Genomic DNA, 70,733 nt, shown 5'->3' on the forward strand with positions numbered 1-70,733 from the left:
AAATTTAAAAAATAGAAGAAAAAATTTTTCTTTTGATAAGAATTCACAGCATTTACTGTCTTAACAACTTTCATATATAATGCATAGCAGTGTTAATTATACTTATCATGTTGTATGTCTCTTTTTCTATGAGTTTATTCATTTGAAGTATAATTGACCTACAACACTGTGTTAGTTCCTGGTGCACCGCATAGCAATTGGATATTTCTATACATTTCAAAGTGATCATCACGATAAGTCTAGTTACTGTCACCCTGCAAAGATATAATTATTGACTATATTCCCCACATTGTATATTTCATGTATGCATGCTCAGTTGCTCAGTGGTGTAGGACTCTGGGATCCCATGGACTGTAGCCCACCAGGCTCCTCTGTCCATGGAATTTTTCAGGCAAGAATACTGGAGCAGGTTGCCATTTCCTACTCCAGGGGATTTTCCTGACTCAGGAATCAAACCCACATCTCTTACATCTCCTGCATCGGCAGGTGGTTTCTTTACCACTTGCACCACCTGGGAAGCCCATATATTTCAGATCTGGTGACTTACTTATAACTAGAAGTTTGTATCTCAGTCTCTCTCATCTATTTCTCTCCTCCTTTCACCTCCCTCCTTCTGGCAACCACTTGTTTGTTCTCTGTATCTATGACTTTGTTCTGTTTCAACATGGAAATCTTGATCTTTCATGAAAGCTTGTTTCTCCTCTAGGGACCACGCTCTGCGAACAGCACCTCAGCTGCTAAAGCTGGAGACTGGGAGTCATGTACTCTTTGTCTTACTATTCCCATCTGATCCTGTGCCAAGTTTATTCTCCCTTCTCAACATTTCCTAAATTGCTTCCTTCCTTTCTTCCACACTGCTAGTCCCTGTGTCTGAGGCACCAGCCTCTCAGCTGGTCTTCCTGCCTCTCCTTCCGGAACAGACAACCTCAGTATCTCCCTGCTCAGTCCAAATTCCTCAGCCTGGCATTCAAGTCCTTCTCACCAGAAAGATATGCTTGGTCTGGGGGTGGAGTCTTGCTCAGGTTGCCTGGTGAAGAGGGAGGAGCCCAAGTGTTGATCTAGGCTGAAGCTTTACATTTTTGGGGGGGTCCCCTTTTGGTGACTGTATGGGCTTCCCTGGTGGCTCAGATGGTAAAGAATCCATCTGCAATGCAGGAGATGTGGGTGTGATCCCTGGGTCGGGAAGATGCCCGGAGAAGGGAATGGCTACCCACTCCTGTGTTCTTGTCTGGAGAATCCCATGGACAGAGGAGCCTGATGGGCTACAATCCATGGGGTTGCAAAGAGTCGGATACGACTGAGCAATGAACACTTAAACACTTTCACTTTTGGTGACTGTACCTGTTTCCCCCACTCTCAGTCCCAATGCCTCAGGTAGGGTGACATCCCTGTCCTGTGGATGGATCATATGACCTCCACCTTACCCAGTCAGTGATTGGCATTCCTTGGTTGGGTCAATCAGAACCAGGGATGCCTGGAGACTTTCAAAGGATGTTTTATCATCACAAAGAAAGAGTCTATTCAAGGGAAGGAGGCACAAGATGGAGAAGGAGACACTGGGTGGTAGGGTAGTGTCTGAATCTCTGAATCACACTGTGCCAAGAGCCAGCCCTACCATTGGACCCTTCACTTCTGAGGACAGTAAATTCCTGCAAACCACCCTGAGTTGGGTTTTCTCCCCTTTGACATGAAAAATCCAAACTGCTACACAGAATGGAGAGGGGAGCTCCCAGGTGGCTGGCTTCTGTGCCCTCGGCATCATCTTACAGGAGGTCACCATGTGATCTCCTTTGGGTCCAAGGTTGACAAATGGAGGCCTGGCTGCCCCATGCCCCTGGCCCGCATATCCGCTGTGGACTGCTGGCATCCCAAGGTGCGTAGGCGTAGAATGAGAACCATCTGGACTGCTGATTGAAGACTTAGGCCTTGGGCTGGGCCCCTGGAATGTGGACACTGAGCCCAGGCCCAGGCCAGAGAGTGCTGAGGGCTTCTCAGGAGGGCGACAGCCTCCTGGATGATGCAGGAGGGCCCCTAGCGTCTATGAGTCACCAGAAGATAGGAAAGGGATGGGTGCATTCCCAGACTTTTCCAAAGGGAGCAGTTCTTGCCCAGGGAGGAGACCCAGTCACACCTCTCCCAGGAGCCCTTTGGGAATGTTGCTGGAAGCAGCTGGAACAGGGATTGCTAGGAGGGGAGTATAGGAACTGGGAAGTGCCCGGATGCTGTGGGAAGAGGGCAGGATTGAGTGCCCTTAAAGGAATAGGGGGTGAGAGTTGGAATGTTCCATAACGTTCTTGCATGACATAGCCTTAGAGAAACGATCTTGGCCTCACCTCTGAGATGTTTGGAGGATTGGAATAGGCGGAATGGGGTATGGAAATAGGGACTAATGTTAAAAGCCTTAACTTTCAGTGGGGCCTGGGAGGAATGAGCCCAGGCCCAAAATGAAGAGCCCCACTCAGGGTCTGCCTTGAGAAGAATAATGCCGGGGGCCCTTCTCAACAAGGAGGTTGCATCAAAGATCCCCAAGGATGTGTGCTGAGAACTGGGGGTCTTTGATGGAGCTGGAGGGTGATCTGGAGCCTGGTGTGGTTGGGAGAGGTCAGTTTGAGGGCAGGGGTATTGAGGGGAGTCAGGGGGCTGGAGGCTGAAGGAGTACTCTTGACCTCAGCTCTTCTGAACCCAGATTCCTGGGGCCTCAGTCTTGTCCCCTGGCCTTCTGCCCACCAGCTGCCACAGACTAGGAGGAATCTGCTTTGCATTATCAGAGGAGCTGCCTCCTCCAGGCATATGGTCAGCAGACCCCACAGCCCCGAGCATCATGGGAGAGGTCTTCTTCTGACCCCAGCTCTGGCTGAGCCCCTTCTTCCTGTGGAGTGCAGGCTCGGTGGCCCCCATTACGCCCCTCCCCACTGGGTAAAGAAGCCTCTCCTATTGTTCCAAGACTCATCTCAGCTTCATTGTACCGGATGAAAGAGGGGAGGGAGGCTCTGGCAGAAGAGAAGGAGCTGTGATAAGCAGACAAAGATGAAGGGTCTCATCCTATAACCTAGAGAATGAAAGAGACAGCAGAGAGGAGAGGAGCCTTAGGGGTGGGAAGGAGAGAACAATAGGCCTCAGGCCCAAACAGACTGATGACCCAGGAGGAAGCCAGGGAGCATCTATCCGCCCTCTGAGCGCACTGGGGGCTCAGAATGGGGTCTGACACTAGAGCTAGCTGTTCACTGTGGCAGTCACTAGCTAAATGCAGCTACTGAGCACTTGAAAAGGGGTTAATCCAAACTGAGATGTGCTGTGAGAATAAAATGCACACTGGATTTTTAAAGCCTAGTAGAAAAAAGTAAAACACATCATTAATAATTTTAAAATATTGATTATATGTTGAAAAGACACTGGATATGTTGGGCTAAATAAAATATATTATTATGCTCATCTCACCTGTTTCTTTTTACTTTTGGCGTACTGCAGAAAAGCCTGGTGTACTGTAGCCCACGGGTCACAAAGAATCAGACATGATGGAGCAACCAAACAACAATGTGGCTATTAAAAAATTGAAAATCATGTCACTCGCATTGTATTTCTATCAGACAGTGCTGCTTCAGAACACATTCATCCATTTATTCAGCAAAATTTTATTGGGTGCTAGCTGTATGCCAGGCAAGGTGCGGAGGATTAGAAGGTGAGCAAAACCAGACCCTGCTGCTGGTTTCCTGGAGTTTACAGTAATCGAATAATCACTCAGACGGGTGCCTAAATGCAAAGAGAGATAAGTATTTTAAAGAGAAGGAGCTGGGGGGACTCCCCTGGTGGTCCGGTGGTTAAAACTCCGTGCTTACAAAGCAGAGGGCATGGGCTTGATCCCTGGTCGGGGAAACTAAGATCCCACATGCTACTTGACACAACCAGTGCAGGCGGGGAAGGAATGGAACCTGATGTTCTCTGAACCTGGATTCAACAAACCTGATTTGTATCCAGAATATGGTGAGAGCTTTTCCCCAAGGAAGCACTGAACTGGGAGGTAAGTTGAGTTACCTGGGAGGTAACTCTCACTTCCACCTCCTAGCCCACCTATCCTGTCCCACCCCAAAGCCCCACATGGCAACCAGAGCTGTGCTTTCTGAGATGGAAATCTGTCTATGGTCCCCCTGCTTAATCTCCCGCAGTGGCTCCCCAGTGTTCTAAGATGTAGTCCAGGATGCTCTGGTCTCTTTGTAAACCCTGTCCTATCTGGCCCCACTGCCCTCCCACTTGTTCTCTGGGCTCCAGGCACAGCAGTCTCCCCAGGCCCCCCAGTGCTCTGTTCTCTCTCTTCAGGGCCTTTGCTGAGCTGATTCCTCTGCCAGGAAATTTCTCCTCCCCCAGCTTGTTGACTCCACTTCAGTAGGGCTTAGCCTCAGTGTCTCTTTCCTGGCAAACCTCCCCTAACCCCTGGGAGGGGTGTCTGGGCGGGGACTCCCCCTCACCCTTAGCATGGCACTGCATACCATCTGGGGCTGTCTGCTGCCTCTCCTCCAAGAACTTAAGACTGTGGAAGGGTCTGCATCTCCTTATTTCCACACGCAGCATCTGGCTCTCCCCCACCAAATTAGAGGCATTTCCCCCATCAGAATGGGGGCTCTTCTAGGACAGGAACTGTACCCCCCTCATCAGATTAGAGGTATCCTCAAGTCTGGGGCTGTCTCCCCTCTTTGGAGGGGAGGCCCCTCAAGAGTCTGTCTCCCCAATACCAGTGGGGTTACCCAAGACCCAGGATCATTTCTCATTTTGACTCTAAATCACTGCTGCTCCCCACCACCTTCTTCACAACCCTCACAGGCTGGGGGTGGGAGACGGAGACCCCTCCCTCCACCTCACACATAACTCTTGGCTGGGGTCCGGTTGGCCCTTCCCAGGATCCCGAGATCAGGAAGGCTTGTTTGCTATTCTTTGTGGGAAAGCAAGCCTCCCGTGGCATTCCCTAGCAACCACAAGCTGAGCAGCTCAAACCAGCTGTCTGGCCAGCCTGGGAGAGGGGCACAGGCCCAGGGCCTGGAAGTCTGCAGCTCCTGGATCAGACAGGGCTCAAAGCCAGGCTGGTGGGAGCTGGGGCTGGGACCTGCCCAGGAGAGCCACAGGGGAGGGGCCTGCCCAACTTTGGGCTGGGCCAGCCAGGCTTCTGCCAGGCCATCTGGAGCAGGACTGTGTGTGTGTGCTTGTGTACTGGACTGAGGGGTGCCTCCCAGGTCATGTGGGTGGCTGGGAGCTGTGGGGTTGTGACCTGGCCCTCCTAGCAAGCCTCTGGCTCCCCTGTGGTCAGTTTCACTTCTGACATCTGGTCAAGTTCACAGCTGGCCAGCTTCCTGCATGGCCATTTTCACTTTCCCTCTCCAAGGTCTGGCGGCTAGGGCTCCCACTCCGTCTCCATCCCACTTAACTCCATGGTGACACATGTGAATTTGCTGGATTTCTGTTAAAACTTCCCTGTTATGGGGGGGGGGGGGGGGATAGGACAGGAACTCACTGAGTTGGAAATTATACCCAGGTCCCTACCACACACACACAACCCCCTACCAACTCAAACCACATATGTTTCTAGAAAATCTCTACAATTTTTCTTTCTTTGCTATTTAATGTTCATCATTTATGTTTTATGTGTAGGTTTCAGGAGGACCCAAGAAATGATTACACAGGATGCAAGGGGCAGGTGACCAGGAGGGTGACAAGGATTCTGGAGCTCACAGCTCCCAGCCGGGGGAGGGAGTGGGCAAAAGGGTTCCATCTCAGCCCAAAGGGAGACAGGAGGGGCCCCAGAACCAAACACATGCTAAAACATACTTGCAAACTCCAACCCTCTCCCCGGCTGCTGGGGAGGAAAATAAATACCTCCGACTCTGTCCCACTCCCCAAGTTCACAGGTGAGGGGTCAGCAGGTGAGTTTCCTCCTCCCATTACTGATTCAGGTCAAAGAAGTGCCGTCTATGTACAATGTCCCCAGTCCCTTATACAGGGGTGAGAGACCCCTGGGCTGGGGAGGGGGTGGCTGGCAGTGCACACCCTGCTCGGGGCTCGTTCATGCTAAATAGAGGGGGGCCACACTCATTCCAACAGCAAGCAAAACAGAACAGGTCAGGAGGGACCTCATGGCCCCTTTCTGGTACCAAACTCGGAAGAAGCAGTCCTTTGAAGGGTCGTCTAAACTCAGAAGAGACCCTCGACGGGCCACACTCTGTTTCTTCCTGCTGCGTTCCCACACTGGTCCACTTTTCTTCACTGCAGCCTCCGGGGCCCAGCCAAACCCGTGCTTGCAATGAAAGGGTGGAGGGGGGAGCATTCCTCCACGTGCAGGCCCTTGGAAGGCAGGCGCCAGCTCAAGCCTCAGTTGTCCTTGGCCCGCCAAACCCGGGGGTGAGGCAAGACGGCGAGCAGAGTTCAGTTCCCTTCGATGCTTCTCTGGCAGCTGCCCCAGAAGGATCCGGCCTTGGCCCAAGAGACAGAACTCTTGGAGAGAAGCAACATTTCTCATCCTGTGTGTGTCTCTGTGAATCTGTGTGCTGCAGGTTGGTGGGGAGGGACGGTCCTTAGTTGCTGACCCCCCAGGGCTAACTCCAGGGGAAGATGCTGCCTGTTAGCTCTGGGTCTGTGCTGGGATGGCAAATACCTACAGACTGGCCACACCACAGATGTCACACTGACCTGCCTGAGGGGACAGGCAGAGGGAAGCCGCACTCCTTGCCACAAACCCCAACTCTGACTGGCGTCAGGACAGACCAGGGGGTCAGGCCTTGGGTGAAGCATCTTCCCTTCACAGGGGCTGGACAGGCCTGGAGATGGTGAAGAGCAGAATGGATCTAGCTGTGAGACACTTGCCAGAGGGTTGCCTGGTCCTCTCCAGCAAGCCTGAGGCCTGCGCCCCTCATTCAGGGTGAGGGGACAGCTCATCTTTGGCTTCTTCATTGCTGGATGCTTTGGGCAAATGACTACCTCTCTCTGGGCCTCACGGTCCTATATGACGAGGGGGATAGACTAGATTTCAACCCCCTTACCAGCTCTGATAAACCTCTGAGGCTCTTCATCTTAGGCCAGAGGGGAGGAGGAGAGGGGGCTGAGGGATGTTTAGGTCACACAGGTGCCCCCTCGTCCCCCAAGTTCACAGTGTAGTGTCCATGGCTCTGCTTCCTCAGTCTCTCCCTCTGAGTCTCTGGAGCCTTGTCATGCCCCCAACACCATCTCTGGTGTCAGCCCCCCAGATATGACAACCTGCTAAGGTGGGAAGGGCTGGCACCCCGAGAAGCAGGGCGAGAAGACAGCAGGAGGCCTGAGATGGCAACAGGGCAGAGAGGGTGGGTGAGGCAGCAGGGGCACTTATGGCGCTGGAGAGGGAGAAGCGATGATTGGAAGCGGTGGGACAACACAGGAGCAGTGATGGGGCTGTGGTTCGGGGGCCCGGGCTCTGAGGCCCTGCCCAGAGTCGGGCAGCTCTGACCCGCAGGGTTGGCTGGAGCGGTAGTCGTTGGAATGTGGGGGCAGGGCAGGGGCTCCCGGGCCGGCTCACACGGGGGACGTGGCCGTAGACTCGCTGCACAGGCTCTCCACGATGTCGGCTCGCTGGATGCGGCGCAGGGCCGCCAGGAGGGTGTCGAGCGTGGCGCTGTCCTGGGCGGCCCAGCTGGCCAGCAGGGCACGGACAGGGCAGGCCTCGTGGGTGAAGGAGTCTATGTGCTCAGGCTGGTAACCCAGCTCGCCTGCCAGATGCCGCCAGGTGTCCCCCGCAGAGCCATTGAGCAGCTTCTCCACCTCCTCTCGCTTGGCCAGCGGCAGGCTGCTATAGAGGCCTCCATCACCCTTGAGGGCTGCCAAGAACCCGGGGGAGTCAGGCACTACCCACTAGACCCCCCTTTCTCCCACAGTGGGCGTGGGGGCCTGGAATAAGACCCAGGATGGGCTGAGGCATTTCTCCTCTCAGTCTGGGGAGGACCCAAGAGCCTAGAAGCAGAGGGATGCCCAAGATGCAGTCCTGGATGTGGGCAGGGCAGTGCAGGCACCTGGGGGATGCTGACTCATGTCTCTTCCTCATCCTTAGCTCCAGAACCATCCCCAGCCCCTAACTTCCCTGCCCCCACCCACCAGCAATTAATCAAGGCAGAGGAGACAGGACTTCTGGTCCTAGACTCAACTGCAGCAAGTGTCTGGAGCTGGGCTATGGGCTACCAATTAGGGGACATAATTAACTACTTGTTCCCCAGAAGTCCTGGGCAGGAGGCTAATTGCAGCCACTCTGAGGAGTAATTAGCTCTGGGGGACAATTAGCTTGATGAGTCTTGATGCTCCAGTTTGTCAAAGCTTCTGTTTCCCAAGTCATTCCACTGGCAAGGGCCTCTTCTACCCGCTCTCTCACCCCGCCTCTTCCATCCTTCACCCAGAGGCCTGCAGCCAGCCCCTCTGCAGTCCCTCCTGCAGTCTAATCCTGGTTCCTCCTGTTCTCCCTCTCTCAGTAACCGCCCGCCTGGCCCCGCTGCTCACCCTGGCTTGCGGCAGTCTGCGTGTGGGGCTGCTGGTCATGCAGGCTCTGGCTGTCCACAGAGATGCCGCTGTCACTGTGCAGCTTTTCTCCCTCGGGTGGGGGCGTCTGGTTCACAGGTCGGCTGTTGGCTCCTTGCTTGTTCTGCTTGCAGCTGTTCCACCTGGAGCCGGAGCACAGGCCCAGTCTCAGAGCGTGAGGGGCCACACGGCCACAGGGCTAAGGGGTCTGTGCTCTGGCGTGTGAGCACCAGAGGCCTGGTGGGGGCTGGTCCCTAACCCCCGCCCAGCACGGGAGGCTCTCTACACACCTGTCCTTCCTCTACACACCTGTCCCCGGCCCACACCGGAAGCACCGTGAGGGCACAGCGGCACCCAGGGCTTGGTGTATGTGGCCGGTGTTCTGTAAACGTCCATGGGATGAATGGTACACAAATAAATGACTTCCCACAATTTCACTTTTCCCAATCTCTCCTTCTAAAGTACTCCCACATGTGTGCAGGCGTATGTGTAAGGATTTCCCCTGCTATTATAAGCAATAAGGAAAAACTAAAAGCAAACCAAATGTCCATCGATAGGAGACTGGTTAAATAAATTATACTCCGCCCACATTATTGAATGAGCAGTTATAAATAACCAGATAATCTGTATGTTCTGAGGAAAGTTCTCCCAAGGGAGATTAGTGAAAAAGTAAGTTGTAGAAGATGTGGAATGTGATCACATTGATGTTAAAAAAAAAGCCAGCCTGTTTGTACATATAACTATAAAAGGTTTTATACACATGTGTTTATAAATGCATAGAAAATGGCTGGAAGGGATCCATTCCAAACAGATTCCAAAGAGGAGAGGGGTAGGTAGGATTTGGGGAGATAAAAGGAGGTTTTACTACTTTTTGCTTTACAAGACAATGATCTTCTCTGCATTATCCCAAACAACCATGTTATTTCTTTGATGATTTTTTCCTAAAGAATGGAAAATGCATTTAAACATCTAAAATGCTTTCGAGGTCTTCTCCACATCCTGGATTTCTGGACATGAGTGCCATTAACATCCATGTGTGACATGGCCAAGAAAGATACACACACACACAGGTAACTGTGTGAATAAATGGGGTCCCGGGAATGAGGATGCAAACAGCTGGTAAAAGCAGCTCTGTGTGCAGTTGGAGGCTGAGGAGTCGGCTGGAGAGCAGAATGGGGGTGGGGAGGAGCTGGCACCAGGACAGGACAGGAATGATCCCCTTCCTTACCTCCTGCTGACCTGCACACCTTGAAGTAAAGACTTCAGGGTGAAGTTAATGGCAAGTGAGGATGAGCTGAGTTTGGGGTTGAGTTAAAAGAGTGTATGCCTTTTCAGGTCATGGTCACAGCAAAGTTCTCCCTGAGGCCAAATATCTGGCTTCCTGTCTCGGGTTGCCCCTCTCACCTCTTGAAGGCGATGTAGGCCACAAGGCCCACAACCACAGCTGCCAGGATGGAGCAATAGACAGGGATGAGGTTGTCGGCGGTACCTCGGGTCACCACAGGCTGGGAGCTGCCCATCACCGTGGTCACCACATCTGACACAGTGCTGGTTACCAGATCTTGCTCTGGAGGTACCTCTGGCTCCTGGGTGCTGGGGTCTGTGCTGTCTGAGCCCTCTGGGGGTGTGGCCCGTGTAATCCAACGTCCAGGGATCTCTGGGAGAAAAGGCTACAGGAGTGAGGACCCACTTCCCCCCCAGTCCCTCCCCTAGGTTCTGACCCCCAGAGCTTCACCCCAGCCCCGGCCGGCCCTGCCCCAGGTGCTTGTATGCCCAGCGGCTACACATACAGGTGTGGGCTGGGATGGGATATATGACATCACGACATCTCCACGAAGACCAAGGATCTAAGAATCAACAGCCCTCAGCCCCATTCAGCTCTGTCACTGACTTCCTGTGTGACTCTGAACCAGTTCCTTCAACTCTCAGGACCTCAATTTCCATATCTATAGGATGGGGATATCAAAAAGAGATAGTCTTCAAGCTCCTTTCCATCTCAGGGAAAGCTGTGACCCTAGAATTCAACTCTGCCTACTCTAGGTACCCAGAAGCCTCACATGGAGATAAACACACAAAGACGAAAATGAGCACTAGGATGCCTCCAGCTGGAATCAGGCTAGCGAAATGTAATTTCTCTGGCCCCAGGTTGTCCTAGTGGTCCCAGTCACCCCTGTCTTAGGATAAGAGTAGTCGGGTGTGGCAGAGAGGTACTGTCCGATGCACCACCCTCTGAGAGCTGGCACCAGCCTTCTTTCCAGTCTCTCACGTCCTAGCTCTAGGCTCGGGCAGGGTGGGGAGGTACACAGCTGGCTCGCTTCCCTCCAGCTGGTCCATGGACAGTGGCTAGCCTCTACTTCCTGCCCTGTGTAGCCCCCATACCATCTGATCTTGCCATCCAGAGAAGACAGTGTCAGAAAACCCAAACCCAAGTGGGGAAGGATGAGGACTGATGGCGGAGAGCAAGCCCCCAGACCAGGCACTGCCCCGTCTCAGGGGAGGGAGACTGCTCTGCCACCTATTTAGGTTCTTTCACACCAGCTGGGCACTGCCAGCCTCCGTGGTAGGGGACTGAGCACTCCCTGGCAGCAGTGGGTGGTATTTTCCATTCTGTCACCCAGCTGAAGGCAGTACCTGGGGTTGTGGGCTCTGGACGACCTGGGGGTACCTGTCTGGGCAGAGTTGCCTACCCCATCTATCCTCGCTTCCCACGCCTGAGGCAGGGAGGGAAAGCAGACAGGACATGCCACTGGGGTGAAGCGTGGGCACTTTGCTCCCCAGATCTGCCCCACTCAGCCCTCAGTTTGCCCACCCAAGTTAGAGTTGAAGCTGCCCACTGGTTTTCTAGACCTCCTTGGCTCAAGGCAAAGATGCTTCAAAGGCCCCCATGTGACTCTGGAATCCATCTGGCTGGCACTGGCGAGGGGGCTGCCATCTGCTGCCCTATCCCTCCCCTTCCTCATCTCAGTCCTGGGAAGGAAGGGGTGGAAGAGGTGGGGCAGGGAGTGGAGGAGACACAGCCCTCCTTTCTGATAAGGCGCTGGTTTGGGGAGGGTCTTCTCTTGCCTGGATAGGGGACTGGGCCAGCTGGAGGGGCAACCTGAGCCCCAAGGCTCAGGGTACAGCTCTGCTCAAGTGACCCAAACCCAGAGGCTGAAGGCACGGTTAGATGGAAGGCCAGTGAATCAGGCATCACAGAGATTCAGGAGCAGAAGGGAAGAGCTGAGGGAGGGTGGTAGCCAGACAAGGCTGAAGACAGCGCTTCCAGGGCGCTTTCCCCTGGTCTCCTGAATGCCCCCCTAATGGAGGGCGAGGATGAGATCCAGATGTGACCACGTCCTCTGGCATTCCAACCCACTAAGCCCCTGGCAGGTCCTGACAGCCGTTTCCGGCATAAGAGCTCTCAGACTTGGGGGTGGGTAGTAGAAAGAAGGACTGGGTTACTCCTTCTAAACACAAATTTCTTTAGTTGAGGGCTAGGGGGTCAGGTTCTGCCCCCAAGGTGGGTGAGTCACCGTGTGGACACCTGAAATGTATATGCAAGGAATATACCCTGTACTGGAGGGGAGTGGGGCGGCCAAACTACCACAAATCAAATTCCATTTCCTGAAATGCTCCCCCCTGCCCTGGAGCTGACATTTAACCCGGGACAAGCAGAGCGGTATCTGGAAGGAATCTGTGAATGCCCCTGTAGGCAGAGCCCACCCTTCTCCCAGCAGGCTCCTTGGTTTGCTCTAACCGCACCCCTAACTCCCACCCCCCACCAGCTGGTCCCACAAAAGCGTGCCACCCGCTGCCCGTTGCAGGCTGCTGAAACTCCCCCTGCTCTGCCCTGCGCCTGAGGCTACTTGCCTGTCTCCTGGCCCAGGGCAACTACCACCAGAACTACCACGTCCCACTCCTCCACCCCAAACCCACATCCCAGTGCAGGAAGCTTCACACACATGCTTGGCCTCAGCCCAGCTTAAGAGCCCCCTCCACCCTGAGGTCCCGGCACCAGAGCATCACAGGATTTGGAAGGCCGGCACGGGTGTGTCAGAGCAGAGGCTCTCCACAGCAGGAGATCTGCCTCCCCCACCCGACTGGGGGCAGACTGAAGGCAGAGGCTGTGCTGCCCCAGCACAAAGGGGAGATATCTCCTGGGAACTTGGTGCTGGGACCGTCTCCCTCAGCAGACTAGGGCAAAGGCCGACTCTGTCCTGTCCAACTCAGGGCTCCCAGAAGGAGGCACTTGTTGGCTGCTCATAGTGAGAGCACCCTGAGGGTTAGGTCCCAAAGGGAACTAGCCAAACGGGTGCCCAGTAATAGAGCGATAGAAAGTAAAGGCACTGTCAACCTCTCCCCCAAGATGGATGTCACCAACCAGGGGAGCAAAACAGCTCTGCCCGGCTACCACAGGGCTTCCTCCTCCCATGCCAGGAACTGCCCATCCGACTAAGGTGGGCACAGCCAGCTCCCATCCCCCAGGCAGCTGAGGGCTCTCCACACACACCTGCCTCATCCTCAGGCTCCTAAACCCCAGGCCTGCTGCTTCCTCTTCCTTCTCTGTCCCAAAGCCCCTGTTCCCACGATCTCCTTAGTGTTCCCTGGGTCTCACTTCATCCTTGGCTAAACTGTAACAGTGACTACTGACCCCTCCCCAGCAAGTTGAAGTGATCCAGCCCCCTTCCTTAACCTGGAAACCCTGTGACTGGTAGGAAACCGAGGTCCAGAAACCAAAGTGACCTTCTTGATGTCACTCAGTAAAGTGACAGGGTGGCGGATTCCAGCCCAGGTCTCAGAGCCACAATGGGTCTCAGAGCCAAAGGGTCCCAGTTCCAGAGGGTCCTCAGGCCCCTTCTCCAGTTCAGAGAGTCTACCTCAGGCTCAAATATGCACCATCTGTGCTCTGGCCACGGAGGCCCCCTGTCTGCCGCTATCTGCCACCCACCCAGTCCTGAGCCGGCAGCCACAGGTTACCAAAGCGTGGGAACCGAGTGTGGCCTGGGAGGATAAGGATGGCTTTCCAAACACTTCGCCCAGAGGGGCTAACAGTGGATGCGGTCCTTCGGTGGGAAAGATCAGGAGGGTGTCTGCTGGCTCGAGGCCATGGGGGGCTGCCGCTGCAGGCCAAGGCCGGACCCTTGCAGAACCTGCCGGCCAGGGTCGGCACCCTCCCAGCCAGCCCTGCGCGCTCGCAGCCCCTCGCGCCCTCCCAGCCCCGCAGCCCCAGCCCCTCACCCTCGCACTCGGCGTCGGCCCAGCGCGTGCACTCCCGCAGCTGGCGTTCCGTGTCCTCACACACCGTGCAGGGCAGGCAGGGGTCCACGTGGTTGGCCTCGTCGGAGTACGTGCCGTCGGGGCACTCCTCGCACACGGTGTTCTGCTTGTCCTGGCATGAGAACACGAGCCCCGAGCCCGCCTCGCACACGCGGCACGCCTCGCAGCGGCCGGTCGTCTCGTCCTGGTAATAGCCGTAGGCGCAGCGGCACACGGCGTCGTCGGCCTCCACGCAGGGCGCCGACATACTCTGCAGCCCCACGCACTCTGTGCACGGCTTACACGGCTCCGTGGCGCTCACCACGTCCGAGAAGGTCACGCCTGAGGACAGAGGGATGGGCGGCATGGGGGTGGGGGAGCCGCACCCCTAATTTAGTCGCCTGCCCTTGGGGCACTTGGGACGCTGGAGGCCTTCCCAGCCCCAGCCCCGAGCCCCTCGGCCCACCTCTTCCCCTCATGGCCTCCCCCCTTCTCTCTCCCATCCCTGATTCTGGGTGTGGGAAAGCTGGGAAGGAGAAAGGGAGCCAGGAGCCCCATGCTCCGGCCCCGGAAACTCTGGCCCTGAAGTCTCAGGGGGTAACACAGCTGGTGCCGGTAAATTTCTTGGCAGATTCTCTCCAGATTCTCTCCGAGAGTTCCCAGCATGATTAAGGAATAATCTGAGCGTGGTTCCCACCCAGCCCTTCCCCCAGGCCAGAGTTGAGCTGTGAACCCAGCCCAGGCATGGCCAGCCTTCCAAGAGAGCCTCCGCTGCCCTTCATTTCTATCCACACAGGCAGCGGCCCAGGTGTGGCCTGGATGGGAGTGACTAGGGTTAGATGACAAAATCTCCCACCCATGGCGCTGCCCCACACTGCTGAAGGGCTTGGCTCCAGAGGGTGGGGATGGGACTCCTGGTAAGAAAGGCACAGCAGGAGGGGTTGAAGCTAGAAGGAATAAAGGACTTGTGTGTGTGGTCCCTCTTTGCACGAGACAGAGAGGACCCTGGCATCCCTCCCCTTATTCTGGAGCATGAGTCAAAGGGCATGGAGGAAAACTTTCCAAGCTTACTCTGACTCATGCGCTTGAGTAAGCGGACGGATGCCAGGGTCCTTTCTGCCTCGTGCAAAGAGTGGGTAGGCACAAAGCCTACCTTTACCCTTTCTAGCCCAGGGTGGAAAACTCCATGCCAAATTGAATCCAAGAGAATGTATCCCTGCTCCAAGGGCAGGAAGAACACACATTTAGGATCTGAGAACCGGGGAAAGAGGATAGCTCAGAATGTGGCAATAGAGGTAGCAGATTAGGATCCCAGTGGAGGGAAATTGGGGCTTGCTGTGGGGGTCCTATCTTAACCTTCTCCAACGGCATCCAGAGACAAGATGGAGCACAGGGTCATTATCTTGGAGGCTGGGATTAGGGCTGGAAAAGCGAACAGGGAAAAAAGCAAAGAGAAGTGAAAGGGGTAGCAGTTGGGAGTTGGGGGGTGGATGGAGAGAAGAAAAGATAGAGATGGGCCTGAAGAGAGCCTTCAGTTTCAAGTCACTTCTGGCAGAGCAACTCCTGTGTTTCTCTTCCTAGGCATCAAGCAGATCTGGATTCAAAACCTGCTTCCATCACTTTATTAGCTGTGTGACTCTGGGTGTCTTACTTAATCTCTCTGAGCTTTTTTCTTTCTCTGTAAAACTGGGAATAATGTCTCCGTTCACAGGGTTGTGGTGAGGAATAAGTGAAATTCCACCATAAAGCACTGGACACACAGCAGGGATCCTGTAACAGTTGGGCCCCTGGGGTGGGCAGTGATAAATTCAGTAGCAGGGATACAGTCAAACAGAAAGGACTTCCAAAGATAAACAGCAAAGGCAAGATGTCCAATTTATACAAGAAGCTCCAATCTAGTTGGCAAGTGGCAGCGGGGTGAGTCTAGTCACATGGGAGGGGGAAGGAGAGGGCCCTGCTCATGGGAAAATACAGAAAATTAGCTTCGAACTCCTAGGAGAGGGTTTTAGGGGGCGGGAAAAATGTGGTCTTTTTTGGCAGAGAATGAAGGCAGGAGCTTAATGGGTTTCCTTGTGGAAACGTTTTGAGGATAGAGGGAAAGTCCGCTGGGGTCTCCATCCCATAAAGTAGACTTTTAAAGGCAGCCTGTTAACACAGCTGGGGGAGGGGGGGAAATGTGAGAGAAGAGGAAGGGAGGGGAGTGGAGGAAGTGGGATTTCTGAGCTGCCTCTCTGCTCCCCTTCCCTGAAGATGCCCTCTCTCAGCCTCCTGCATCCCAGCCCTTGCTTTGACAAAAGGATTAGGGTCCCATCCTGGGAGACTTAGGGTCCAAAGAGAAGAGGTCCTGGGTAAGAAATGAGAGGACAACACAGGAGGTTCCAGGGCAGCTGTGATTGGCTAGTCCTGCCCTGGGATGGAAACCCTGTTAGGCCAGGGCCAGGGGAGGTATCCAGATGGCAAGGTAGCAAAGGGATGTCTAGCCTTCCCTCCCTGGCATCCCTCTGCTGGGGGATGGAGTTACAGGATCCACAAGCACAGAAATAGGAAAACTGTGTGTGGGACACCAAGGAGTTGCGGTTGCCTGAAGGATAGATATGCTGTGTGCAGTGTGGTACCTGGAGGTCGTGATGGTAGTGGTGGCAGTGGCAAGACATCCAAGGTAAGACAGGCAGATTCAGAGTTCCCAGTTCCTATACCCTGGTTTCCCAACATGATTAAAGAACAATCGGAGTAGAAATTCCCACTGGCCCCCCAGGTGGGCACTGAGTGCCAGGTAGAAGGCTGGACCTAACTGTCAAGAGGAAAGGTTTCCAGAGTCAGGAAAAGGGTTCATGGCCTGAAAGCAACTGGGTGGGGGGGGGGGGGGCGGGCATCCATCAGAGATGAGACATGCATCAGAGATGAGACAAGGGCACAGAATTTCAGATCACAGACCCACCACCTCATTTAGAACCTCTGGAAGATGGGGTTCTCTCCCCTCCTCAAGGAAATCCCAGGTAGGAATGGCCACAGTGCCCCTCCCCCCTGTTGCACCCAACATCACTTCTCAGTAAGGACATCCTTGTAATACTCCAACCCCCATCCCTGTTGCCTGGGGAAAACTCTTTCCTGTCAGAACTGGAGTACAGTTGCCCTGGGGAGCAGTGGCGGGGGAAGGCGGGGATAGTGGGAGGTGCTGGGGGCTGATGGGGGGTGATAGCGACACCCTCCCAGGATCCCCCAAGGTCAGTCTCCAGGGTAGCTAGGATTTGATCCTCTTCCCCTCCCCCAAATGCGCTGAGGGTAAGTGGCAGCCATTGATTTTGCAGCGCAGATGATATTTTTAGCTGATCTTAGCATCAGCTACTCCTCCCACCTAGCCACACTCTTCTACTGGGCCTCTCTACTTGGGGGCTGGGAACGGGCACCCCCTGGGGATCCCTTGTCATGCCCCCCTTCTCCCTCTGTATACTTCCCTCATCCATTCTGAGCTGCCCCTCTCTGTCTCCTATGCTGGGTCAGACTCACTTCTGGCACCCATGCAGTGGTGGGCCGGAGTTCCTGCCAGGACCCAGAGTGCTTGTAAGGCCTCTACTGGGCATGCCTGCCAGTCCCCTTGCCCTCCCTTCCATTCTGCTCTCCTTCCCCCACTGGACACTTTCTACTTACTGTCTAGGCAGGGTTCACACACGGTCTGGTTGGCTCCGCAAGGCTGGGCCACGCCCTCACCCAGGTTGCAGGCTTTGCAGCACTCTCCGCTGTGGGTGTACAGGTCCGTGGGGCACGCCTCCTTGGCACCTCCAAGGGACACCTGGGTGGGGGAAGATCAGAAGGTCAGATTGGCAAGAGAAAGGGGACAGGATGCATTCTGAGGGAGCAAACACCCCTTCCTAAAACCTTCTATTGGAACCACCTGGCCTGGGATGAGCTCACCAGGGAGGCATTTGGCACTTGAAAGCTGACAGGGAAGAAAGGCTAGGGGACAGCACAGCCCTGCAGGCTGCTGGGTTGTGAGATCAGAGCCTCGGATGCTGACCTTCTGCAAAGTTCACCTTGGGGTTACAGTAACTCCTGAAATCCCAAGGATACAGCATGTGGGGAAGGTAACCTGAGGATCAGCAGAGGGCCTTTGGGCAGCGGTCAGGAACCAGCAGGCAAGTTGCAGCTGGCTCAGGGCTCCCAGCCAAGGGGGCAACTTGAAGCTGAAATCTAGCCCAAACGCCACTTGCTAAGCTGCACACCTGCAGGGGTGCGTCTACCCTGAAGGGAGTCTTTTTCTAAGAAAGGCTAGCAGAGCTCTACTCTCGGTCCTGAATCCTACCATTCCATATATTAAGTATCAAATGGGAGGTGTCTGTACTCAAGAACAGAAGGCAGAGGGATGGGACCTTGGGTTCAAATCCTGACTCCACTCTGGGAGTTCTGACCTGCTCTGCATTTCCTTTTGAGTTTTCATCTCTCTGGACAGCTAAGACAGGGAGACAGCTCAGGGCCAAAGCAAACGAACAGCCAATCATCAGGACTCTGGTGCCAAGACGGGGGAAAAGGACGCCTGTTACCAATGATGAGAAAGTGGCTGCTCTCACCACCCAGCAGCCCTGCTCCCCCAGGGTTTGATTTCCAGCCACCAGCCCTTTTTTCCCTGCCCCCATACAGTCAGTGGGAACAGCACTGGAAACAGTGGAAAGGGGAATCAGATTCTTGCTGCCGAGGCATCTTTGCTCATGGATGGAATGATTTAGCACCAGATTCCCTAGAGGGAGGGGCTGCTGGCAGATTGCTTTATATTTCTGTTCCTTGAAAAAAATCTTAACGTCTAGTAAAACTCCACAGCCTGTTCCCCTGGCTCCAGACCATGCAGTTCCCATTTGATGCTCAGAGGAAGTATGGGCTCTTGGATCATGGGACTAGAGAGGAGCCATAAGGGTCATTTGGGCATCCCTTGCTTCTACATTGCCCACAATGGCTCCCAATACACCTTTCCCTTCAGTCCTTTCAGTTGTCCTGAGGTCTCTCTAGGGTTCAGTGGAGGCAGGGGGATAGACAGGTTTGATCAGTCTAGGAGGCAGCCTAGGGTCCTCAAGAGGCCGGTGGGAGGGAACCGGCAGCACAGGAGAGGAAGCTTGGGTGTTGCCACCGTCCACTCCCCAGGTGGCAGGAACACAGTGCTGCGAATATCTGCAGACCAGAAGCCGTGGCCCGGGGAGGGGGCAGTCCCACAGGCAGGCTTTCCCCCAGGAGGTGAGCAAGATTCCAGAAGGGTCTGTACAGATTTCCTTTCATCCTTCAGTATTCTGCTTAAATGGCACTTCATCAGGGAACTGGTCCTGTGGCCTCAGTCTCTTGCTTGTCAGGTAGAGCTGCCCTGTCACATGTCCCCCCTGTTCACGACTGTCTGCTCTGACACTCTACAGAGTCCCCCACGGGACTGTCAGCTCCCTGAGGCCAGGGACTGGAGTTGCCTCAGTGCCTGTGATGGTACCTGGCACATATTAGGGACCCAACATGTATACTTATGGACTATTTAAGAACATAATATTATACGGCCTCAATTAACTAGCACTCCAGCTATCCAGACTTTCTGGATAGCTGAGTTTCTGGAAAGTCATGGCTTCGCTGTTCTCACCTAATGTTTCTCACTTTAACCGTGGAGGCTGCACCTTCCTCCTCTGGATCATGCCTTCACGGTTTCCCCATGACTCAGGGGCTCAATATTTACATCAACAAGTATTCCAGGATGCAATGCAGTGAAGCCTTGTACTCTTTATCCCAAAGTAACACACTTTCGTCTCTTTGAGCTCCCCGTCAGTATTTCTTACAGTTCTGCCTGCTCCCTTCCTGTCAGGATATCAGTTGTCAATTCTCATTGCTACTAGTGGGACCTGAGCAGCCCCTGCCCCATTTAATTTCTGGTGGCTCAGTGGTAAAGAATCCCCCTGCCAGTGCAGGAAACGTGGGTTCAATTCTTGGGTCAGGAAGATCTGGAGGAGGAAATGTTAACCCACTCCAGTATTCTTGCCTGGGAATTCCTATGGACAGAGGAGCCTGGCCAGCTTCAGGTAAGATGGCTACAGTCCATGGGATAGCAAAAGAGCTGGACACGACTTAGTGACTAAACAACAACAAAGTGAATCTTTAGAAAATATGTAACTAGCCCTGGGAAGAAGGTATATAAATCGAGTATAAGCAGGATCTGAACTAGAAGAGGGCAATACTCAGAGTAAAAGGTGTGCCTTCCTCCTCCACTGCCTTCACTGCTCTGATTACTGGCTCATGGCTTACAAGTTGGGTGACCTGGGACAGGTTTTGAATTTCTCTGTGCCTTAGTTTCTTTGTCATTAGGTAACCATGACAGTTTCTGCCTCTCAGGGTTGCTGGAGGCAGTAAATAAATGAGTATGGTGTTTATTCACTTTGGGACCTCTCTTTTCTCTTTTCCAAGGTCTTTTGTGGCTTTTGGCTGTGTTCCAGTTAGTTGAGGCTGCTACAGACCTGGGCTCCAGATAGCTGAGGGGGTCTGTCTATGGCATTCGTGGGCGGAGGGGCAGCCTCATGCAAGCCCCTCTTCTGGAAGCCTCTCTCCCTGTGGCAGCCTGTGGTCCTCTCTCTTCTCCAAAGTCTTCCGTTTGGAATCCAGGCCACATAATTAGTAACCATGTGTTTCCTAAGCTTGTTTTGTTTTCTATTTCAAAACATTCCATATCTGCTACTTAATAGTATGCTACTTTGGGTCAATTCTCAATCTCTCTAAGCCTCAATTTCCCCCCCTTAAAACGCTGGATTGGTGATATCTACTGTCCAAGTTTGCTTTGAAAATTAAATGAAATAAGGTATGTAACTCTGCCTGGTGCATAACAGGAGTTCAATAAATGTTGGTTACCAAAGAAGTGTTTTGTCTTATAGAGAGTGAGCTGCTGAGCCTGAGGGGTAGGTAGTGGGAGAGGAGAATTGAGCCATCCCCAAACAGGGGAAACCATCTCAGAGTAGGGGGCAGGATAGAAATGGAGAGAAATTTACCCACCAAGAGGAGTCTGAAGAGGGTATGCAGGCCAAAGGAGGCTGGAGAACTGCTCTGTTTAAAGTTAACTAACTCAAATATTTACTGAGCACTAAACTAAGAGTTTCCAATGAGACAGCGTCCCTGATTCCTGGCAGGAGTCACAGTGCCATGAGGGAGAGGCAATATCACCTCAAACAGCTGTTCCAGAAGCCGAGGAGGAAGGCTTGAGGGACAGACGTGGAAACTGAGGCCCTCAGAAGTCATGCCCGGAAGTGGCTGGGAAGCACTAACCTGACTTACAACAACTATTGGTCCAAGGCCGGGCAATCCTGGGAAGTGGGGTGGGGGGGTCACTAGGACTCAGGCTAATTGTTCCAAAATGAGCAATTTACCAAAATGATAGACACATTTGCTTGAAATTTACGTTTATAATATTTACTCATTCCATTTTCGAGAATGTTTGCAAATCTTTTTTTGCCATGTCCTGGCTTTCAAGAAACTAAGGTGGAAATACCGTTAGGTGAACTGACTTTTTAATACTTAATTAAAAAAAAAAAACTGGACAAAACAGAAAGCACGCCAAAATAGTTGAAAGAATTTGAAACTATAGGAAGGCTTCAGTGTGATGAGTCCTAACTATTCATAATAGCTTCAGCAAAGGGTTCCTTAGGTGAATGGAGCCATTGGCTGGGTGAAGGGGTTGGAGAATTTTTCAAATATGGGAAGGGTCTTTTGAGACCAATGCAAACTCAGGAGGCACTGGCACATGCCCCCTCCATCCCTTGAAACAGGGGTGGAGTTTGAGGGGGAAACAAGATCTAATTACTGAGGAGGATGCTGCAGGAAGACTTTGAAAGGGAGCAGGGCTCTGAGTGGGGGGGTGGCGGTGAAGGGGCTCAGTTACAAATCTGCGGTGCCAACGGCATAGGACAGAGTATAATCTCCAGGTCTAGTGGTGGTTCAGGGTCACGTGTCCTTCCGTGATCTGGAAGGCTGGGCAGGGGAGTGTGCCTGGCATAAGGAGGAAAGAGTGAACTCCAAACCAGGAACCCTGGGTTCCAACAAAGGTGCCACCACATACTAACTGGGGGAACCTAGTTTCCTTCTTGAGAGGTTCAGCTTTCTCAACTGTAAAATGGGAATAACTAGATTTGCTCTGCTGGGACCTTATACGGATTAAATAACACAAGAGAAATTACCCAGGGCAGTGCGTGGCACACGGTAGGCACTCAACCAATTTTATTATTCCCGCCTCCGCGCCTCGCACCACAGGGAAGAATCTAGGCGCGTGAACGCGACCCGGCGGGTACAGCGGGGCGGGGACCCCTTCCCTCCCGGTGTCTCCTCCCGTCCCGGGGTCTCCTCCCCCGCCCGCTTCTGTCCTCGCATTTGCTGTCCTAGTTGCATCCCTATTAGGCGCATTAGCCAGCCGGCGGCTCCGGTTACAGACGTCTGAATGACAAAGTGCCTCCATTACCGGCGCGGCCCGCCAGTCGACCCGCCGGGACGCGCTCCGGTTTCAGCACTCTCTTGCCGCGGCCCAGGAAGAAACTCGGACCGCTGCGGTGCGCAGGGCCAGCCCGTAGACAGCAGCCCCGCGGCGAGGCAGGGGTGAGAGCCGCAGGGGTGCGTGCGGCAGATTCTGCGCGGGTCCACCTTCCCGAGCCCCGGGGCCCTCCACCCCCTGCTCCCTTCCTTCCTCGCCTTTTCTCTATTCGGGCGACACTCTCCAGCCCAAATCCCGAGCCCACGCCCTCGCCCCTCCGGAATCCGCACTACTGGCTGCCCCAATCGCCGCTCCCGGCCACCCCCTCGACCCCCGCCCTCCGCTCGGCCCCGGCTGAAAAGCTTCTATAACCCACGGTGTTAGTGCGCAGACGTGCCCGCAGTCACTCTCAAATCCCCGGACGCAGCCACAGGTATGGACCGTTCCTGGGGCCTGTGCTGAGCTTCGGGGATGGGTCTCTGCCCATTCGAGCCCCCATATTCACGCCCGCTCGCCGCCGAGACTCGCAGCTCTTCTCCGGAGCTGGGACGCCGGGCTGCCCCGTAAGAAGTACGGGAGGTACCGAGCTGGCAGTCAGATGAGGGGCAGTCTCCCTACGATTCTGGCTCAACTTGCTCGTGGGACCTTCCTTGACCAATTGGTTAAAACTCTCAGAGCCTCAGTCTCCTTGTCTGTAAAATGGGGGTTTGGGGGCTCAGTGCTCAGAGGAGATGAAGACGGCAGGGAGAGTGAGGACATCTCCATTTCAGAACCTTCCAGGGCACTCCCTTCACGGCCACACATCGGGTCCTGAATGTCCCTGTCAGATCTACCGGGCGGACCTCGACGCTATGACCCGCAGTCCTCGCCGAGATGTCTGAGAGCCTCTATCTTGTTCCGAGCCGGGAGTCTTTCACAGAAAGCTGGGCGGGGCGCGGGCAGAACCCCGACCCCCGCCCTCCGCCGTTCGCGGAAACGTAGCGAACGGTCGTGGCGGCGCTGCGGCAGGTTGACTTAACAGGGGGTCCGGGTGGCGGGTGAAGCGCGCAGTCCGGGTCGCGCCAGTAGCTGCGATCGCTCAGCCTTCGCGCCGCAGCGCCCCCTGCCGGCCGCCCTCGCCGGCGCGCCCCCTCGGCAGCGCACTGCCTGGACCTTCCCCACTTTGCGAGTCCCGCCTCTCTGCACCCCGAGAAGTGGCAGCGGCCAGAGCCCTACAGACGGCGCCTGCTTCGTCCCATCCAGTCCGCAGCTCTGCTTCTAACCGCGAGAATAAATGCGTAGAGGGAGCCCGCCGGTCGCTGCGGAACCGGGGAAGCGGGTTCGCCATGGCGAGGTGGGCACTCCTTTCCCAGCCTCGGACCCCAAACCACAATTCCCCGACCCCGCGAGAAAGAGCGCGGGACACATGCCGGAAGAGTCTGCGTCTCTGCTCTCTCTTCTCGTCCCACTGTCTCTCGGCGGACAGGCGGGGCCCAGACCACACAGGGTCTGCTCTCCCTACTCCGTCCTCTCTCCTTTTGCTTCCCTCTCTCCATCTCCCTCACCAGCGTCCCTTTTCGGCCCTGCCTAACCCACTTCCCTCCCTTCAACAGAGCCCCGCTCCCCGAACCTCTCCCTCCCACGCCCCTCCCCCCACCCCATTGTCTGGCTGGTCTTCATTGTCCGATGCCCGGTCCCCTTGCCTCCAGTCCCTCCATCCTCCTCCCACACCGTTCTTATCTCCTCGTCTCCGGTTCCCCACCCCAACCAGGCTCGCCCCTCACTTTTCTAGTTCCCATCCCATTCTTCGTCCTTCTCTAGCCTGGGTTCCGTCCCACGACTCTCCAGAGATCAAGATGCTCAGAGGGAAAGTCGCCTCGAGATCCCGCATTCAAGCACCCTCTTCCGAAGAACCCAGGCATCCGAGAGCCCCATGACTCTCTCCTGAGAGACCCCTCCCAGCTCCTCCACACACACCTCCTATGGCACACGAGGACCTGCTTCCGTGCGCCTCTCTTCTCCGCATCTTTACCTTAAATCTCAGGGTCGCCTCTTCGCTCGGAGAACCTGAGACGCTCCTCCGTGGATATCATCGGAGCTCCTCTCTCGCCATCCACCCCCCCCCCACCCCCCCCAGCATCTGGGACCCCAACGCTGTTTTCTGCTTTTCCTCAGGGAAACCTGGACTCATCGAGGTTTCGGCCCGGGAAAGAGCGCGAGCTCCCCTCCAGCTAGCACTCACCCCCAGGAAGAGCAGCAGCAGCAGGCGCGGCCCGTCCATGGCGCGGCCGGCGGCACCTGACCCCATCGCCCGCCTCCCGCGGCAGCGCTCGGCTTTCAGTTCAGCCCGCTCCGCGGACCGATAGGGCTGCGCTGCGCAGCGCTCCAGCGCCAGCCCCTTGGAGCTGGCGGAGGCTCGGCTCCCTCTGGCTGCCGGCGGGAGGGGCTAGGAGAAGCCAGTGCGGCGGCCCCGCCCTCTCCCCGCCCAGCCCGCCCACCCCCGGAACCGCGCCCGCCCTCCCCGCGGTCTCCGGGAGAGGAGAGGCGGAAAGGGACATCGAGCAGGGAGCCGCGCCCGTGCGCCCCGCTGCCGCTTCTCCGCGCCCCGCCCGCATAGCTTATCCCTGACCTGGTACCCGACGCCCGACCCGCGTTACTGCGCGTCCGGCCTGGATGCTGTGGGCTCGGGTTCCCTCTCTTGCGCATCTTTCCTTGCCTCTGGCTTCAGCTTCTTCTCCGGTGCCCTGCTCCCTACCCAGCCGTTATCAGCAGTAATGCTCACTGCCCGCGCCTCCTTTCATTTCCCGGTCCATACCCAAGCCCTCCCTCTGCCCCTTCCCAGTGCGGGGTTCTCTCTGCAAAGGCCTAGGGGAAGAAGGGAGAGAGGTGGCAAGTGGTCTGATAACGACCACAGACAGCGGGGACGTTCAAGGAGGAGACCATCCCGACATCATTTGAATTCTCCAAAGACGGGGCTGAAGCCATCGCAGGTGTGCACACACACAAAAAGGAATATACACACACTCCCAAGGTCACATAAATATGTGCTTATGCAGTCTCCTATGCCCACGCCATCCTCACGCAGTCCTGTAGAGCCCATGCCTGTGCACCTCCACACATGCACACTCATCGCCCATGTGCTCATAACATTCAAACACACGTCCTCACATACACATTCACACATACATGTGTTCGTGTGCAGTCATCTCCATGAAAGCCCTAGTATGTATTGTCTCTCGCGCAGTGCACACACACACACACACAGAGATATGAACACATAGATGTATCCTCAACCATTTGCCTTCATTAGACTGTGTTTCCATAAGCTGATGAGCTCCCTGCAGGCAGGGACTATGGTTTCTTATCTGAATGCCTAGTACACAGCAGGTGTTCAATAAAGGTCTGCAGAAAGAATAAGAGTTGAATGGACACACATCCATGTACATCTCCAGGACCACACTTACCATGCTCTAGAAAACTTGGAAGTTTCAAATTATAGGCCCTGGCAACCCCAGGAGTTTGCCTCCAGTCTTTTGACAGGAAGCACTCCCACCTCCACCTTGATCTTCACACCCACCTTGCCTGTCCCCACCCTTTCCTCGTTCTCAGACAGCCCTGGAGCACAGACTTGTAGGGGGCAAGTCTATAAAGCTCATCCCCTCACCCTGATCTTGACCAGGTGTGGACCTCAGTTTCAACTTTGAAAAAATAGCCTTACAGGAAGAAGGGAGAGATTAAGACACTTGTGCTGAGGGCAAGCTTACTACTGGTAGGTGATTTCCCAGCTAAATCATTCATTTGTGGGAGTAAAAATTCTGCCCTGTGAATTTCTTTCCTGTGTAACCAACAAAATCTAGTGGATATCCCCAGAAAGGACAGATAGACGTCAATCACTGTGGCCCTGACCATGAATGTGAATAAGCTACCTCCCACGGCTGGGCAGAAGACACCAGGCAGCCATCCCCTCTTCAGAAATCCCTGAGGATCCCTCCCCCGAGACAGGGATTGCCTCTAAGCTGTCTCCTCCTGTTGCTTTTAGAGCCCTGCCTTTCCTCTCAGCTGAATTCATGGAAGGCAGGAAGGAGCAACATTAGTACTAAGAGCAGCATTGAGCAGCTTACTACCAAGGGTATCAGCAGTATGGCATTAATTTAAATACTTCTGTTATTAATTTATGATCCTGGTTACTATTATTGCCAAGGTTATCCATCTCAACACAATTTAATATGACCCACATCACCATGGCTGGGCCTGGGTTATTAATAATTTCCATGGTCTTGATCAATTTAAGCCTTCCTCAAACAATTACAAACAGCAATTGTTACTATTATTAGCAGTATTTCTATGATTAAGCCTAAGCACAAGACCACGATGTAATGCTGAGTGCTGGTGGGGAGACGCTGTAAACTACGCAGACAAAAGAGCACTGAACTGAAAGTCAGACAGGCCTGGCCACATACGCCTCCACCTCCCACCTCATCCTCACATCAGTTACTTCTGCTTGGTCGGTGGTTATGTCATCTCTCTCAGCTTCAGTTTCCTCATCTACAAAATGGGAATTTTTTAGAAAAGATCCTATCTTGAACAGCAAAATGAAGTTCATCAAAAAAGAGACTCAATCTCCTTTTTTTCATTCAACCATGCATTTATTGAGCACGTGCTATGGGCCATACCCTGCTCTAGGTACTGAGGATACAGCAGTGAACAACAGCAGCCGCCTTCATGGAGCTGATGTTCTAGTGTGTTAGTGATTTGATATGAAGGATTATTTTATAATGTGACACCTTGGCTTGACTGTTAGATAGATGGCAAGACTGTGATTAGAGTGCTCCTTTGCTGGGACCACCGCCATCACAATCTCCATCACTGTCACCATCCTGCCCCTCTATACCAGAAACAGCACCACTATGACCACCATCACCATGACACGAGCATCACTACCAGAAGCACCACGGCTCCCACTGCTATAACTGCATCCCACAACTGTCCCCATCACTGTCATGGTTACCACATCATCACCACCATCAATATCATCACCACAAATGCCAGGGCCATGGCCACTGCCACCACTTGCCTTTTTTTTTTTTTTAACTTATTTTTTTTTCATTTATTTTATTAGTTGGAGGCTAATTACTTTACAGTATTGTAGTGGGTTTTGTCATACATTGACATGAATCAGCCATGGATTTACATGTATTCCCCATCCCGATCCCCCCTCCCACCTCCCTCTCTACGCAATCCCTCTGAGTCTTCCCAGTGCACCAGGCCCAAGCACTTGTCTCATGCATCCAACCTGGGCTGGTGATCTGTTTCACTATAGATAATATACATGTTTTGATGCTGTTCTCTTGAAACATCCCACCCTCGCCTTCTCCCACAGAGTCCAAAAGTCTGTTCTGTATGTCTTTGTCTCTTTTTCTGTTTTGCATATAGGGTTATTATTACCATGTTTCTAAATTCCATATATATGTGTTAGTATGCTGTAATGGTCTTTATCTTTCTGGCTTACTTCACTCTGTATAATAGGCTCCAGTTTCATCCATCTCATTAGAACTGATTCAAATGAAATCTTTTTAATGGCTGTGTAATATTCCATGGTGTATATGTATCACAGCTTCCTTATCCATTCATCCGCTGATGGGCATCTAGGTTGCTTCCATGTCCTGGCTATTATAAACAGTGCTGTGATGAACATTGGGGTGCACGTGTCTCTTTCAGATCTGGTTTCGGTGTGTATGCCCAGAAGTGGTATTGTTGCGTCATATGGCAGTTCTATTTCCAATTTTTTAAGAAATCTCCACACTGTTCTCCATAGCAGCTGTACTAGTTTGCATTCCCACCAACAGTGTAAGAGGGCTCCCTTTTCTCCACACCCTCTCCAGCATTTATTGCTTGTAGACTTTTGGATAGCAGCCATCCTGACTGGTGTGTAATGGTACCTCATTGCACCACTTGCCTTTTGACATCTGCACCACAAGTAGTAGGGAATCCTGTTCTAATGAGTGCTGATTACACAGGTCCACCCCTTTTCCTTGGAACGATATTGGAGGCTTTATGGTGCCACTGCCTGCCCCAGCCTAACTCCCTAATTGTCATGATTCCTGGCCACAAACATGAGCATGCTTCAAAAATTTCTGTCTGACTCAGCTCCCTTTCCCCTAAACCTCAGCACTTGCAGTCACAGCTGTGAGAGGGGGGGATGGGGAGAGGGCTCTTAGGAGTTGACCTGCAAGGCAGCACCAAGGGGGCAGCAGTTTTAATTGGAGGGTCCCCCCAAACCATCTCCTATAACAGAACAGGTATACAGGCCCCCTTCCCCCACCACATATACACCAAGGCCTCCTGGACCAAATAGTGACCCTAAGATGAAAAGATGGAGGATCTCAATGCAGATCTGCATGGAGCTGAAAGTGGTAGTGGTGGGTCAGACTGCATCTTCAGGAATTGAAGTGGGAAGGGTTTGCCCCTCCCCTCTTTATCTCACCATCCCTCCATCCTGCTTTTCCAGGAAGGCAAGCTCCTAACTCATACTCCCTGTCCTTTCTTTCCACTGGGACCCCTTGCCTTGGGCCCCTGGAGAACTTTGCTCACAGCTCTCTGTGCAGCAGTCCCTGGGGAACCAGCCTGCAGCCCCCAACTCATTTCTTTTTTTTTTTTTTTTTTCAGCTTGGTGGTTTCCTCTTTATTGATGTGCCTCCTACCTTCCCCCACAATTTCAGTCCCTTCCATCTACCCCCCAAAAAGAAGGTAGTGAAAAGAAAGGATTGTTGGGGCTCTGAGCCCCTTGGGCAGTTAGAAAGGGAACAGAAACCAAAACAATCACCAGATGTGACAGAGATTGACAATCAAGAAGTCTAAAGCAGAATGGGAAAAGTGGTAAAGAAAGGGGAAGAAAGAAAGGAGAGGTATTAGAGGCCCATTAACCTTTGTATTAAGAGGGTCTGGAGGAGAGTCTCAAACATTAGGAATTGCAGGTCCTGAAGAAGGGAGGTGGTGTTTTAACCTCAAGGAGGAGTAGGTCAAGGAAGGGGGGCCACCTCTCTCTTTGTAGAATGGGACCCCCCATCTTAGGGGCAGCAGCTTCACAGACCGTAGACACTTGCATCACTGTAGGCAATGTATAGAAAGAAGTCTTCTTCATGGTGTTCCTGGTACAGCTGACCCATTGAGGCACTGGTGGGTGGAATGACGTTGTTGAGGAAGAAAAACAAGGCATCCTCTGCTCTGAGATGAATTCGCTTCCGGATTAAGAAGTAAAACTGACCAACTGTAAGATCAGAAGGCACCAGGTATTTCTTTTTGTCCAGGTCTCCTATCCGAGCTTTGGGAGGCTTTTCTACTATCACCGGGACCCGGTCCGGGTATTTCTTTCGGATCTTCTCGCCCTCAAAGCAGCGCTTCTCGAACGGATGCTCCTCTTTATACACGAACTTCATCCTCCCGGGAACCGGGTTGGACCGGGCTGGGCTGAGGGAACAACCCGGGGCGGGGGTGGGGTGGGGGACGGGGTGGGGGGCGGCGGCGACGGCAGCGACGCGCGGGCGGATTCAGCCCCAACTCATTTCTAAGTAGAAATGGGAGTGCAGACAATGAGAACTCACATTTACTGAGATGTCATGTGAACTAGGAGATCCACACAAGTATCTCCTTTAATCCTCACTATAATCTCATAACTGGAGGAGGGCATGGCAACCCACTCCAGTATTCTTGCCTGGAGAATCCCCATGGTCAGAGGCTGAAGTCCATGGGGTTGCAAAGAGTCAGACATGACTAAGCGACTAATCACAGCACAGCACATAATCTCATAAGGAGGTGCTGGCTTCACTATATACAGATGAAGAGACTGAAGCTTGAGGAGGTTAAGCCACTAGCTCAAGGACCCCAGAAGGAAGCAGGATGCCATAAGTGGCCACTGTACTACTGTACAAGGCCCTCCACAACCACGTCTCAATGTTAACGCCCATGTTCCAGCCACTCCTTTCTTACAACGCAACCATTCCAGCCTTCCCTCCAGTGAGTTGGGGAGATAGAACCTCCAACTCAGAGGTTCTTTAATACCCTGCACATGGCCCTTTAATATGAAAGCTCAGTTATCCACTCTTGACATGCATTTGCAGAATTTGGGTTTTGGCCAGGGCTGAGGCAAGCCAAAGATGGAGAAGCTCTATACAGTCAGCAAAAACAAGACCGGGAGCTGACTGTGGCTCAGATCATGAACTCCTTATTGCCAAATTCAGACTTAAACTGAAGAGAGTAGGGATAACCTCTAGACCATTCAGGTATGACCTAAATCAAATCCCTTATGACTATACAGTGGAAGTGAGAAATACATTTAAGGGACTAGATCTGATAGACAGAGCCTGATGAACTATGGACGGAGATTCGTGACACTGTACAGGAGACAGGGATCAAGACCATCCCCATGGAAAAGAAATGCAAAAAGGCAAAATGATTGTCTGAGGAGGCCTTACAAATAGCTGTGAAACAAAGAGAAGCGAAAAGCAAAGGAGAAAAGGAAAGATATTCCCATTTGAATGCAGAGTTCCAAAGAATAGCCAGGAGAGATAAGAAAGCCTTCCTCAGCGATCAATGCAAAGAAATAGAGGAAAACAACAGAATGGGAAAGACTAGAGATCTCTTCAAGAAAATTAGAGATACCAAGAGAACATTTCATGCAAAAATGGGCTCAATAAAGGACAGAAATGGTATGAACCTAACAGAAGCAGAAGATATTAAGAAGAGGTGGCAAGAATACACAGAAGAACTGTACAAAAAAGATCTTCACGACCCAGATAATCACGATGGTGTGATCACTCACGTAGAGCCAGACATCCTGGAATGTGAAGTCAAGTGGGCCTTAGAAAGCATCACTACGAACAAAGCTAGTGGATGTGATGGAATTCCAGTTGAGCTATTTCAAATCCTGAAAGATGATGCTGTGAAAGTTTTGCACTCAATATGCCAGCAAATTTGGAAAACTCAGCAGTGGCCACAGGACTGGAAAAGGTCAGTTTTCATTCCAGTCCCAAAGAAAGGCAATCCCAAAGATTGCTCAAACTACCGCACAATTGCACTCATCTCACACGCTAGTAAATTAATGTTTAACATTCTCCAAGCCAGGTTTCAGCAATACGTGAATCGAGAACTCCCAGATATTCAAGCTGGTTTTAGAAAAGGCAGAGGAACCAGAGATCAAATTGCCAATATCTGCTGGATCATCGAAAAAGCTAGAGAGTTCCAGAAAAACATCTATTTCTGCTTTATTGACTACGCCAAAGCCTTCGACCGTGTGGATCACAATAAACTGTGGAAAATTCTGAAGGAGATGGGAATACCAGACCACCTGACCTGCCTCTTGAGAAACCTGTATGCAGGTCAGGAAGCAACAGTTAGAACTGGACATGGAACAACAGACTGGTTCCAAATAGGAAAAGGAGTACGTCAAGGCTGTATGTTGTCACCCTGCTTATTTAACTTATATGCAGAGTACATCATGAGAAATGCTGGGCTGGAAGAAGCACAGGCTGGAATCAAGATTGCAAGGAGATCCAACCAGTCCATCCTAAAGGAGATAAGTCCTGGGTGTTCATTGGAAGGACTGATGCTGAAGCTGAAACTCCAATACTTTGGCCACCTCATGCAAAGAGTTGACTCATTGGAAAAGACCCTGATGCTGGGAGGGATTGGGGGCAGGAGGAGAAGGGGACGACAGAGGATGAGATGGCTGGATGGCATCACCGACTCGATGGGCATGTGTTTGAGTAAACTCTGGGATTTAGTGATGGACAGGGAGGCCTGGCGTGCTGGGATTCATGGGGTCGCAAAAAGTCGGACACGAATGAGCGACTGATCTGAACTGAACTGAGGCAAGCCAGGGGATGATCTCTGTCTTTTGATTGAAGACATGATTTCCAGGCTCTTCTAGTCAGCATTCACTTTTCCTGCTTTGGGAAAAATCACCTCCTCTCTTCCCCAGTCCCAATGTCCAAGCAGAGAAGGGATGAAAGGCAGTGGACAAGGAAAGGACAATTTCTGAGGGGTGGGGGATGAGGAGGTGCTGGGCCTTCCCCAGCTGCATCCCATCTGCCTCTGGCAGGCTGCCTGGCCAGGTAAATGAAACCTGCTGCCCCCCATTAGGAGCTAGCTCCTCGAATTTGAAGCGTGATGCAGTGATTACCTCTGAGCTGCCTCCTTCTGGGCTGCAAGGGGGTTCTGACCAATAAGGGGACAGGGTGGGCTGGGGACTAGTTTGGGGTCAGCCCAGTTGGATTCTGGAACTGCATCAGCAGTGAGAGGGGAGAGGAATTCACTAATTTTGGAGACCAGTTAGGTTAACTGGAGCAGCAAAGTGGGCCAGTTCCGCAGTGCCCTCTCCCACTGTCTGCACAACCTCAGAGACGGGTGCTCCTTTCCTGCCTCCACCCCGTCTAGCCCACATTACTCAGTTTCTCCCACCTCTGAGCCCTTCTATGGCCCCCATGAGAGTTGTTTCTTCTCTTCCTTCAACATAACTGTGGCCTTGGTCAAAGTCTTCCATAATTCCCATCTGTAGTCTCCCTTCAAAGGCCACCCTTCCTCACACACGTCCTGTTTTGCACTCATACCTCTCATCATGGCATCACATCTGATTGGTTTGTTCGTACACAGGCAGTAAGGACTTAATTTTACCAGACTCTGTGTCTTGCAGAAGAGGTTCCCAGAGAGGTCAATGCTATACACAAGTGCTTGGATGGAGAGAGTTCCAGGCCTTGTAGTAAGGGCACAGGGGAGAGATTGGGTACCCTGCTGACTCTGGAGGACTCCCTTCTCTCCAGCCTTTGCCTTCCTCTCAATGGCACATTTCCCCTGAAGTACCCTTTCTCTAGGAAATTCCTGTGGACACTCCAGATAGATCCTTCCCAGGCAGAGTTGCCATGTATTTCTCAAGGACTGAGTCATCTCTCCCGCTTTTTATCCTGCATCCAAAGACGTTATAGTTGCTGTTGTCTAGTCCCTAAGTGGCATCCAACTCTTTTGCTATCCTATGGACTGTAGTCTGCCAGGCTCCTCTGTCCACAGGATTTCCCGGGCAAGAATTCTGGAGTGGGTTGCCATTTCCTTCTCCAGGGATTTCTGATCCAGGGATCGAACCTGCATCTCCTGTATTGGCAGGCTGATTCTTTACCACTGAACCACCTGGGAAGCCCAGGACAGTTCAAGACATTTTAAAGAAAACCTGAGTAGGGCTACCCAATGCTGGAGGAACATGAAGGTGAGAGGGGAGGCATTGGAAGGCCCAGGCCTAACATTTATTTCCTGTGTGCCCTTGGATCAGTTCTTTCCCCTGCTCTGAGCCTCGGTTTCTTTAACCTATAAACTGGGCATAAGAGAATCAGTCTCAGAGTCACTGTGAGGAATCAAAGAGGTCTTGAGTGTGTGTCATGGGAACTGGGCAGATGTCAATTACTCTTATTCTGTTTGTTTGCTCCTGCTGATGGTGGCTTCTGGCCTGCAGGCTGGAGACCAGATGAGAGGTGAGGTGACATTTCAGCACTGGAGAGGAAGCTTGGGGGGCCTTCCTGCTGCCAATAAGAGCCAGAGCTGTGACAGGCCTCAGGCTCCGGCACAATTCCCACGGGAATCGCTGGGGGAGGAGACAGCCCAGGCCCCAGCTTATCTTCACTCTGGCGCGTCTGGGAAGTGGGGTCAAGTGCGAATGTCTGGGTTGGTTTTCTAGCAGAAGAGGGTAAAGGGCATAGATGCACAGTCTGTTAAGTGTCCCAGTCAAGAGAAGATCCCCAAGAGGGAAGGGGGAGGAACTGCCGGGGAAGGATCCCTTGCAAACCCAACCGTCCCAAGGCCAGATCCGCTGGGCTGGGGGAGCCCTGAGACAAGGCTGAACAGTTAAAAGAGAAGGCCTGGCAGGCCCGGCTTTCTCAGTCCCACCCACTCTGGCCGCTGACTGACGGGGAGAGCACCCTTGCCCCGGGTCCTGCCACTCTGGGGAGGAGACACGGTACCCAGACTGCTGCCTCTTGTCCTGTGGGAGCATGTCTGAAACATGGAGGGGATGCAATGCTGCCGTCCCCTCCGGTATTCTCAGGGGCTGGGGAGAGGGGACATGGCCCAGGGCCTTGGGGAGCGCCTAGTCTAAGAGGTGTGTGGCCTGGGGCCGTGCAGAGTGCCTTTCCAGGGCTGTGCTCACCTGTGCTTCCCAGGCTGCCCCTGCTTCCGCTCCCTGCGGAGCCTGAGGCCAGGCTCTTGTGTGGCCCAGGGGCGGCAGGTGCGGGTGGGGGCACCTCCCGGAGGAGGCACCAACGGAGGAAAGTGCTGAGTCGGCACTCAGAGCTCCTGTTCCATTATTCATCCTGGTGAGAGATTTCCCTCCTCCTTCCCAACCCAGGCCCACTCTCAAGAAATGCCTGCCCCCCTCCATTCAAAATCCCCCTCTCAGCATCCCCCCCTCAGCTGGAAACTCTTAAGCAAAAAGGTCGTCAAGATGATTAAATGCGAACAGATTTTCAGCTCTTTTTCCACTTTAATTAAAAATGGGCTCTCCATTCAGAGGAAGCTGGAGATGAAATAGCAGCTCCCCGAAGGGCCCTGTGCTGAAAAGTTGGGGGGGGGGTGCGGGGAATGCTCAGGGATGTCTGAGGGTTGGACTATGGTGGCCTAGGGTCAGGGGCCTGGCCTGGAATTGCCACATGTCCAGGGCCCTGCCCACAGAGAGCAGCAGAAGCCCGGAGGCCTTGGACACTGGAGACAGAAGAAGAGCAGAGGCAGGCTGGTGGGGGCGGAGGGAGGGGGCGTGGGCAGCTTGTCTGCACCCTGGGGTGGGGTGGAGTGGGGAGCAGGAGCTCCATTTCCAAGACCCTCACTACAGGGGGGCCTCCAGTCTGGGGCGGGAACAGGTTGCCATCCTCCAAAAGGGCTGTGGTCTGCACAAAACATTTAAGATAGAAAATAACAAACCGATAAGTACCTCCCAGAACAACATGGAAGCATACCCGGGGGTGGGGGCTGCCCAGTGTACCCATAACTGGAGACTAAAAGAACTAGGGCAGCCACAGCAGGCTTCCTGGAGGCGATTCCAGATCCCAGTGAAATGGGGCTGTGCGGGGCAGGGGCAGCCGTGGTAAGACCGTGCAAAGGGGAGTGAGATAGGACACAGAGGGTTTTATTGCATTTTACTATGAAGATGGAGAGATGAGGAGAGCCGGGAGAAGCCATCTCTCTTCCTCCTATCTGGGGTCGGGAGCCAGGAGAGAAGGGGAGGAAAGGCAGGGGAAGGGATTTGGTTAAGACACCTGAGAACATCCGTGGTGGGGAGGAGAGGAGGGCAGGGGAGCTGGCACAGGCTGCAGGAACGACAGGAGCCCAGGGCCCTCGGTCACCGGGAGAGTGTAAGAGAGCAGGGTTGCATCTGAAGTTCCAGTTCCGGACCGCCTCTGCACTTCAGGGGGAGAGGACACTGCAGGAGGGAGAAAGGCCTCCCACTACTTCCTGTACCTGGGCTGGGTGGTCCCACCTGCCCTCCACTGGGATGCGAGGGTGTCCAGTTGGTCTTTATCCCAGGAAGAAAAGTGATCCCTTCCTGGTAAACTACCCAGTGTTGGGGGGCAGCCTGGAGCCCACTGCCCAGCTCGCAGGCAAAGAAGAAGTTCCCCACACCTTCAGGGAAGGGCTCACAGGGCATTTTAGACTCCATCCCCAGGTCTTTCCGGTTCTATATTTACAGCCACCTTCCACCGTGAATTCCACCAGAGTTAGGAGAGCACAGGCAGGGGAACCACCAGCTAAACGAGGATCCCAGGGGAGGTCACAGGTGCGCTGGGCCTTGCTCTCACTGGAGCCGGGAGGGGAGGCTGTTCTCAGCACCGGGGCTGTCCGAGGCTGCATGAGTGTGGAAGGAGGCTGTCTTTGTGGAACTGCTGAGCCATCAACACAGGGGACAGGGGAGCAAGTGGACTGAGATGGAGCTGGCCGTGCACGCTGGGAGCACTCTGAAAGCCCCTCTTCTTTGGGTGACGGATCACTCCCTCTCCTTGAAATGCCCAGCCTGCCCAGGGGGCAGGCAGCAGGATCCAGGTCAAAACTTCCTGCTTCTCTGAGAATCTCTGCCCATCCACCCTCTCCCTGCCGTCTCTTGCTGTCTCTGGTTCCCATCACCCTTTGTCTGAAGGCCCCTCCCCAGCAGTTTTGGGAGAATGAGCGTCTGTGCCCAAACCTCAGGCACAGTCTCCCTGACTCCCCTGTGTTTCTATAGGCTACTGTGCAGTATGCAGCCCAGACCAGCACCCTGGCACCTGCTGCTCCAAGAAAGAAATTTGGCACGAGAGGGGAGGGGTACTGGCTTGACACAGGTGAATGGGGAAGCTGACCCCAGACTATCCCCCACTTCTCAGAAATAGCAGTTCACCCAAGCAGCCCCTGTGCCTTTGCCCTTACCTCCTTCATTCTGTTTTTAGAAAAACCTGGGGCTCCGTGGCAGAGAGTAGCCTATTTTGACAGAGTTCAAATAGAGCAGTGTGGGGAGGGGCAATCGAAGGGGTAGGAAGTGTGTCTCTGTTGGCAGTTACAGCCTTGCCCAGAACTCGCTTTTCATCCCCAGTGTTAATTATCAAAATTAACCAAACACTATAAATAACCCAACTCGGAGACTTGAAGAGCCTCACTTCTAATTAATTCATTTCCAATCAAGACACTTCTGCGCCCCCCTACCCTAGGATCTGAGGGATGGGGACCTCATTGTGTAGCTTTTCAAATATCAAATCCCTGCTCCTGAGATGAGAAAGCTTAAAGAGAAAAAAGAGAGGAAGAAAAAAACACTCTGCTTTCTTGGAAAGGGGTGGCCTATAAATAACCCCATATTGGTGCATTTGATGGACGACATTCGTGTCTAGATTGGCTTTTGTTGGGATGAGGAGACATGGAGGTTGGGGGTGGGGTGCGGAGACTTCCATCTGCCTCCTCCTTTACTGGGCAATAAATTTAAAACAAGACTGTGAGCGCCATCCAAGGCCTCCGTGTTGGCTAGAGCTGGGGAGACTGATCGATAGAGGAGGAGGAGGGATGGGGTAGGGGGAGAGAGAGAGAGAGAAAGGAAAAAGAGAGAGAAAATGCAAGCCCCGGAATGGGTTCAGGGAAGGGGAGAAAGAGAAGGGGAGAGGAGAAAAGGAATGAAAAAGGGAACGAATGATAAGGAGGAGGGCGGAAGGGAAGGGTAACAGGCAGGAGGGGGTGGAAAGGTCATTTCCATCCCCACCTTATGCCCTGTCTTAGCCAGAGACCTGGCGAGCTTCTCCACGGCTACCCTACCTTGTGTTCAGCTGCCTCATGCCAGCATCCTCTTGGTCTCCTCTCCTGGGCTGTGGGCATCCATTGAGCAGTCGGGTGGCCTATGTGCCCTGCCCAAGTGCCCTGCAGTACCCTGCAGGCAGGCCCTGGCTCTGGCTCCCTTCCTTGGAAGAAGACCAAGTAGGGTCTGCTCATTGAGCACTTCCTGAACCAAGTGCCCTGCTGGACGGTTGCCTGGTGGAGGGCAGTACAGGGCAGAAATGGAGTCAGAAGAGATGCAAGGAGGAAGAGATAGAAAAGGAGAAAGGAGACAGAAGCTGAAGCATGGAGTTGAAAGAAGGACCAAGCTCGAGAAGAGATGACAGGAAGGAGAGGAAAGCAGAGACTGAGAGGCAGACACAGAGACAGAGGAGGAGAGGGAGGAAAATGGCTTTGGCTCAGGGGGCCTTGGTCCCCTGGGGTCCCGATCACTGGGCCTGCTGGAGCTGAGTCCCCGGATGCCAGTGCTGGGTGGGCTCCCTCAAAGTGCTGTGACCTTGGGCAAGTGATTGCCTCCTCTTTACACATCTGCAAAATAGTGGTCCTGTCCATCTTTCCTCTTCCTGATGTGGTCGTGAAGATTAAATGAAGTTAAATACCTACCAAACTTTTGACCAGGATCTGCCTGCTAATTCAGGAGCCATGGATTTGACCCCTCGATCAGGAAGATCCCCTGGAATAGGAAATAGCAACCTACTCCAGTATCCTTGCCTGGAAAATTTTAAGGACTGAGGGGCCTGGCAGGCTACAATCCATGAGGTCACAAAGAGTCAGATGTGACTGAGTACACAAAAATGGCCGGAAATGAACACTCAGTTCAAGACGGCTGTTGTTATTACAAGCAATACCAGTATAGAAGTACTAGTATTAATAGGAGGGCTGGTTTTTCTTCCTCTCACCCCCTGGCCGTGAGTGCCTCCGATGACATACCATCCTATCCTGCAGCAGGTGGGCTTTGGCACCAGCCTCCCCACCCACCAGACTCAGACTGGGGCTCCTGAGGGCGGGGCTGTGTCCCTCATCCCCGGGTGGGGGCTTCCTGAACGCTGTCTTTTTGGGTGGGCTGGGAATCCCCTGGGAGAGGAGGTACAGTCCAGGTTCCCTTCTGACCCTGAGAGCCCACTCTGGCCCTTCCTGGCCAGAGGGCCTGGGACTTGGTGGTGGTGGTGGGGGGGGTGACCAACTGACTGAGTGGCCTGTGGAAGCCACAGGCGAGGGCTGACCTTTGCCCTCTCTCCCGACCCTGCTGCCTCCCATTGGAAACAGTCCACCTGGTCCCCCTCCTCCTTCAGCTTCCATCCCCTCAACTCTGGCTGAGATGAAGGAAGGGATGGACCAGGTGGGGAGAGTGGCTCTTCCCTGATACATCCTGTCCTTGGCCTCTCCTTCAGCAGGATGGGGAGGGGTCTGCTGGGAGCCAGCCCCTGGGCAATCTGATCTCCATTAGGCCTTTCTCTGGTTCTCATTACTGAAGCCCAGGCGGCTTCGGAAACGTGTAATTTCCCTGGCGGCTTTTCTCTCTTTCCTCTGTCTTTTGAGGTCCCTCTCCCGTCCCAGTCCTCTTTGGAGGCCCCTCCTCCAGTGGATCAGCAATGGGGTATAGACAAGTCTGAGCTTTATGGGGGTGCCTATGATATGACCTTCAATCTCAGCCCAGCTCTGGGGGCACGCAGAATGCTGCCGAAAGGGAGCAAATGAAAGGGAAGCTCCCTCTTCCTGCTTGCTTCCCCTGGGGTCCCTGATTTTACCTTCCCCTCACTTGCAGCATACACCCCAGAGTCTGAGAGAAAGGGCTGCTGACTGCTCCACTGGGTTCCCACAGAAGGTCTGTGTCGGGTTCCACTCTAAGGGAGGCAGGCAAGAGTGAATGAACAGCACGAATGGTCAAGCAGACAAATGAATGAAGACATGGCAGCAGGGGTGGGGGGATGAACTCAGCCAAGGAAAAACCCAAAGTCAAAGAAGCTTATTGCCCCTGTTTATTTCTCCAGCCTCATCACCCCACCCTGTCCCCCTTTAGAACTGCCTCACTCCCTCCTACTCATTCACAACTAGGCCTAGGAATTGTCTTTTCGGGAAGCCCTCTTTCTTGTTCCAGCCTGTGTGACCCACGTGGACCTCAGGCACCCTGCTCCCCCAGCTCACCAGCAGGCTGCCGCATGGTCAGTGATTGCCTTCGCTATCTGGCTGGATGCTGAGCCTCTTGGGGGAGGAAAGTGAGTGTGTCTGTTATCCATCTGGTATTCCTCCTTGCTTAGCACTGGCCTGTGTAGCAAATACTAGATAACTGTGGGTGAATGAACGCATGGATAAGGAATGAATGGAGGAAGGAGAAGATGAACCAACAGCAGCATAAACAGCACTGGGAGAGGATAGGGAAAGTCAAGAAGGCGTGCCCTCCATGAACTTTCTGTAGCCTTTAAAACTCTAATTAGAAACCTAGGGGCAGCATGGGGAGAGGAATAAGTAGATAAAAGTGGAGCTGCAATTCTACCTAAATTCAATATACCATGTGCTCAAGACCAGAAGGGAGCAATTGTGTTTTTTTTCCATTTAAAAAACTCTTCTTTAATGTTGGATTATTATGTTTACAATTCATGAGTGCTTTCTTAAGGACATTCTGAGGTTGTTGGGAGCAGGGAGGAATCCCCAGATGAACAGGAGAGATTGTGGAGAGGGTTCCCCACTGTCCGCTTGTCAGGTCTCTGGCTCCGCACAGTTCCCACCTCCTCCTCCAGGACTGGACTGTGGCCTGGCTGAACCCAGAGCTGCTGGAGGAAGGAGAGAGCACCCTGCTTGCAGGGGAGGGCAACTGCAGAGCCTAAGTAGCCTTGATTAAGTGTCTAAATGGACAGGCCTGGGCAGAGCCCAAATAGAGTGTAGCAGACATTGTCCCTGCCCTCTGGGGCTTCCAGGATGATCCAGACACACAGACGGGGACGGACATAAATGGGCAGCCAGGGATGAAAAATCAGACTCTGTGTGTACACATACATATAAGATGACCCTCACTCTTCTCTCCACCTGGTGAACTCCTATTCACCCTTCAAAGCCCAATCCATTTATCCAATCATTCAGGTATCCATTTGTCATGCTCATCTGTTGCTCAGCACCACTTTTTAGCTGATGAAAGCCTCCTCTTCCCACCTCTTTCGTGAGGAGAAGTTTACTTTCACTTTACCTTCACCCCTCTTCCCACTCCAGGAGTAGTCCTGTGACCAAAGCCTGGTAACATGTGATCAGTTTAAGAATGAATATATCACGAAACCCATCCAATTAGAGTCAGCCCTGGGGTTTCTTTGGGACTGCAAGGGAAGAAGTGCTTTCTTTGTGCTGGAATGCTGAGCTAGAGTACAGTAAGCCTTCTTACCATCCCTTGGGCAGAGCCTGACTGAGTGTAAAACCAACACAAGAAGAAGAGCCAAGAGCTGCTCAATGGCGACAAAGAGTATTTGCACTCAGCGTTGCCTGGATATTGATGCTAACACCCTACCCTACTCCAGGAAATTTAGTTATGTTGAGCCACATTCTCCCTCTCTTTTCACTTAAGCCAGTTTCAGATGACTTTCTGTTCCTGACAGGCATCATTTCATTTATTAAACACTTACTGTGCTCCTCCTCTGTGCCATGCTGAGCTGAGTGGTGGAATCTGAGGATGTGGAAGCCCAGCCCCTGCCTCCCAGAAGCTCAGAGTCTCCTCAGCTTTGTCCAAAGGCTTCCCCTCTGTGCTACCTGGCCAGCTTCCACAGTGAGGCCCCCTTTCCCCTCTGCTCCCTGGTAGTAGGTTCACATTATCCATTTAATATTCATTGGTCACCTACTGCACACCAGGCTCTGTGGTTCCTCCTCCCATCCTATTGTTGCAGACCACGACTACATCTGTCCCTGCATCTGCCTGTTAGACTGTGAGCGCTTTGATGATGGGTGCCATGTTGGTGAATCCTCAGTGCCTGACAGCTGCACTTGTTCCTGTTTGTTGCATGATTGAATGTGCCTTTCGGTGTGTTTCTATGTACTGGGGGGAGGCAGGGTCAGTCAAAGATAAGGACAAGACGACATTGAGCAGAAGGGCCAGGAGGGTTCTAGATCCAGCTAGGGCTCTGCCAGAAAAGCCAGCCCACTGCTCTGATCCATCCATTAAGCTTTCCTGCCAAAGCATTCCATAGGCACTCCTGTCTCTGAACCAATCCTAGAAATTCTGCCCTCTCTAAGCCTCACCCATAGTGTCCACCTGGCCACTACATAGACCAGTGTTGAGGTGTCACTGAACCCCCTTCTCTTGGGTTTCCTTCCTCTGACACTCTTTAGCCAGCATGAGGATGGGGCCTCCTTGAGCCCCTGGAGAGGCAGAAATCCTTAGACTGATATAGACTGACTCATTACTACTCCAGACCCTTTGCCTCCCTTGTCCTCTTGTGTCCCTCGCCTCCTTTTTCTCTTCCTATCCCCGCTTCATCCTCCATTCTTCGTCATGTTCCTAATGTACTTCTCCAGCTCTCCCATCTTTCCACTGGGTCAGTCCTCCTAGTCCATGTCTGCAGCTGGGTACATTTCTGTAAACAATTAAGTTTGTAATAAATTCAATTGTATTACATCCTTATTAGAAGTTTATAGCATTTGGAAAGAGGGGCTCGGGCAGCTAAGAGGCTGATATCCTCTCTGACGGCTGAGTGCCTGGAAGTGAAGTGCTCCCATTTGCAAATTAACTTGTGCTTAACATATTTCATTATCTCTGCACATTTCCCCCTGTCGAATCATCCTGAGTCTCTCTCTTTCCTTCCTCTCTGGCTGAGAGAGTTTCTCCTCCTTTACCTTCCTCCAGTCCCAGGAGACAATCTCCTATAGCAGAAGGATGCAGACTATACAGTAAGAAGGACTTCCAGTTGATGGTTTAATCTCTCAGTCATGTCTGACTCTTTGCAGCCCCATGAACTGTAGCCTGCCAGGCTCCTCTGTCCATGGGATTCTCCAGGAAAGAATACTGGAGTGGGTTGCAATTTCCTTCTCCACGGTCTTCCTGACCCAGGGATTGAACCCAGGTCTCCTGCATTGCAGGAGGTTTCGTTACTGCCTAAGACCCCAGGAAAGCCGCATGGTAGTACCTTAACAGAATCCTTAGATAGAAGGAGAGGAAGGGAGGAAGTGAAGGAGTCTCCATCCATGAAGAACTGAGGTCACAGGTGGGAGAAAGGGAGGCTGGCCTCCTCGGGCCCAAACCTGAGGGCCTGGGGCCCCCAGAGTAGTTGACATGATTCTCTAACCCAAAACTCTGGGTTAGAAGTGGGGGAAAACAGCTGCACACATCTGGAAGACGCTTGCCCGGCTCCATTAGCCCAGGCACCAGCCAGACCGTGTTTGATGTTTGATCTTGCCCTCAGCACAGGGAAGAAGCCAATGAAACGTCAGGGACTGCTCATGGAGCCACCCCCTGCCACCAGCCTGGCTCCCCTCCCCAGATCCCCTGACAGCCTAAGCCAACTTCCAAGGCATAAATGAAATGCCAGAAAACCAAACACTGACCCCCCACCCCCAACCTTACAAGAGTGGAGTCAAAGCCAATTCCCCATGGGTGGGGGTGGGGAGTTGGAGCTCCTACCCGCTAGCACCCCTCCCGAAAGCTTGTCTTTCTTTCTTAGGCCCTAGGAGAGAGGCTGAGTGCCAGACCACAGTCACCTCATTTTGGTTCTTTTTTGCAAAGGGCAGGTAACTGATGGAGATTTTTATAGGGAAGCGGGAGTGACTCCTGAAGACTTATTTGGAAGAGGAAGTGTTTGTGGATGCCTAGGCCTTCCCTGGTGGCTCAGCTGGTAAAGAATCCGCCTGTAATGTGGGAGACCTGGGTTCGATCCCTGGGTTGGGAAGATCCCGTGAAGAAGGGAACAGCTACCCACTCCAGTATTCTGGCTTTGAGAATTCCATGGACTGTATAGTGTATGGCATCGCAGAGTCAGACACAAATGAGCAACTTTCACAGGAAGACAGCAAACTGCTATTAAGTAGGATTGGAAAGTATAGCAAGGAATACAAAGCTAATGTGCATTTATTGAGTACCTACTACATGCATACCTACAGAGGTAAACAAAATGGTCCACAGGGGAGGCAGATAAATAAGTAGATATAAGTAAGGTGACAAGGACAGTTAAGCCACCACAATATTTGGAGGCAGTGACACTTGAACAAGGCTGAAAAGAGTGAATAGGCGCAAACAAGGCAGAAATGAGAGAGGAGACTCCTAGGCCATTGAAGGGGAACTAACATAATCCCTGAGCTACGACAAAGCACATGAGTCTGTGGGGTGGGTTGGGTGGAGACAGTTTTGGAAAAAGCTCACATCTAATAACACTTCCCATTTATATGGCACTTGACATCTTGCTAGGCTCTTCTCGAAGTCCCCATCTCATCTAACCTTCCCCACAATCCACGGGAGGCAGGCTTTAGATGCTCAGTGTGGGCTTGAGAAGCCTAAAGCTCAGAGAAATCAAGTGACTAACCCGCAGTCACACAGAGGCTGCATCAAAGCTGAGTGAGCCCCGTGTAGAGTCTCTGGCCCTCATGGGGCATCTTTGACGGAGGGAGATGGTGTGGGGTGGGTGTCCAGATGGAGTACCCGGGGCCAGCCTAGACCTGGGAACAGAGAAGCAGGGAGGAACACAGAGTGGGCAGTTCGGACAGGCTTCCTGGCAGAGGGAGAGATGGAAGGAGGTAGAGGCGGGGAATAGCTGGTGTGAAACTTAATGAAGGTGGTGGTTGGGAGAAAAGGAGAATTGGGCGGGCACAAGGGAGATACCAGAAACTGTGAACTGGATCAAATCGAGCCGGAGTGGGATGACAGTGAGGGAAGGGGCTGAAGGCAGTCCTGAGGGACACCAGACAGAGGAGGCAGTGGGGGCTCCACGTGGGGAAGTGGCTAGGAATGGAGAGGGAAAGAGCTGGCTCCATATCCTGGCTTCACAATTTTCTAGTACCCACCATCTCAGAAGAATGAGAATTAAGCAGGCTAAACTTAGTGTAGTCTCTGGTACTTGATGGCATGTATGTTCCTTATAGGAAGTCCCAGGGAGACAATGGTAGAATCAGAACTTCTGGGAGAAAAATTAACATTTACTTAATAACTCCTGTGTGCTAGGAGCTATGTAAGAAACCTCTACACCAGCTAGAGTTTTCCAGAGTTGCTGAGTCATAAAACTCAATGGGGTGATTCAGATCCTCTAGGGGGACTTTTTTTTTTAAGATTTACTTATTTATTTTTGGCCATGCTGGGTCTTCATTGCTGCACATGGACTTTCTCTAGTTATAGCAAGCTACACTTCATTATAGGGGCTACACTTCATTGTGGTGCTTGGGCTTCTTATTGCCATGGTTTCTCTTGTTGCAGAGCATGGGCTCTAGGAGCTTGGGCTCAGTAGTTGTGGCACATGGGCTTAGCTGCTCTGCGGCATGTGGAATCTTCCAGGACTAGAGATGGAACCCATGTCCCGCTTCATTGGCAGGCAGATTCTTAACCAATAGACTACCAGGGAAGCCTGTGACTAAGTGTTTTTAATAAGAGTCCTGGGTGGTTGTTAAGTCAGACAAGTTTGGGAAATATAGGTGAGCAAATCAAAAGAAGGCTGGTTCTAGCATTGAGGGGGCAGCAGGAGTGTGATAGAGGGACTCAAGGCTTATAGATGAGGAGGGCAGCTGCTGGGGTGCTCCAAGCCAGAAGGACAAGGGACTGCAAGAGTATACTGATTATCTATGGCTGCTAACAAATTTACCCTGAAACTTAGAGACCTAAAACAATTTCATCTGTTTATTATATCATATAGTTTTTGTGGGTTACAAGTTTCAGAGGAGCTTAGCTGAGTAGTTCTGGCTAGCTGTCTCTTGAGAAGTCACAGTCAGAGGTCACTGCCATCCTCTTAAGACTTGACCACTGGAGGGACGACTTCTGAGATGGGTCACTCGCCTGATGATGGCTGTTGGCTGGGGACCTCAACTCTTCATCACATGGGCCTCTCCATAGGGCTGCTTGAGTGTTCTCAAATATGGCAGCTGGTTTCCTCCCAAGCAAGTGATCTAGGAAAGAATAAGGAGGAAGTCACTTGTCTTTCATGCCACTTGACCCTATTTAGTGGGGGTCCAGGGACTCAGAACATGAAAACCAGGAAGTAGGATTCATAGGGCCCATGCTGGAAGCTGACTACCACAGGTGATCTGATCACTTCCATTTCACAGATGGAGAAAACTGAGGCTCACCAGAGTTATTCTAATCACCCAAAGCAGAGGCTTGCACACTGATTTTTTCCACTCTGTGAGCCCAGCAACTTCCCACCATCCCCAGGCCCTTAGGAGAAGAAACCGCTGGTGGTGAAGCCTAGATCTGTATGCCCCCAGCTGGGCAGAGGGGAGGGGTGACAATCAGGCCTCCCAGGCCTGCAAAATAAATATAATCACATGTTTGTCTCAGTAGAAAGAGCTTCCAGGCAGTGGGGGAGGAGGGGGTTCTCTTCATCTAAACATGTTTTTGCCCTGATGGGCTGTGTTTTCCATTTAAAACCACACTCGAGATGGCTGGGAAAATATGCCTAATCCTGGTGTATTTTTCAGAAATTCAACCTGTTGGGTTTGTTGCCCCTTTCTCAGTGCCCCCAAGGGTAAGCTTATTCCAGCCCCCACAGCCTTCGTGTGCTCACTCACAGGGTGGTCTCAGAACCCTGTCTCACCCTCTCTGAGCCCCCAGGAACTAGGGCAACTGCCAAGTCTCTCCTGGTGTTGGAGCAACATCAGTCTTCGTGTTGATGTCAGTAGACTTTGGGGAGGAAATGTCTTTTCTCTTCTGCTGCTTTCTTCCATAGCCCTCTCCCCAGTTTTCCTTCTCCTGGTTAGCAGGACTGGGCTTGGGGAAAAATAGGGTCAGTAGAGAAACACAATGAGTAAGAACAGAGAGTGGCCAAAGTGACAGGTCTCAGAATGACACTAGTCTCCAGGCAGCTCCCTTTTGTGGGCACACCCCTTCCTCTTTTCTATGCATTGACACCTCTCCTAGATCTCTAGCTAGCTAGATATCACAGAAGAAAATGCTGCACAGTTGGGGGAGACCCTTGGGCTCATGGGCTTCCTTCATAGCTCGGTCGGTAAAGAATCTGCCTGCAGTGCAGGAGACCCAGCTTCGATCCCTGGGTCGGGAAGATCCCCTGGAGAAGGAAATGGCAACCCACTCCAGTATTCCTGCCTGGAGAATCCCATGGACAGGGGAGTCTGGCAGTCCATGGGGTTACAAGAGTCGGGCAAGATTTAACAACTAAACCACCACCACTTGGGCTCATAGAAAATGGAGAAACTGGAGTTCAGAGAAGGAAAAACCTTGCCTCCAGGAGCCACAGCAACCCCATCCTGGTGTGGCTCTGCCCAGTGGCCACCATCAGGATCAAAGGTCACCACACTCCTTCCATCAGGCTAACCCTCCTGAAGGGAAAGGCCCACTGGGAGCATCAGAAATCCCAGGGGACCTTCTTGAGTCACAATTCTTGGCTCAAGAATTCCATAGCCATTTCTTTACTCCCATCACAATTCTTGAGTAGGGGGGCGGGCAGTGGGGGCATGGGTTTATGGAGGAAGCTTGCAGTTGGAGCCCCTGAGAGATGAAGCAGGCAGAGCAGCATGAAGAACCTGATTCTCCACTTTAGACCGGGAAGCAAGCCTCCAGGCCTCAGTTTTTCCAGCCAGAAAAGAGATTTGTTTCTCCAGCCTGGCCCCGCTGCTAATTGTAGATAAGAGCCTTTCCCTGCTGACTCTGGCCTCTAAGCACTGAGGACATGAACTTGGCCTTCTATCTCCTGACCTCTGACTCCCAGTTTCCTCTGTAGTGGGGTCAGGGGACAGGAAATAAATCCTGAGGGAGGGTGAGGCTCACTCAGGTCATTTGTAAGGTTGGACTGCAGGAGAATGGATGGATACTAAATTAAAAGGACTTCCTAGCCTAGCAGGCAGTGGCCCTGCAGGGAGTGGCCACATCCCCAGTGGGAAGGGGGATCCTCTCTCCCAAGACCTCCTGGGGGCAGGGAAGAGGTGTGTGGCATGAAGGGAGCTAGACTCCTGGACACTGCTGGGATGCTCTTCCCCACCAGCTTCACGAACCCACAAGCCACCTGTCCCATCACAAAGTCACATAGAACCTCTGCAGGAGGGCCCACCCTCCGGTGACTACCCTTCCATCACAGCCCTGGCCCTAAGCTTCCTGCTTGGTGGAGGCAATGGGATAAGATGAGGTGGGGAGAAAGGAAGTGTCTATGAAAAGGATAGAATGGCAGTGGGGGGCAGGGCAGCTGTCCAATTGTGGGGGAAAGGCATGGAGAAGACAAACATTTCCACAAACAAAAAGGAGAAAAATATTCCACTAGAAAAAGCTGGTGGCAAGGCCTGCTTTTTGAGTCCTTTATTCAACCCTCAGATGCTGGGAGAGACCCAGACACCCTGGAAAACAGCAGCCAGTGGAGTGAAAACTTAGGAGACAGAACTCTGTGGTGGAGGGCAGATTTTTAAATAAATAAGAATGTCAGGGAGCATTAAGGGTTAAAAAAATAAAATAAATTGATGTGATAGAGAGTTTTTGGGGGCTGCAATAGATGGAGTGGTCATGGGGGGTGTCTCTAAGGAGGTGACATTCGAGCTGACACCCAAAGGCCAAGAAGGAGCCAGCCTTGTGCCGAACCAGAGGGAAATCTTTCCGGGCAGAAGGCACAGCCAGTGCAAAGCTTGGTGGGTTTTGAGCCAGGGCAAGAAGGCCAGAGTGAGTGAAGTGAGACTGGCCAGAGGTGGGGTCAGAGAAGCGACCAGATCGTGTAGGGCCTTGTGAGGTAAGGCAAGGAGGTTGCATTCTCTGCTAAATGTGAGAGAAAACCACTAGAGGGTTTTTTGAGTAAGGGAGTGATGAGATCCAATTTACGTGTTTAAAAGATCTGGTTGCTGTGTGGAGAATGGATTATAGGTGCCAGCGTGGAGGCTGGGAGGGAAGGTCAGACCTGCGCTGCTGCAGTGTCGGGCTGACAGCCGCTGGCGGCAGTGGAGACAGAGGGAAGAGCCAGATTCTGGGTTTGGTTTAGAATTCAAGCCAGCAAGCCCTGCTGACAACTGAATGTGGCTGAGGGTCAACAGGAGGAGTGGAGATGACGCTTGGGCTTTTGGCGGGAGCAGCTGAGAGGCTGGTGGAGCCTCGCTGTGTCTTGTGTGGACTGCATTCTCCATTCATCTCCTTCTGCTGCCAGGCTGGGCCTGCCTCAGCCGAGGCTGCAGGACAGTTGTTCATTCATGGATTCCCACAAGAGGTGTATCTTGAGCTCAAGTCAGGCCCCTTCCAGTCCCCAGCCTTGCCCTCTCCAGAACTTGCCCAGCTTCTGCAATCAGGGTAGTCAGCTACCCTTCCCTGCAGCCTGCTGGGTGTGGCCTCATACACTGCTGCCCACATGTGGGGTGAACATGAGGGGCCTTGGAGAGCTTGAAAGTCTCTGAGTAGTGAGATGCTCTGAAGGAGGATGGGGGGGAACGGAGGGAGTGTTCCTGTCCAGGGGATGGAGTCCCCACAATCCCGGTACACAGGAAGGCAGGTCCTGACAGACACTTGTCATTGTGGGGGCTGACGAACGACAGACACTACTCGGGGGTCTTGGGTGCCTGGACCAAGGCACTGCCAGAAGATCCCCAAGAGTGCCTATGCCTGGGAGTCATAGTTTTCTTCTGAAGGTCCTACGCAGTGGAGGCTCAGACTGGTTAAGTGACTTACCAAAGGTCACAGCAGTTTCTCAAGCAAAGCCTCAGGTCTCATTTGTCTTGCTCTGGGCATCTTGAGATAAAGCCTCAACGTTCTAGGCTACACAGCTCTGCTCTGAGTCGCCAAGCTCAGATCACAGTTCTCCGTTCCCTTCTAGCCCGATCCTCACTTGCTTCTAAGCCCTTGCCCAAGCCTTTCCTCCTGTCCCCAGTGTTCTTTCCATTTTCTAACTGCATCCCATCTCTCTCTCCTCTAGAAAACCATTCGTCACCACTCAAACCTGCCTGGATAACCCCATGTGTTGCTCCCTAAGACCTCGGTGCTCCCACTGCCCTCACATGCCCTTCCGCAGCTGGGGTGGTGTCCGGAAGCTGTGGATGGCAGCTCCGTGCTGACGTCCCCTCCCCCACCTTGGAGCCCCAGTCTGTCAGCAGTGATGGATGCTGGGCAGCAGTCCCTTGGAACGGATCCTGGATCTAAAAGCCTCACGCAGTCATCCTGGGCGGGAGGCGGGGGAGGGACACGGGGGTCCCCCAGAGCCCGGCTCCCTGCCATGAATCAGGCGGCCGGCAGAGCCAATTAGCGTAGACAAGAGCCCGGCGATGAATCATGAGCCCATTAGTCAGGCCGGCTTGCCCCTCCCCCGCCAAATGGGGAAGGGGAGGTCCTTCCTCCCTTGGATGGTCCTCTCTTCCCCAGAGCACCTCCCTCTCAGAACTGCTGGGAAGACCCTTGACCCTTGTATCGCAGAAGCATGTCATTGGCAAGGCAGAGGGCACTGGATGCTCCCAGATGGGACACCCCCACCCCCCACCACCAGCCAGACTGGTTCAACCTGAGAAAAGACCTGGTAGGTGACCCCTTAGCCTGGCCTCTCCCCCTTTTTTCCATCCTCCAAGGACAGAGAGCTAGACCTGAGTTGTCAGGTTATAGGAAAGATGAGTCCTGGATGGCTTCAGACCCAAGTCAGCCCCCAAGATCCAAACCCGTCCCTCCTCTGACAGAGGACGAAGGTGAAGGGCACAGAAGGTGCTTGTCAGAGACACAGGTCGGGCAGCAGACAGCCACACCCAGTCAGCCCGGCCATTGCCTCGCTGTCTCTCCTGAGCCCGAGGGAGTCTCCGTGTTGACATCAGTCACAGCAGGCTGAAGCCTCAAGGCTGGACTCTCAGGCCTGGTTGGTGGTTGGCCTCAAGTCCATGTTGGGCAGCAGCAGACGAGGAAGGGAGTGAAGGATCCTCCGGACACTCTTGGGTAGGATTAGTTGGAGAACTAATAGTGGCAATGGGCGAGTCAGAGAAGGTGGGGAGAGAAACTACCAGAGCTTTGGCTGCCACGTGAATTTACAGATGAGATGACTAAGGCGTGGAGAGTTAAGGGACTTGTCCAAGGTCCCAGAGCAAGACTGTGGGAACCAGATTTGAACCCCAGCCTGGTTGACTTCGGTGCTTGAGCAAATATCCTCTGAACCACATCGGAGACTCTGATTCTGTCCTGAACTTGGCCTCCTTTATCTCACTGCCTAGTTGACATCGTCAACCAGCTGTCTGGTATGGGCCTCAAACTCAACATGTTGAAGTCTGAGCTCATTATCCCTCACTCCCCAGCCCACTCCTTCCTCCTGCACAAGAGACCTTCAGCCACGGCTGCCCAAGCCAGCGCTGGCTGCCCAAGCTGGCACCATGGGGCTATTGCTCCCTCTTCCCTTTCTTCCTCCATGTCTGACCAGGCATGAGAGTATGGAATTTGGTCCATTCTATGAAATGGGCCTGTCACTATTGGGCCCCTGCTCCCCAGCCATGAGGCAGTGGGGTGGCTCAGCCCCAGAGCCCCTCACACAATTCCAGGACCCTCTCAGAGGGCTTCCAGCCCACCCCACCACTCAATTCCTTCCTCCATGTTGCTCACTGAATGCACATCTCCAAATAACAATCTAATCTTTCACTTCCTGCTTTAAAAATGTTGGCTCCCATAACTTTCAAAATAAAGCAAGTGCGTCCAGGACTTCCCTGGTGGCTCAGTGGTTAAGAATCTGCCTGCCAATGCAGGACACAGGTTTGATCCCTGGTGGGGGATAATTCCACATGCTGCGGAGCAACGAAGCCTATGTGCCACAACTACTGAGCCCTGCTGCAACTACTGAGCCTAAAACTCAGTACTCTGCAATAAGAGAAGCCACCACAATGAGAAGCTCATACACCTCAGTGAAGGGTACCCTCATTACCACAACTAAATAAAGCCTGCATACAGCAATGAAGACCCAGCGCAACCAAAATAGATAAATAAGAAGTGGGCTCAGCATACTTGTCTTTTAATATATATGTATTTGGCTGCGCTGAGTCTTAGTTGCTGTGGCATACAGAATCTTTTACTTGCGGCATGTGGGATCTCTAGTTGCAGCACGTGGGATCTAACCTGCATTGAAGACGTGGAGTCTTTACCACTGGACTACCAGGGAAGTCCCCAGCAAACCTTTCTAAACCCACCTCTGACCACCTCCCTCTCACTCTAACGAGCTGCTGGCTGCATCGGATTGTTCCCCTTGCCCAGATATGCCAAGGTTTTCACTCCCCTTTGCTTTGGCCCCCACTGTACCTCTGCCCAGAACACTCCTTCCCCCGCCTCCACCTGGCAAACTTGTACTGTTCCTTCTAAGATCAGACAGATGTCATCTTCTCAACGCAGCTTTCCCTGCCCTGCTCAGCAGGATGAATTGCTCCTTCCTCTGTGCCCCCACAGCACTTTGCTCAAACTGCTAGCCCAGCACTTCCATACCAGCAGATCTCTTAGCAGGTATCTGCTTGTCCATTCCTGAGAGGAGGGGCTGTGGCTTGCTCAACTTTGCTCCCTTGATGGGGTCTGGGGCATTAGAGATGTTCAATAAAGGCTTGAGAGATGCTGGAGGGCTCACCTCTCACTTTTTTCTCTTGTCTCTAACTTCCTGTTCTTCTGGCCTTGCTCCCAAGCTGAAACCATCCAATTCAAGGAGTCTTGCTGGAAGGCAATCCTGACAGTTGGCCATGGTCTGTATGATCCCTGGAACTCAAGTACCTGATCTGGACCAGAAAACAAATTGCAGTCAGGGGACCTGGATTTTGAATCAAACTACAAAACTTGAACATGTCATTTCTCTTCTGTGGGCCTCAGTGTTCTTTTTGTTTCTTTTAATTTTAATTGGGTAGCTTGATTTGTAACATTATAATAACTTTATATGAGCTTCATGAGTATAGCATTATATTTCTACTTCTGTATACCATACAATGTGCTCACCACCAAAAATTTAGTTTCCATCTCTCAGCAAACAGTTCATCCCCTTTACCCATTTCACTCTCCCCTTGCCCCTTCCACTCCAGTAACCACCACTGGTCTCTGCATCTACATTTGTCTATGATTGATTTGGTTTGTTTATTTTCGTTTATTAGTTTTTTTAATATTTCACGTATGAGTGAAATCATACCATATTTGTCTTTCTCCATTTGACTTATTTCACTTAGTGTTAATACCCTCAAGGTCCATCCATGTTGTTGCAAATGACAAGATTTCATCTTTTTATGGCTGAGTAGTGTGTGTGTATGTGTGTGTGTATGTATGTATGTCCCAATTTTTTTTAATTGAATTATCATCAATTTGCAATGTTATATTATTTTATAGCATATACTCCATTTATAATAATTATAAAATATTGGTTATATTCTCTGTGTTGAACATTACATCCTTGTATATCATTTATTTTATGCCTATTATTTTGTGCCTCTAATCTCCTACCTGTGTTTTGCTCCTGCCTCCATCTCTCTCCCTACTGATAACCATTAGTTTGTTCTCTATATCCTTCAATCTATTTCTGTTTTATTATATTCATTCATTGTTTTAATTTTTAGATTCTACATATAAGTGAAAACATTCAGTATTTGCCTTTCTCTGCTTGACTTATTTCACTAAACATAACTGTCAAGTCTATCTATGTTGTTGCAAATGAAAAAATTATGTTCTTTTTTATGACTGAGTAGTATTCTATTTTTATATTACCACACATCTTCCTTATCCATGCATCTTTTTTTCTTTCTTTTTAAAAAAGCCTTTTATTTTACATTGAAATATAGTTGATTAACAATGATATGTGAGTTTCAGGTGCACAACAAAGTGATTCATTTATACATATACATGTATCTATTCTTTTCCAAATTCTTTTCCCATTTAGGTTGTTACATAACATTAAGCAGAGTTCCCGGTGCTATACAGTAGGTCCTTGTTGGTTATCTGCTTTAAAACAGGTTTCTTGGCCACACTGTGCAGCATGTGGGATCTTAGTTCCCTGACCAGGATGGAACCCGTGGCCCCTGCAGCTGAAGCGTGGAATCTTAACCACTGGACCACCAGGGACGTCCCTGGCTATCCATTTTAAATATAGCAAAGTGTACATGTCAATCCCAAACTCCCTAACTATCTCTCCTCTCCACCCTCTCCCACCTGGTAACCATAAGTCTGCTCATGCATCTTTTGATGGACATTTACATTGCTTCCATGTCTTCGCTGTTGTAAATAATGCCATGATGAACACAGGGGTGCAGATATCTCTTCGGATTAGTGTTTTCGTATTCTTTGGATAAATACCCAGAAGTGGGATAGCTGGAGCCTATGATATTTCTATTCTTAGCTTTTTGGAAAAACTCCATACTGTTTTCCATAGTGGCTGCATCATTTATACTCCTACCAACAGTGTCAGAGGGTTACCTTTTCTCCACATGCTTGTCAATACTAGTTATTTCTTGCCTCAGTGATCTTATGTTAAGTGAGGGTATGAGTAGAGGGTGATGACATTTCTAAAGACCCTTCCAGTTCTGATGTCATATGAATTTATTGCTTTATGAGCTCACGGCCTGTGGAGGCCTCCGGATCATTGGCAGGATGTGTGAATGAAAAACAAAAGCTCTATCTTGAGGGTGGATCATCCAGGGAGGTGGTGCCTAGGAGAAAGAGGGATCAATTGGAGAGAAGGTCAGGGCAGACACTCGCTGAGAGGATGGCTCTAGCTATTCTGATTCAGTTAACTGAGGAAATCAATGGTCTGGCCTGAAGCGGGAGCCAGGGAAAAGCCTGGGGGATGCAGACTCTCAGGGAATGAATGGGTGGGGGGTGGCATCCTTTCTGCAGCCTCTCTCAGGGCTGACCTGAGGTTACTATAGACAGAACAAGGCTGGGAGGGCTGGAGTTCAGGGAAGGAGCAATGCAAAGGGGAAAACCTGCTATTAGAATTGGTGGAGGGGAAGATGGGGAGAATTGGGATTTAATCAAAATAAAGAGAACCTCATGGCCACACATTTAAATGGACATATGACGCAGGAGACAAGGCCTCCACAGCACTCAACCCCCAAACCAGACCTGGGATCTAGTCCTGGCTCTGCCACTGGATTGTGGCTGTGGGACTTTGAGCAAGTTCCTATTTGCCTTTGAGTCTCCATTTCCCCATCTGTAAAATAATGGGGTACTCTTCAAATGAATTTATCTACGGAACAGAAACAGACTCAGAAGGAGAACAGACTTGTGGTTGCCAAGGAAGGGGTGCAGGGGGCAGGATAGATTGGGAATTTGGAATTAGCAGATGCCAACTATTGCATGGGCTTCCCTGATGGCTCAGTGGTAAAGAAATCACCTCCACAATGCAGGAGACACAGGTTCGATCCCTCGGTCAAGAAGGTCCCCCGTAGGAGGAAATGGCTACCCACTCCAGTATTCTTGCCTGAAAAACCCCATGGACCAAAGAGCCTACAGTCCAAAGGGTCACAAAGAGTCGGACTGAGCGATGACTGAGCACACACAGACTATCGTATGTAGAACAAATAAACAACAAAGTCTTATTGTGTAGCCCAGGTAACTATATTCAATGTCCTGTGATAAACCATAACGGAAAAGAATATGAAAAAGAATATATTAGGTTAACCAAAAAGCTCGTTTGGGTTTTTCCATAACATCCTACAGAAAAAGCCAATCTAACTTTTTGGTCATATATACGTATAACTGAATCACTTTGCTTATAGCAAAAATTAACACAACATTGTAAAGCAACTATACTTCAATAAATAAACTTTAAAAATAGTAATAATGGGGTGTCCTTGACCATCTCTGAGGGCCATTGGCGAGGCCCACTAACCACAGGGTCCCACCAAGGGTCCTGACCGCCTCAGACCCCAGCCCCGTATGCTTACTATCTTCGGCCCCTTGACTCGGGTGTCTAATGCCATGTTTGGGTTCTTTCCATGCCAGGCTGGCTTTTCCAGGCTCCTTCCCAAAGCAGCCCCTGTTCCCCTCTCTGCTTCCCTACTTCCCCCTTCCAAGCCTGCCTTCTAGCCTCTTCAAGATCCTGGTTTTGAATCAGTCAGCCGGCACAGCCAACTGATTTTGATTTTCACAGTCAGGCTGTTATACACCAGTCTGACCTCCTGCCTGTTCCCTCCTCATGTCCCTGCGGGCAGCCAGGTCCCCTCGCCCTCCACAGGAGGGGAGGACAGCGCTGGCTATCCTGGGGGAGCGGGGAGAGATGGGCCCTGGTGATGGTGGACAGGAGGAAGAGTGAGAAGCTGCAACAAACCACTCTGCTACCATCAGCAGCCTCAGGATGACATACTCCATTTAATGGGGCAGAAAGGAGGTACCAGTGTTGACCCAGAGCCTGGAAGGAGACATTCCCTAAGCAAGAAACCCCCGACCCACCACTTTGATCGACCCTCACGCACTCCCTCAGAGGCTGTTAACATCCTTCTTTATGGGTGTGGGGATGTAGCCAAGACTCTCACCTCATCTGGAGCTTTTGTACTTCTCCCAATGCCCAGCGCCGGCCATGAGGGGTCGACCTGCCCCCCTCCACGGGGACGACAAGTGAGCAGCCCTCAAGTCTGCAGTAGTTAGGTGACACTGTGGGAAGAGTGCACGCCCAGTCTGATGGGGGCAGGTGACATGTGGAAGGGACATCCTCCCCTTCCCACCTCTGCTGACAGACGGAAGAGACAGACAGTCCAGCAGGAGAGCGCTAAGTGAGGGCCTCAGGTGGACTTCCTGGAGGAGGGGGCAAGGAGAGCACAGAAGAGCAAGGCCAAGGAAAAGAGGAAGGGTCAACGGTGAGCCTGGGAGAGGGAAGAGGGGCCTACCAAGGAGGTATAGGTTTCTTCATCCGGCGTGTGGGAGGGGTGATAGGCGGCTGGGCAGGAAGGTGGGCAATCTCAGAAGGTGAGGCGGCGCTGCTGAGTCTCAGTTGACTTATCTGTAAAAGCGGGCCCCACACCTGCCTCCCCAGTCATGAGGATTAGCAGAGACCCTGTCTGTAAGGCCCTGGCTTGAGATCACACCCCTCCTTCCTCACTTCCTGTCCTTCCTTCATCCCCTGAAGGGGCCAAGCCTCCTGGTTTCTCAGCATCTGGCCTCCTCTGGAAACATCTGAGGTGAGGCTCTGAAGGAAGGGCCGGTGGAGGCGGGGGTGGGGGGAACCAGCCACGGGAAAGAGCGGAGGTTCATCTTCCTCCCCCCGCCCCACCTCCCCAAGGCCTCATTCAGCACAGATTTGCCCTTAATCTCCAGTTCCCTCAGTCCCGCTGCCCTGACACACACCTGTTTTCTCTCTCAGCTTCGCCTGTGGCCCCTGCAGGCCCCAAGGAGGGCCTCTGCTTTGCTTCCTCCAGCTTCCCCTTCAGTGGCTGCCATACAATGAGTCCTGCAGTTTTGTTTGCAAAATTCTAGCCAATTTTGTATTCTACTCCATAACATATCCGTGTTGTTCTAAATGAGATTATTTTTATTTTCAGTTAAATTACCAAACTTTTCCTTGAAAAATCTTCGACTGAGAAGGAATTCGTGTTTCACCCCTTGGCTTTGCCCACTTGAGGCACTTGACCAGACCCTGTGCCCTGATTTGCGTTACACTGTAGGGCTCCACAGGGATGCAGGATGCCCAGACAAAGCCCCCTGTCCCACCCCAGGGGAGGATGGCACGGACTCTGGGGTGAGGGGGCCCCAGGAGCAGCAGGACTCTAGCCTGATGGGGGCTTTGGGGAGAGTCAGAGTTCACACTGGGGTGGGCAGGTGTCACCTGTGGCAGGAGAAGGAGCTGGTCCTCCTGGGGTTTCATCTCACTCCCTCCAGCTTCAGGGCCAGAACTCTGGGCTCCTAAAACATCCCCGAAGAGGACTTCAGGGATCCTGACTACAAACGGAACCACACAGGGGTCTCATTTGAGACTCCAAAAGCCGTCTTTCTTCTCAAATTGATCCATTCTGTTTCCAGAGTATGGTCAGCAGGATACTGCCCTCCCCCAAAGATGTCCACCTTCTATGTGATCCCTGAAACTGTGAATATGTTACCTTCCATGGCGAAAAGGACTTTGCAGGTATAATGAAGTTAAGGATTTTTTGACTGGGATTTTCTAGGATTATCTGTATAAGCTCAATATAATCACAAGGGTCCATATAGGGGAAAGAGGGTCCCCAGGAGGGTCACAGACCTGTGAAGACAGAAGCAGAGGTCAGAGGGATGTGAGGAAGGGGCTATAAGCCAAGGAATGTAAGCAGCTTCTAGATGCTAGAAATGGCCAGGAGACAGATTCTCCTATTTTGAAGGGTACAGCCCTGCTGACCATTTTAGATTTCTGACCTCTGACCTGAACTTATATTTTTAAAACTACTAAGTGTGTGGTGATTAGTTGCAGCAGCACTAGATAACCAAATGCTAATGAATTACTAATTATACACAGGGATTTGTTGGCTCAAGTGGGGACTCTGATGATCCCCTCTTTGAGTTCTTTCATCCTTCCTCTCCCAGTAATAACTGCACACCTCTTTTGCATCAGGCACATAACAAAGTGACTGTCCCAGCCTTTGCCTTTGAGCAGATTCCAGCTTAATAGGGCTACAGACAGGCAAGCACATGAGAACCATTGGTGAAAGAATGGGAATTTATGGCTACTTAAGAGGAGGGCAGAGGGGAAGAACAAATTAGGAATATAGTATTAACAGATACACAGTGCTATACATAAAATAGATAAGCAACAAGGATTTACTGTATAGTGTGGGGAATTACAGGCTTCCCTGGTAACTCAGCTGGTAAAGAATCTGCCTGCAATGCAGGAGACACCAATTTGATTCCTGGATTGGGAAGTTCCCCTGGAGAAGGGATAGGCCACCCATTCCAGTATTCTTGGCTTCCCTGCTGGCTCAAACAGTGAAAAATCTGCCTGCAATGCGGGACACCTGGGTTTGACCCCTGGGTGGGGAAGATTCCTTGAAGGAGAGCAGGGCAACCCACTCCAGTCCTCTTGCCTGGAGAATCCTCATGGACAGAGGAGCCTGCCAGGTTATAGTCCCCAAGGTCGCAAGAGTCAGACACAACTGAACGACTAAGCACAGCACAGCACATGGGGGATTACACCCAATATTTTGTAATAACTTACAATGGAATATTTGGAGAAAACTCTTAAGAGTCCCTTGGACAGCAAGGAGATCCAACCAGTCCATCCTAAAGGAAATCAGTCCTGAATATTCATTGGAAGGACTGATGCTGAGGCTGAAACTACAATACTTTGGCCACCTAATGCAAAGAACTGACTCATTTGATAAGACCCCGATGCTGGGAAAGATTGAAGACAGGAGGAGATGGGGATGACAGAAGATGAGATGGTTGGATGGCATCATCCACTCAATGGACATGAGTTTGAGCAAGCTCTGGGAGTTGGTGATGGACAGGGAGTTCGGGCGTGCTGCAATCCATGGGGTGACTGAGCAACCAAACTGAATTGAACTGAACAAGGGAATATAATCTGCAAAGAAAAAAAGAAAAAAAAAGCAGTCAACAATAATCACTATGCTGCATACCTGAAAGTAACACAACACTGTAACTCAACTACACTTCAATTAAAATGTAAAAAGAGTGGCTTTTAGGGAATGAAATGGGGGAACAAGAAATGCAACCTGCTTGGGGACAGGAGCTGCAAGAAAGAAGTGAGCAGGTGAGCTCCAATTTTAAGTGTCCAGCTTTGTCACCTGGGCTAGTTGCTTGTCCTCTCTAAGCCTCAGCTTTCATATCTGGAAAGTAGCACAAATTACAATACTTACCTCCTGGGATTGTGAAAATTAAACAGGGGTGGACAGATAGTGCTTGGCATAGAGCCTGGCACATACATAGGAAGTGCTCAGAAAAGGGAAGGCTTTACAGAGGAGCTAGAATTTGAGCCCAGAATTGAAAACCAAGTAGGAATTGGTTGGATAAACCAGCTGGAGGAAGCTGTTCTGAGCAGGAAAACCTCAGTGGGGCAGGGAACATGGAAATTTCAGGGGCAATTGCAATGAGATTCAGGAGGCTGGAGTCTAACATGGCTGAGAAGCAGGAGAGACGCTTGGAGAGCAGGCAGGAGCTGAATGACCGAGGGCTCTTTGTGCAGTTTCTAAGGATGACTTTATCCTGAAGCCAATAGGGCGCCACTGAAGGTTGCTGAAGACGGGAGTGACCCAATCAGATTTTATGTTGGAAAACAAACCTGTCTTCTGAGTTGGTTCCAAAGAAAGAAAAGAGACTGGGAGAGGGAATCCATTCAAATTCAGCCTGTGGGCACAGGGAGGAGATGGAGAAGGAAATGGCCACCCACTCCAGTACTCTTGCCTGGAGAATCCCATGGACAGAAGAGCCTGGCAGGTTACAATCCATGAGACTAAACCACCACTACAGGGAGAAGGAGTTTCCATTGCCTCCAGCTGTGAACCCAGAGAAGAACTCCGAAGAAGAGGGGGCTTCAGGATCTTACCAAGTCAGAGGGCAAGACCCGAATATCCATTATCCTCATGAGGTCCAACCTACCCTAACAGCCATGACAGCTAGATGAACATCCAAGCTGGATGCAGAGACTTAGGTAGAACTGACAGTCCCCCACATAGACTCTGCAGAGGGATGGTGAAGGGAGTCTTTGTTCTTATCCAGTTTTTCTGGGGACCTGGTTGCTGCCTGACCTGCCTGGGGAGGGAGTGCTGTATTAGCCCGTTTCCCTGTAACTGGCACTGCAGAGTGGGTGAGGGACAGGGCAGAGCCGGGGAGAGGGGAGAATGGCAATATTACTGTATACTGCACCCTAGACTAACTGAATCTAAGCTGTCCTCAGTGCCAATGGATTGGCCTTTTGACAACATGATAGACTAAAAATAAACTAGGCATTGCAGCTTAAACCTTGGAACCAAGTCTCCTGACTTGAGTTTCAATGCCCCAGTGATGTGGTAAGCTGACTCCAAATTACTTCTGGGGATGCATGCTGAGACCATTTTTCACTCATCAGTGAAGGTAGAAAAACAACAAAAGACCACCTGACTTAATCTCAAATAATTTATTGATTCTTGAAAAGAGGAAGGAGAGGAAGCCAGCCAAAGCCACTGGCTGTCATTTGAGTAAGTTATCAGGACCCTTCTGATATTGGACATGTGGTTCAATTTCTGCACTTAGCATCTTCTGCCCTAGAGGAGCGTTCCTGATGGGCCCTCAGGTTCCCACACCTGACTGCAAGCTCACTGAGGACAGGGACTGTGGTTTGGCATGGTGCCTGGCTGGCGGGAGAGCTCTGCTCCTCTTTTGCACACTGTTGATTCAGTCTCCTAAGTGCTTTCTCCGCTTCTGTTTTGTTTCCTTCCGTCCACCCCAGTTCAGTTCAGTTCAGTTCAGTCGCTCAGTCGTGTCTGACTCTTTGCGACCCCATGAATCGCAGCAGGCCAGGCCTCCCTATCTATCACAAACTCCCAGAGTTTACTCAAACTCATGCCCATCGAGTCGGTGATGCCATCCAGCCATCTCATCCTCTGTCGTCCCCTTCTCCTCCTGCCCCCAATCCCTCCCAGCATTAGGGTCTTTTCCAATGAGTCAACTCTTCGCATGAGGTGGCCAAAGTATTGGAGTTTCAGCTTCAGCATCAGTCCTTCCAATGAACACCCAGGACTGATCTCCTTCAGGATGGACTGGTTGGATCTCCTTGCAGTCCAAGGGACTCTCAAGAGTCTTCTCCAACACCACAGTTCAAAAGCATCAATTTTTCAGTGCTCAGCTTTCTTCACAGTCCAACTCTCACATTCATACATGACCACTGGAAAAACCATAGCCTTGACCAGACAGACCTTTGTTGGCAAAGTAATGTCTCTGCTTTTTAATATGCTATTTAGGTTGGTCATAACTTTCCTTCCAAGTAGTAAGTGTATTTTAATTTCATGGCTGCAGTCACCATCTGCAGTGATTTTGGAGCCCCCAAAATAAAGTCTGACACTGTTTCCACTGTCTCCCCATCTATTTCCCATGAGGTGATGGGACCAGATGCCATAATTTCAGTTTTCTGAATGTTGAGCTTTAAGCCAACTTTTTCACTCTCCTCTTTCACTTTCATCAAGAGGCTTTTTAGTTCCTCTTCACTTTCTGCCATAAGGGTGGTGTCATCTGCATATTTGAGGTTATTGATATTTCTCCCGGCAATCTTGATTCCAGCTTGTGCTTCTTCCAGCCCAGCGTTTCTCATGATGTACTCTGCATATAAGTTAAATAAGCAGGGTGACAATATACAGCCTTGACGTACTCCTTTTCCTATTTGGAACTAGTCTGTTGTTCCATGTCCAATTCTAACTGTTGCTTCCTGACCTGCATACAGGTTTCTCAAGAGGCAGGTCAGGTGGTCTGGTATTCCCATCTCCTTCAGAATTTTCCACAGTTTATTGTGATCCACACAGTCGAAGGCTTTTGCGTAGTCAATAAAGCAGAAATAGATGTTTTTCTGGAACTCTCTTGCTTTTTCGATGATCCAGCGGATACTGGCAATTTGACCTCTGGTTCCTCTGCCTTTTCTAAAACCAGCTTGAACATCTGGAAGCTCTCGGTTCACGTACTGCTGAAACCTGGCTTGGAGAATTTTGAGCATTACTTTACTAGTGTGTGAGATGAGTGCAATTGTGTGGTAGTTTGAGCATTCTTTGGCATTGCCTTTCTTGGGGATTGGAATGAAAACGGACCTTTTCCAGTCCTGTGGCCACTGCTGAGTTTTCCAAATTTGCTGGCATATTGAGTGCAATACTTTCACAGCATCATCTTTCAGGATGTGAAATAGCTCAACTAGAATTCCATCACATCCACTAGCTTTGTTCATAGTGATGCTTTCTAAGGCCCACTTGACTTCACATTCCAGGATGTCTGGCTCTAGGTGAGTGATCACACCATTGTGATTATCTGGGTCGTGAAGATCTTTTTTGTACAGTTCTTCTGTGTATTCTTGCCACCTCTTCTTAGTATCTTCTGCTTCTGTTAGGTCCATACCATTTCTGTCCTTTATTGAGCCCATTTTTGCATGAAATGTTCCCTTGGTATCTCTAATTTTCTTGAAGAGATCTCTAGTCTTTCCCATTCTGTTGTTTTCCTCTATTTCTTTGCATTGATCGCTAAGGAAGGCTTTCTTATCTCTCCTGGCTATTCTTTGGAACTCTGCATTCAAATGGGAATATCTTTCCTTTTCTCCTTTACCTTTCGCTTCTCTTCATTTCACAGCTATTTGTAAGGCCTCCTCAGACAATCATTTTGCCTTTTTGCATTTCTTTTCCATGGGGATGGTCTTGATCCCTGTCTCCTGCACAATGTCACGAATCTCCGTCCATAGTTCATCAGGCTCTGTCTATCAGATCTAGTCCCTTAAATGTATTTCTCACTTTCACTGTATAGTCATAAGGGATTTGATTTAGGTCATACCTGAATGGTCCAGTGGTTTTCCCTACTCTCTTCAGTTTAAGTCTGAATTTGGCAATAAGGAGTTCATGATCTGAGCCACAGTCAGCTCCCGGTCTTGTTTTTGCTGACTGTGTAGAGCTTCTCCATCTTTGGCTGCAAAGAATATAATCAATCTGATATCGGTGTTGACTATCTGGTAATGTCTATGTGTAGAGTCTTCTCTTGTGTTGTTGGAAAACAGTATTCCCTAAACACAGCTCAGATCCTCTGTTGTTCAGTCACTAAGTTGTGTCCAGCTCTTTGTGACCCCATGGACTGCAGCACCCCAGGCTCCCCTGTCCTTCGTCATCTCCTGGAGTTTGCTCAAACTCATGTCCATTGAGTTGATGATGCTATCTAACCATCTCATCCACTGCTGCCTGCTCCTCCTCCTGCTCTCAATCTTTCCAAGCATCAGGGTCTTTCCAATGAGTTGGCTCTTTGCATCAGGTGGCCAAAGTACTAGAGCTTCAGCTTCAGCATCAGTCCTTCCAATGAATATTCAGGACTGATTTCCTTTAAGATTAACTGTTTTGATCTCCTTGCAGTCCAAGGGACTCTCAAGAGTCTTCTCCAGCACCACAGTTTGAAAGCATCAATTCTTCAGCACTCAGCCTTCTTTATGGTCCAAAGCTCACATCCATACATGACTACTGGAAAAACCATAGTTTTGACGAGATGGACCTTTGTCAGCAAAGTGAAGTCTCAGTTTTTTAATACACTGTCTAGGTTTGTCATGGCTTTTCTTCCAGGTAGTAAATGTCTTTTAATTTCATGGCTGCACTCACTATCCTCAGTGATTTCGGAGCCCAAGAAAATAAAATAAAATCTGTCACTGCTTCCACTTTTCCCCCATCTATTTGCCATGAAGTGATGGTACCAGATGCCATGATTTTTTTTTTTTGAATGCTGAGTTTCAAGCCAGCTTTTTCACTATCCTCTTTTACCCTCATCAAGAGGCTCTTTAGTTCCTTTTCAATTTTTGCCATTAGAGAGTATCATCTGCATATCTGAGGTTGTTGATACTACTCCCAGCAATCTTGAGTCCAGCTTGCACTTCATCCAGTCCAGCATTTTGCATGATGTACTCTGCATATAAGTTAAACAAGCAAGGTGACGATATACAGCCTTGTCCTACTCCTTTCCCAATTTTGAACCAGTCCATTGTTCCATGTCCGGTTCTAACTGTTGCTTCTTGACCTGCACACAGGTTTCTCAGGAGACAGGTAAGGTGGTCTGGTATTCCTATCTCCTTAAGAATTTTCCACAATTTGCTGTGATCCACACAGTCAAAAGCGTTAGCTTAGTCAATGAAGCAGAAATAGATGTTTTTCTGGACTTTCTTTGCTTTCTCCATGATCCAACGGATGTTGGCAATTTGTTTCTGGTTCCTCTGCCTTTTCAGTTGGGTGTATCTTTCCCTTTCTCCCTTGCATTTCACTTCTCCTCTTTTCTCAGCTAGTTTTAAAGCCTCCTCAGATGACCACTTTGCCTTCTTGAATTTCTTTTTCTTTGGGATGGTTTTGGTCATTGCCTCCTATACAATGTTATAAACTTTGGTCCAGAGTTCTTAAAGCACTCTGTCTACCAGATTTAATCCCTCAAATCTATTTGTCACCTCCACAGTATAATCATAAGGGATTTGATTTAGGTCATACCTGAGTGGTCAAGTGGCTTTTCTTACTTTCTTCAATTTAAGCCTGAATTTTGCAATGAGGAGCTCATGATCTGAGCCACAGTAAGTTCCAAGTTTTGTTTTTTTCTGACTATACAGAGTTTCTCCATCTTCAGCTGCAAAGAATATAATCAGTCTGATTTCATTATTGACCATCTGGTGATGTCCACGTGTAGAGTTGTCTCTTGTTGTTGAAAGAGGGTGTTTGCTAAGACCAATGTGTTCTCTTGACAAAACTCTGTTAGCCTTGGCCCTGCTTCATTTTTTACTCCAAGACCAAACTTGCCTGTTACTCCAGGTATCTCCTGACTTCCTACTTTTGCATTCCAATCCCCTATGGTGAAAAGGACATCTTTTTTGGTGTTAGTTCTAGAGGGTCTTATAGGTCTTCATAGAACTGTTCAACTTCACCTTCTTTGGCCTTAGTGGTTGGGGCATAGACTTGGATTGCTGTGATCTTGAACGGTTTGCCTTGGAAATGGACTGAGATCATTCTATCATTTTTGAGATTGCACCCAAGTACTGTATTTTGGGCCCTTGTTGACTATGATGGCTACTCCATTTCTTCTAAGGGATTCTTGTTCACAGTAGTAGATATAATGGTCATCTGAATGAAATTCATACATTCCGTTCCATTTTAGTTCACTGATCCTAAGATGTCAATGTTCATTCACTCTTGCCATCTCCTGCTTGACCATGTCCAATTTATCTTGATTCATGGACTTAACATTCCAGGTTCCTATGCAGTGTTGTTCTTTACAGCATCATACTTTACTTTCACCACCAGATACATCCACAACTGAGCATTGTTTCAGCTCTTCATTCTTTCTGGAACTATTAGTAATTGCCTTCCTCTCTTTCAAAGTAGCATATTGTCCAATCCCTGCTTCTGACCTGGGGAGGGGGGGCTCTTGTTTTGGTGTCATATTTTTTTGTCTTTTCATACTGTTCATGAGGTTCTCATGACAAGAGTCAGATTCTCTGACTCTGCTTAAATGCCTGCAGGGACTCACCACAACTACAGCAATAATTCCAAAAACGATGGGGCATGTCAGTCCCAAGTGATACTCCTGAAGAAGTGGCTTGGGGGTCAAATAGATTTGGAAAATGTTCTTCACTGGAGCTTCTTACCCCTTCTAGACTCACAGTCCACATGAGCATAATTAAGGCTCTGAGAAGTCCTGCAAGGTTAGCATATTTTACACAGTTTTCCCAAACTTTATCACACACAATCTTTTTTTGTAAGAAATACCTTTAAACAGCCCAAGAAACTGTCCCGTACTTTGGGAAGCAATGAACTGAATGGTAAATCCATTCGGGGAGGGAAAGGGCAGCTGTGACATGGCAAGTCATGCCTGACATGTGACATGTGACATCCTGACAGATCTGGGTTTGTAGGAGCAGTGGGGGAGCAGTGCTGGCCCAGGATGACAAGGGGAGGTGTGGCTGTGGTTGGGTGTGACCAAGACCGTGGCTCAGGAGAATCCATGAACAGTTCTCTTTTCTAGGTTGTTTCCTCATCTGAACACAGATGTAAGAGCAAGTGTGTGACCTGGCACATCCCAAAAGAATCATGGCCTCTCATTAGACCCAGAAGCCCCTGACCAGGGAATCACTGAGATTATATGTAATTATGAGATCTCCACCCAAAAGAATATACCAGCTTGTCAAGTAAATCATAATGGAGACCATATGCCAATGGACCAGCTATAGCAGGAACCTTCTATGAAAAGAAAAGCACAAAATTTGGAGGAAGAATCCTGGCTTCCCATCCTGATCCCATCAGGTATTAGGAACAGTGAGGCCATACATAAATCACCTAATTTCTCTGAGCCTTTTTCCTCACCTGTAAAATAGGAAATAGTTGCTTTCAGGGAGTCATGATTCAAATGGAGATTGTGATGTCTCCAAAGCTTGTTTGGTTCATTGCACTGTGGTTTAAGGCTCATCACCTCTAAAGTTCTAGACATTTTCAAGGGTAGGATTAAGTTTCGTCATTCATTCATCAGCATTCATTCAATCCAAATATTTATCAGGTTCTTCCTATGTGGCTGGCACTTGAGAAACAACACCAGGAAGAACAAGCCAGGTCTCTGCCTTCATGGAGCTCAGTCTGCTGGGGACCCAATCTTTCACACATTTATCCATCACCATGTGTCAGGTACTGTGCTGTGTTGACTGTGTTTACAGAAGACCCTCACCATCATCCTTTTGTATGTTCCCCATGAACTTCAGCTTAATGAGATGGATGACATGGATTATGACCCATTTTGCAGATAAAAGGCTAGAGATTCAGGAAAACCTATTGGAAACCTCAGCTGGGAACCAAAACCTCTTCTCTCTACAGGCCTTCACGGAAGGCCTGCTCTGTGTCACAGGGTGGTTCTGATGTCCAGTCTGGCTGCCTCTGTTTGCCTAGTGGCATTGTAGTTCCTGATCCTCTCAAGATTCTGACCCTCCCCCAGCCAAGCCCTCAGCTATGGACTTCACACAGCAGGGTGCACTTGAGCTGGTTCCTCAAACTGCAGCCTAGGAAATCCTTCCTGCACTTGAACTTCCGTATCCTACAGGTTAAGACTGGTTCCTCCTGGGGGCCTCATTTGAGTGGAACAATGCTCGGGGAAGATCAGGATCTTAGTTTCTTCCCAAATGCCAGCATGTGAGCTGAAGGCACAGCACACCCTACACCATCAAAGCGGTGCTCACTCTGGGAGCACCACCTACCCAGGGTCCTGGGAGGAGCAGGGTGGGAGCAGGGAGCCAAGCGTACAGATCTTCCAAAGCCACTGATGCTAGCGTTCAGAGTGAGAGAGGAGGAAAGATCAGTGGAGGACAGGACCCAGAGGAATGAGCCCACCATCCTTTTACTGGGAGTTTGGAAACTGACAGGAAGATGGGATCCTGGAGGGCAGTACTGCATACAGTGGGGCACGGGGGATCACCTAACACCCAACTTGCTGTCAACTTAAATGAGGAAATCCCAGCTGTGCCAGAGACAAATCCAGCTGTCCCAAAGCCCGTTCTGAGCGTCCCTCCTCCTCTGCCTCCTACAGGAAGGCTTCTCAAATCATCTCTGCCCCACCAGAGTGTTCCCTGCATGTCTGCCCAGCTCCTGTACCTACACCCTTCATCTCTCTATTTCCTGGGGGTGCTCTGTCTCCATTAAACATGGACTCCAGGCGGTGGGCCAATGTCTGAGGCCTGTGAGGCTGTGGAGATTTCTGGAGAACATCTCTTCCGCTGGTGTACAGTAGAGGATCCCCTTTGAAGCTGTGTTCCAGGCCAGTGCCAGCTTCAGAGATCACCCCTCCTCTCTGCCATAGCCTAACTGTTCTGCAGGTGTTTACAGCCTCTGTCCTGTGCTCCTGGCATGTGGACCTCCACCTGAATCCTGTCTCCTGTTTATCCCCTGCCCCTGCTTCTTACTAACTTTCCTTTAGCCCCGCTGGCAGCAAGCAGCTTAATCTACATCATGCTCACTGTGGTGTAAGGTGCAACCCCTTACCTTCCAGGTTCTGTAGGAGTAGGGATAGCTTGAAGGGTTGGAGGTAGATCCAAGGTACAACTGTCCAGTTGTGGGGAGGAAGCCATGGTATTCTCAGAGTTCACTCTCACGCCTTCCCAAGAAGGAGAATTTTGGTCTCCATTAGTCCACTTAATGCCAGGAGAAAGCAGAGCTGCATCTCTCTTCTTCACAGGTGGAAAACTCTGCAGACAAAAATCCAGGAGTCTTCTTTGTCACCACCCTCCTCGCCTTACTAATTCCCTGCCAACTCCTAGTTCAAGCTGGCATCAGTTCTTACCTGAACTACTGCCAGCACATTCTAACAAGTCTTCTCATCTCCATCCTCATTACCCCCAATCTGCAGCCAACCTGTGATGCTGTGTTACCTCGCCAACACAACCCCAAAACACTCTCCAACACTTGGCTGGAGAGCTGCTACTGCTCTCCAACCAGGGTTTGAAACATCACCCAGAAGACCTTGCATGGTCAGTTTCGGCCCACTTCTCCCTCTATCTGTACCCTTTGCTCTTTGAAATCCAGCCACAACCACCTTCTCAAAGCTCCTTTTACATACTCCCTTCCACCACAGGGCCTTTGCATGTACTGTTTTCTCTACCTGGACTATATTTCCATTCCCTCAGCTTGGGCATCACCTCCTTGAAGAAGCCCCTTAGTTTTCCTGGCTAATCAAACACTCCATATATATTCTCAGGGCATCATGTCCTACCTTTTCTTTGCACTGGCCATGTTTGTTACTCTGACCACCTTTGTGTAGCTATTTGGATGTCTACTTCCCACTAGACTGCAGCCTCCATGAGAGCTCCTCAAACACATGGCCAGTCTCCTTAGGCTGCTCTCTCTTCTGAAACCATTGCCTCAGCCCCATGGCTCACTTCCTCACCTGCAAGACTCTGCTCAAGCGTCATCTTCTCAGTGGACCCTCCTCTGCTAGTGTTATTGAAATTTGCACTCATTCCCCAACCCCACCCGGACCTTGCTCTCTCCTCCTCCCCCATGCACTTACAACCTTTTAGCTGCTCCACAATTTACTTATTCTCTCTCAAGAGAAAGTAAGCTCCGTGAAGTAGGAAAAAATTATCTGTTGATTTGCTGATATGTTATCAGTACCTGGGACAGCGCCTGGCACATAGTAGGTACTGATACCTATTGATTAAATAACTTACGGAGAGGGTATAAGTGCCGCTGAGAGGCTGAAAATGGGGTGGAAACTCAATTTTCCAGGTTCCTCGGTCAGCCAGGGCTGAGGAGGCCCAGAGTGGCAGCCAGCTTGGAGTAGTCACCCGGCATGCCAGGGACAGACCTGTCCTTCTCACTGCCACCGAGTCTGTCCCACTCTCCCTCCCCCTCGCCCTTCAGGGTCTTCTCTGGGTGATTGTGCTCCTGGCATCTGGTATCCATCAGTCCCTTCCAGAAGCCTCTGTGAAACAAAGGGTTTCGCCAAAGCAATCCCAGATTGGGGACAGACCACAGTGTGGAGGCAAGCCACCCCTGTCTGCCCCAGCCCTGCCCAGAGCTGCTGGTCCACTGGCTTCACTGCCCCCAAGACCCCATAGGCCTGGAGGAGATTTTTGCCAGCCACACACAACTCCTGGCTCCAGATTCAAGGGAGGAGGAGGGGAACTGGCAGGAGGGAACAAGAGCAAGCAAATGGGACCTGACAGGGGCTGGGCACCTCGGGCAAAGAATATAAATAAAAATCAGTAAATATTTAGGGGAAATGGAATGGGAAGCGGGAGAGGGAGGAGTAGAGGGGATGTGTTGGATTTCCAACAACATCTGGGGGGCAGTCCCCTTCACATCCTCCTCCACAGCACATCCCGCCCCACATGGGGGCCACAGTGTGAGAGGTGTTCACACCAGGCGCAGACATATACATGGGTGTGTATGTCTGTGCCTGACTGTCTGGATTTGTGTATACATGGGGGTGCATTTGATGGTCTGGAGTGTTTGCCTTGCATACAAGCCCAGACTCGTAAATCCCCACGAGTGCTTCCCTCTGGGTCACTCCTGTCTCGCCTTCCACAAGTCCCTGCTGTGAACCAGGCGATGGGCATTCTGGGATGAAGTGATGGAGTGTCCTGAGGCCTTCCCTCACAGTCCCGTGATTAAGACTCCACTGGAGGGGGCAGAGGTTCAATCCTAGTCCAGAAACTAAGAAAGCACATGCCACGCAGCATGGCCAAAAAAAAAAAAAAAAAAGAAAGGTAGTGTCCCTATCCTCAAGAACTTCTAAGCAAAAAGATGATGACAACACGCAAGGAGGGCCTTGACAGAAGTCAGCTCAGGGGCTATGAACTCAGGCCAGGGCACAGTGACATGGAGATCAGAGAGGGCTTCCTGGAGGAGGGGGATTATAAAAATACAAAGAGACATGGGTGAGAAAGAATGTGTAGGTGGGGGAGGCTTATATTCAGGGAGAGGTAGGAATATGGAACATCTATGGGAAAAGTGGCGGGGCTTCCCTGGTGGCTCAGAGGTTAAAGTGTCTGCCTGCAATGCAGGAGACCTAGGTTCGATCCCT

At 51.2% G+C, this 70,733-nt stretch overlaps 1 protein-coding gene and 1 pseudogene across 1 annotated transcript; both read right to left on the minus strand.

Moving 5' to 3' along the window:
- Nucleotides 1-3,612: 3,612 nt before the first annotated feature.
- NGFR (nerve growth factor receptor) lies at nt 3,613-24,626 on the minus strand. Its single transcript, XM_070479318.1, has 6 exons — nt 24,438-24,626; nt 17,401-17,542; nt 13,735-14,094; nt 9,922-10,174; nt 8,500-8,660; nt 3,613-7,829 (listed from the first exon to the last, which is right to left on the minus strand). The coding sequence occupies exons 1-6, from the start codon at nt 24,501-24,503 to the stop codon at nt 7,528-7,530; spliced, it is 1,284 nt and encodes a 427-aa protein (XP_070335419.1). The 5' UTR covers nt 24,504-24,626; the 3' UTR covers nt 3,613-7,527.
- Nucleotides 24,627-29,116: 4,490 nt separating this feature from the next.
- On the minus strand, nt 29,117-29,666 carry LOC139038955 (gamma-aminobutyric acid receptor-associated protein pseudogene; annotated as a pseudogene).
- Between the last annotated feature and the right edge of the window lie 41,067 nt (nt 29,667-70,733).

Source organism: Odocoileus virginianus, chromosome 17 (genome assembly GCF_023699985.2).
Source record: "Odocoileus virginianus isolate 20LAN1187 ecotype Illinois chromosome 17, Ovbor_1.2, whole genome shotgun sequence".
Classification (NCBI taxonomy): Eukaryota; Metazoa; Chordata; class Mammalia; order Artiodactyla; family Cervidae; genus Odocoileus; species Odocoileus virginianus.

Excerpts from the sequence above, each read along its gene's own strand:
- NGFR (XM_070479318.1), bottom strand. The coding sequence starts at position 24,503 with ATGGGGTCAGGTGCCGCCGGCCGCGCCATGGACGGGCCGCGCCTGCTG. Across the intron at positions 17,543-24,437 it reads TGCTGCTGCTCTTCCTGGGG|GTGTCCCTTGGAGGTGCCAA; the intron begins GTGAGTGCTAGC and ends TCCCCCACCCAG. Across the intron at positions 14,095-17,400 it reads GTGTGAACCCTGCCTAGACA|GCGTGACCTTCTCGGACGTG; the intron begins GTAAGTAGAAAG and ends CTCTGTCCTCAG.